General features: G+C 40.2%; 4 protein-coding genes and 2 long non-coding RNA genes across 11 annotated transcripts in view; 5 read left to right on the plus strand and 1 right to left on the minus strand.

Moving 5' to 3' along the window:
- The first annotated feature begins 1,200 nt into the window (after nt 1–1,200).
- On the plus strand, nt 1,201–12,256 carry xpc (xeroderma pigmentosum, complementation group C). Of its 2 annotated transcripts, XM_014338580.2 has the most exons (14): nt 1,201–1,506; nt 2,652–2,951; nt 3,071–3,167; nt 3,706–3,790; nt 3,880–4,034; nt 4,219–4,339; nt 4,442–4,531; nt 5,756–6,619; nt 6,891–7,051; nt 7,269–7,350; nt 8,675–8,806; nt 8,931–9,100; nt 9,667–9,760; nt 9,930–12,256. In XM_014338580.2, exons 1-14 carry the CDS (start codon nt 1,395–1,397, stop codon nt 10,260–10,262), a joined length of 2,796 nt encoding a protein of 931 aa, XP_014194066.1. In that variant the 5' UTR covers nt 1,201–1,394; the 3' UTR covers nt 10,263–12,256. The 2 variants fall into 2 exon arrangements, with proteins under 2 accessions (XP_014194066.1, XP_014194067.1); XM_014338581.2 differs by lacking the exon at nt 5,756–6,619.
- Nucleotides 12,257–13,406: 1,150 nt separating this feature from the next.
- Nucleotides 13,407–30,446, plus strand: arih2 (ariadne homolog 2 (Drosophila)). The gene is made up of 15 exons (XM_005937868.3): nt 13,407–13,559; nt 19,513–20,057; nt 22,261–22,328; nt 22,796–22,868; nt 23,235–23,376; nt 24,636–24,757; nt 25,124–25,233; nt 25,876–25,993; nt 26,195–26,245; nt 26,562–26,583; nt 26,999–27,150; nt 27,439–27,582; nt 28,097–28,165; nt 28,352–28,468; nt 28,886–30,446. Exons 2-15 carry the CDS (start codon nt 19,794–19,796, stop codon nt 28,955–28,957), a joined length of 1,524 nt encoding a protein of 507 aa, XP_005937930.1. The 5' UTR covers nt 13,407–13,559; nt 19,513–19,793; the 3' UTR covers nt 28,958–30,446.
- Nucleotides 30,447–33,898: 3,452 nt separating this feature from the next.
- Nucleotides 33,899–55,198, plus strand: impdh2 (IMP (inosine 5'-monophosphate) dehydrogenase 2). 3 transcript variants are annotated; one of them, XM_005937864.3, is made up of 15 exons: nt 33,899–34,392; nt 35,987–36,035; nt 39,849–39,950; nt 40,039–40,113; nt 40,376–40,582; nt 40,678–40,765; nt 42,982–43,181; nt 43,547–43,637; nt 43,952–44,047; nt 47,781–47,852; nt 51,078–51,221; nt 53,179–53,323; nt 53,710–53,853; nt 54,509–54,592; nt 54,811–55,198. In XM_005937864.3, the coding sequence occupies exons 1-15, from the start codon at nt 34,295–34,297 to the stop codon at nt 54,830–54,832; spliced, it is 1,617 nt and encodes a 538-aa protein (XP_005937926.1). In that variant the 5' UTR covers nt 33,899–34,294; the 3' UTR covers nt 54,833–55,198. The 3 variants fall into 3 exon arrangements, with proteins under 3 accessions (XP_005937926.1, XP_005937927.1, XP_042076982.1); XM_005937865.3 differs by lacking the exon at nt 47,781–47,852 and having other exon boundaries at nt 33,900–34,392; XM_042221048.1 differs by lacking the exons at nt 33,899–34,392; nt 35,987–36,035 and adding an exon at nt 36,551–38,146.
- A 374-nt stretch (nt 55,199–55,572) lies between these two features.
- On the minus strand, nt 55,573–68,116 carry LOC102304510. 2 transcript variants are annotated; one of them, XR_006054428.1, is made up of 4 exons: nt 68,002–68,116; nt 63,935–64,366; nt 61,354–62,858; nt 55,573–56,379 (listed from the first exon to the last, which is right to left on the minus strand). It is a non-coding gene; the product is annotated as an uncharacterized LOC102304510 (long non-coding RNA). The 2 variants fall into 2 exon arrangements; XR_001336880.2 differs by lacking the exon at nt 55,573–56,379 and having other exon boundaries at nt 60,155–62,858.
- Nucleotides 57,974–60,923, plus strand: LOC121814554. Its single transcript, XR_006054429.1, has 2 exons — nt 57,974–58,311; nt 60,161–60,923. It is a non-coding gene; the product is annotated as an uncharacterized LOC121814554 (long non-coding RNA).
- dalrd3 (DALR anticodon binding domain containing 3) overlaps nt 68,025–70,705 on the plus strand; it is a 26,357-nt gene continuing 23,676 nt past the window's right edge. For both annotated transcript variants that reach the window (XM_042221047.1, XM_042221046.1), the window contains exons 1-3: nt 68,025–68,264; nt 70,013–70,320; nt 70,623–70,705. The exon at nt 70,623–70,705 is cut by the window's right edge and continues 228 nt beyond it. In XM_042221047.1, the coding sequence (XP_042076981.1) occupies nt 68,025–68,264; nt 70,013–70,320; nt 70,623–70,705 (631 nt within the window). The remainder of the gene's footprint in view (nt 68,265–70,012; nt 70,321–70,622) is intronic.

Consider the following 70,705-nt stretch of genomic DNA (forward strand, 5'->3'; position numbering starts at 1 on the left):
AAAATAACAAGATGAAGAATGCGCTCAGGCATCGTCGTTTACCCACTTAAGTCTTTTCAGGGCTCCAGTGGGATAAAAAATCCCCCCAAAAAACAGCATCTTGCTCGGTGGAAGGCAGTGACACAGTTGACACAACCTCCCAAAAAACCACTGATATCTGCTTGTGTAAAGTTTTAGAAAATAACTGTGAGGAAATCCCTGTTCACAATACCTAGAATAACACAGTTTACTTCTGCTTCACATGACATGACACCAGCTTTTCTGCTTCTTATTTCTCTACCTTTCTGCCAAGGATTGTTTTTTTCTTTGCAAACAAGGTGATTTTGACAGACAGCTGAACGGGCCTGTTAATGGTCTCCTGTCCCTGGTGATCATGCAGAATCTGTTCAGCAATGTATTAAAGTCCAATCCAAATTCGTGACTGACTTTTTTTCTGTTTTCTTTCCGGTTGTTGCTTCGTCTCAACACATGCTTCCGGGCACACTGGGGTCTGTGGGGGAAAAAAAAATCCATTTATCAACCGAAGACCATTTAAAAAGTTTTCATGAATCATATTTGGCTGCTTTTATTGAGTGGAGCTCAGAGTAGTTTGCATTACACAGTGGATAACAGTGTTTTTCATTTTTCAACCTCTCACTCTCATTCTCAGCACAACCACTGACTTCCACTGCTGACACCGCGTGCTCAGTTACAGCCTCTTTGATAACACTGAACATCAGCCCTTTCAAACATGCTTAGCTACCACTAAATTACATCAAACATGTACAGTAGCTAGAGGTTCTTCTGATACTGTGTCTCTACTGTAGTTTTTCTACTGTTGAACACACTGAACATGCTTCTGGCTAAATGCTTCTTTATATAACCTAAAAGAGATCACTGGCTGTTAAAAACGAGTATGAATATGAAACCTAACTACCAGGAGCATGTGGAGCTGACCTTTGTCGAAGTTGAAAACCTTATGGAAAGCACAACACCACCCCTTAGTGCCCAAAAGTGGTATTACACCTCCCTGAAACACCACATTTTATATATATATATGTATATATATGTATAAGACCATAAAGCCATTTATAAACAAATGTTGGTGTCAGCCTACTTATAAATATCCAGGTGTTAACTTGTAATTATAGGGAGCTGAATTGGATCTATTTAGTGAAGAAGAAGAAGAAGAAGAAGAAGAAGAAGAAGACAGGAGAGCGGATATGACGTCAAGGTCCGGCCTCCACAACAACCGGGTGCAGTTTCTTGTATTATGAAAACTCCTGAATGGCAGTGTTGGGTAACTGCTGTTTCCTCGCCCTTATACAACAGCATGTGGAGCTCTGAAGGACTACTGCTCGTCTAGCTCTGGATATTATTATTCAAAGAAAGTTCTTCCACTGACGGCAGCTAGCATGGCGAGGAGGAGAGAGTGCGCAAACACGGGGGGCGACACAAAGAAACTGAAGCAGGTGCTGAAAGCGAAGAGCTGCGGGGCAAAAACAAGAGCGAAGAAGAAAGATGCTGGTATGAAAAGTCGGAGTTGCCTAAAATGTGTGTCTGTCATTAAATAAATGGAACCTCTGGCCCCCAATAGTTAGGAAATTAAGTGAAGTACAGGGGAGGTTAGCTAAGCGGTCTGTGCACAGTGAGCCTGGGTTCATGAATAAACTTACACACGTTCATCTGAGGAAAAGTTTCACACAGATGACTAACATCAGCATTAGTTGTAGTAAATGAAAAATACTACTTCACAATATTATAAAATAATTGAAATGTAAAACACATCCTCTGTCATCCATTCCCTCTGACTGCTCTGAGAAGCAGTTTTTGTGCAGTTATAACGTGACAAAAATATAATTTATGTCACACATCACTGCAAAGCTTCGGCTTATTGGAGGCAATGCATAATATCGAGCTATTATGGCCATAACCATAAAGGCACTGTATGAGCATCCAGGTGCACTGCTTAAGGATGTGCATGGTTGCTGAAGTGGATCTGCTGGCCCGGATGCACATCTGTGCTCCACATACCAAAACACCAACCATATTTTGTGCATAGATGGTGTAAGTGTGTGTGTTAACTTCTTAATCCTGCTGGTTTATCTGCAGCTTCTCAGACGTGATCTCTGACGTGTATTTGAATAAGAGCATTATCTCTGTGGTGTATATAGTAGTGATAAACCAATTTTCAGATTTTAGGCTAATACAAGCATCTGGTTTAAAATAACCAATATTTTTTCTGGAATTTTTTTTTTCATTTTTATTGTTGATTTTTCCTCCGTTGGATTAAAGAATCAAAAATTCATATAGATTTCTTTATTCTTCAGTGTTAGAGGCATTTAGGTCATCCATCTTATGTACTCATAGGCCAGTATCAGCACTTCCCTTCATGCTTTGCGGTAAATCATTCATAAACTGTGGTTTTCATTCAGATAAACAATGCTGTTGCACTTCCTACAGTGGCACAAAAATGATTCTCCAGACAATTAAGGCACTTTTGTCAATTTTCTGTAGCAAAAAAAGAAAGAAAAAACATCCTCATGCAGAAAATTGGCTCGCAATATAATACATTTTTAGGGTGGTTGTACTTCTGTTTTGTATTGACGTGTTTTCCTTTATTCTCAGTCAAGCACAGAGGCTTCAAAACATCTTTCAATCTGTTTTACCAGGTGAGGACATCAAAGATAAAGAGGAAAAGATAGAGAGGAAGGTCATCCCTAAGCCCCGCGCGCCCTCAAAGCGAGCAGCAGGAAATAAATTGTCTTCCCAATCTGACACCAGCTCTGCTGTCAATACCAGCAAATACTTTGAGTCACCCATTATGGAGGAGAATGATAGCGAAGATGACTTTGATATGGTGACCTCCCCACCACGGCTTAAGGTGAACACCAAGAAACCAGAGAAAGAAGAAGAAGAAGAAGGGGAGGACAGTGAGGAGGAAGATGAGGATGATTGGGAAGAAGTGGAAGGTAAGTGTAAAATCCGTAACATTTGTAATAACACTTTGTTTTGTTTTGTTTTTTATTCCTATGCTAAGCAGGGAGTAATGGAAAACAAAGGAAATGAATAGTGTGTGTGTGTTAATCAGAGCTAGCTGAGCCGCTGGGTCCACTCGAGCCTCTAGAACCCGTCCTGCCCTCTGAGCCTGTGGAGATTGAGATCGAGACCCCAGAAGTCAGAAAGAGGTAAGTGAATATAGAATATGCACATGCTCAACATAAAATTCTAAACTTTTGAAAATAAAATAGCTCTTTAAAAAAAGAGTTGCAAAACAGACTTTTTTGTGATATTATTTCTTAAACAGTTGAGGTGTTAATCTGTAAAATGAAATGAACACAGGAAGACATCCAAAAGTCAATCAAAACAAATCAACCTCATTATTAAAACTCAGGAATCACTAGCATAATTTAAATAAAGTTTCATTGTGTTCATGCTCTGAGTTTAATTAGATTTTGTTTATATCAAAACAATCTGAATGTAGCTCCAGACATTGTTAGCTGATGTCTCCAAACTCCCGATCCTTTCATTATATTCAGGAAAACATTTTTGGGTCATGGAGTTTCATTCAAATGTACATTAGTATGAATTTTCTCCACAGGTGTCAGGAGAGGGACCTGTAATTGTGTGTTTATGTGATTAGTTTGTGGAAAATGCGTTATCTATGGGTGTGCAGTTAATGGTATATTTGTTTTAACCCAATAATCATGATTTCTGATTGGCCAGGCAAAAAAAGCAGGCGGAACTTGAGACGTATCTGAGGCGAATGGTGAACCGATATAAGAAGGACCTGCTGATAGACACCCACAAGGTGAAAACACGCTGTTTAGTTCTACCTTTCCTTTCATGGTGCTTCTCTAGCTCATCCCTGACATTCCGAACCTTTGATTGGTCTCTTAGGTCCACCTCATGTGCCTGATTGCCAGCGCCATGTTCCGCAACAGGTTGTGCAGTGAACCAGACCTGCTGGCCGTCACTCTGTCGCTGCTGCCTGCCCACTTCACCATGGCAGCTAAGCGCATCGACCAAAACTACCTCTCTGGGCTGCTTAAATGGTATGTACTTATAAATGTGAAGTTCCTGAAACTATTTTAATGCTAGAATGTGTAAAACCAAGAAATTTGTACAATAGGGACAATAGAGCTACTATTCAGAAGCCATCAGTCACTGGTAGCCTTCTATAATTATCGCCATATCTTATGATTCCATTTCCATCCATCTGGCTCTCTTCTTTCCCAGGTTTAGAGCAACATTTACCCTCAACTCCAGTCTTCCCTGTGAAGAGGGTCCGGACCCCCAGAGGCTCCTCGAGAGGCGACTGGCAAGCCTCTCAGCCAGAAACCACGAGGAGATGACTCACGTTAGTAGTTTGGCATGAAACCGGTCCATTTTCTATAAAACACTGCCCCTGGTTCGACGTACAAATGAAAAATAAATAATTATGCACCTGTGTTTCCTGCAGCTGTTTCTCTTGGTCCTACGCTCTCTGCAGCTCTTCTGCCGATTGGTCCTTTCTTTGCAGCCGATTCCTTTCAAAGCCCCATCAGCCAAGGTACTGACAGTTTGTTGTTTTTCCTCTAAGAAGACACTGCGGTATAATTACAACAGTCACGTTTGGATAACTGCTGCAGTTTAATGTATAGAACACATTTTTTAAAGCCTTCTATTAAAAAATAAACCATTTTGCCAAAAATATTCACTCACACATCCAAATCATTGAATTCAGGTGTTCCAGTCTCTCCCATGGCCACAGGTGTATAAAATCAAGCACCTAGGCATGCAGACTGCTTGTATAAACATTTGTGGAAGAATGGGTCGCTCTCAGGAGCTCAGTGAATTCCAGTGTGGTGCTGTGATATGATGCCAACTGTGCAACAAGTCCAGTCATGAAATGTACTTTCTACTAAATATTCCACAGGCGATTGTTAATCCCAGCTATGAACTCGCCTGTGAAGTGGCAAGCCACATAAAATCACAGAGCTGGGTCGGTGGTTGCAGTTACTACACATCTCCAAACTTCATGTGGCCTTCAGATTAGCTCAAGAACACTGTGTAGAGAGCTTCAGTGAAGGAGTTTCCATAGCCAAGCGGTTTCATACAAGCCTTAATATCACCAAGTACAATGCAAAGTGTCGGGTGCAGTGGTGTAAAGCACGCCACCACTGGACTCTAGAACAATGGAAATGCATAAGTGCAAAGCAAGGTCAGCAAAGACATGGATGAGCAAGTTTGGTGTGGAGGAACTGGCCTGCACCGAGTCCTGACCTCAACCCAAAAGAAAACCTTTGAGATGAGTAAGAGCGGAGATTATGAGCCAGGCGTTCTCGTCCAACATCAGTGTCTGACCTCACAGATGTACTTCTGAAAAAATGGTCAAAAATATCCATAAACACTCCTAAACCTTGTGGAAAACCTTCCCAGAAGAGTTGAAGCTGTTGTAGCTGGAAAGAGTGGAAAAAACATCATATGGGATTTTACTCAAGTTCATATGCATGTGAAGGCAGACGAGCAAATACTTTTGCACTTTACCTAATACTTCAACCTGTAAAAAATGAATAAACTGTAATATAAGTGAAAATACAAAAGGTACAGCCTAAGCTGTGGTGTCAGGTTCTTATTAAAAGGATACAGCCACCAATTTTATCACACTTACATATGCCTCTATATACAGTATTTCAACTCATTGCAGTATTGCATATGCAGTGGTGTCTGCCATTTGATTTTAAGGTTGTTCTGTTCTTACAAACATGCTGTTGGAAATATCTCATTTCTGCAGGCCAAAGGGGCTAGAACATCTGCTGGTGCCCCAGAAAAGAGCAACACAAGCAAGGAATCATCCAAGACAAACTCCCCTGAGCCAAAGATTTCTCCTGGCACCAAGAGACCAGCAGGAGGGAGAACGATCAAAGGAGACGTAGGAGGAAAGAAAGCAAAGAAGAAAGAAAAGGATGAGGAGGAAGAGAAGAAAGTTGTAGTATCAGGGGGGCAGAGACCAAAGAACTCAAAACGCCGCAGTGTTGCCTCAAAGGTCAGCTACAAGGAAGAGAGCAACAGCGAAGGGGAGGAGGATGGAGGGCTTAGTGACGAAGATGAGTTTCAAGCCACCAGTGAGGATGACAGTGAGGATTCAGAGAGTGGGGTTAAATCTAAAAAGGGGAATAAAGGGAAAGGGAAGGCCAAGGGCACACACAGCAGAAATACTGCAGCTCCAAAGAGAAGAAGCAGTGGAGGTAAAAAACAGGTAAAAGATGAGGAGGATGGAGACTTGGAAGAAGAAGAGGAAGAAGGAGGAGAAGGAACAACGAGCAATGGAACAAAAAGGAGGAGTGGGGCAAAGAGAGAAGGCCCAGGTGCAGACGAGTGGTTAGAGGTGTATCTGGAGAAAACAGCTTCCTGGGTTTGCGTAGATGTGGATCACGGTGTTGGAGTTCCTCAACTCTGCTACCGGAATGCAACCACACCGGTGACATATGTGGTGTCTGTGGACGGGGACGGGTTTGTGAAAGACCTGGGAAAGAAGTATGACCCGACTTGGATGACATCATCCAGGAAGAGGCGGGTGGATGATGACTGGTGGGAGGAAACGCTTGAGCCATTCTTGGGACCCGAGGACGAGAAAGACATAAAGGAAGACAAGGAGGTGACTCCGATTTTTTTTTTTCACTGTTCTGCACAATTCTTCTTACCAAAACCAGTGGCCACATCACATGTCCTGTATGCATCATATGGATTAGCAGGAAATGTTCAATGTACACGGGATTTTACTCTATTTTTAACATTGAATTTTTTCCTCCTAGTCAAGAAATTGCTGTAGCCCATCAGCTACTCCCATCGTTAACAATGCAAGAATGGCATGAAAGGAAACAATGTCTTGACCTACTTCAATTTCTTTCTTTGCTCTGCTCTCCCAGCTCCAGAAAACTCTTCTGAACAAACCTCTGCCAGTGTCTGTAGCGGAGTATAAGAACCACCCGCTGTATGCCTTAAAGAGACACCTGCTGAAATATGAGGCCATCTATCCTCCTACAGCCACTGTGCTGGGATACTGCAGAGGGGAGCCAGTATACTCTCGGTAACTAGTTAAACTTTCATCACAGATGCATTTTAGTTCAAGTATACCTCGAAATCCATCGCACATAATGCTTTTTATACTGTGCAGTCTGTGTTAACCTAGTTAGTTATGTCTTATCGCTAAACCAAAAAGCAAGGGAAAACTGGGATTTCAGTGTGAGAGGGAAAAAAAGGACTGTCGTCATTCATGTCCTGTTTAAATCTTTATCCATCTCTAGGGACTGTGTGCACACCCTGCACTCCAGAGACACGTGGCTGAAAGAAGCAAGGACTGTCCGGTTAGGGGAGGAGCCATACAAGGCAAGCTCTTTTTTGTTTGCTTCTCTTCCCTTCCTCAAAAGGAGACATTTGTGGTTAGTTTCTCTGTTACATCAGTTTGTTTTTAACTCAGTCACACTCTGACCTGAAGGCAGTTGTAGCTGAGCAGTGTTCATTAGCATGTTTCATGACTGAGGAGGAGAGTTTATCCTGGTAATGAAAACACAGTTTTTCTAAATGAACCAGCCCTGTGATCAAGCCTGCACTGAGTACTGCTACCACTTGAACCACTTTGGACTTTACCTTCCACATCTGCTCCAGCTGTTCTTTCAGCTCCTGGTACTTCTGTGTTTTCCCATGCCCCTTCTTCTTGATGTTCCTGCTTGCTGGGATTGCCACATCTGTCACAACTGTGGTCTTCTGCTTCTTGTCAATCACCACTATGTCAGGTTGGTTTACCACTAGGTGCTTATCAATCTGGAACTCAAACCCCCACTGGACTTTATCCCTGTTTTTCTCACACACCTTTGGTTGTGTATGTGGTACAGATGTTCCAGTACACTGTCCCAATCACTTGGATGTGCCTCCCATCTGTCAATGGGCCGTGCTTGTTACTCTTCCTTTTCCTCATCACTGTCTGTCTTCATCTGCCGGAGGTGTTCTTGTAGCAGCTCATCTCAGGGGCCATCTTCGTGATCTATTAGCCGATGCTCCATGGTTTATCCCAGACAATAAGCCAATAAGCCAGGGGTTCAAATCTCGATAAGGGCATGCATGCAGTAAGGGCCCCTAGCTAGGCCCGCCCAAGCCTACTTCAGAACATGAGCGAGAGATATAGTGCCAAAGCCATACCGGCTCAGACATTGCCCAGCTTAACAAGGTCCACATCAGGCATTTAGGAACCAGGACATACTGATGAGAAGTGTCAACAGGAATAAAGCATACATGGACAAGGACTAATAATATGGAATTGATGGAATGCTACCAATATTGCTCCCAGATCTTAAACCTGACCCCATGAATAAACTGTTATTGCTAGAGATATATTTGTCTTGAAGAATGACTGGTGTAATTATGAAATGATATAAGGTGTAAAATCTTGCAAACCTTTCCTTTCCTGTCATTGATGTTCTGCTGAGTGCAGATGTATTGAATTCTTCTTGTAGCACTGATGCTATTAAATCCTAGTTCGGCTTAATTGGATTAATTGGATCAATTGGATCAATGGCATCGTCAAGGTGACAGGAAGTGGGAATCATAACAGACTGAGGCTGCTGCATACTGAATAGACACACAGATAATGGAAACATGAAATGCTTTGGTGACTTTATGAACTCACAATATAAACACGTCTTTTCCTTTTTAGATGGTGAAGGGCTTCTCTAATCGTTCCCGTAAGGCCAGGATGACGTCTGAGCTGAAGGATGAGAATGACCTGGCTCTGTTTGGAGAATGGCAAACTGAAGAGTACCAGCCGCCGATAGCCGTGGATGGGAAGGTATGTATATGTGTGGGATTGAGCATCACATTCAGAAGATTAAGCGAAACAAAGTTTTATGAGCAACATAAGAACCAACAGGATAAAGTGTCAGTGTCATTGTGTTTTTGTATGTTTTCCTCAGGTCCCACGTAATGACTACGGTAATGTCTACCTGTTTAAACCCTGTATGTTGCCGGTGGGCTGTGTTCATATCAGGTTGCCCAACCTGCACCGCGTGGCCAGGAAACTGAACATTGACGCAGCGCCTGCAGTCACAGGTTTCGACTTCCATGGAGGATACTCGCACGCTGTGTAAGATGACTCTGAGGAGCCTTCGGTGGGGTGTAAACACAATTAAGCAGATGGATACGGTCATACAGGAGAATCTCAGGATGAACAACTGCACCGAGAGTTAGAATTTCACAATATTGAGGGACTTTCAAACAAAATCATGCATTTTTTGACCCGTGCACATCATTATTGATTCCTAGACAGACTCATTAAATCGTGATATTTTCTTAAAAAACAGTTTGTGTTTGTTTTCAAGTTTTAGTTGTGAAGGCAGATACTGATAACAGTATCTTCAAATTTCAATCACAACTGCGGGTTTTGTTTAGTTTTTTTGGGGGTTTTTTGAAAGCTTAATTAGTTGCTTTCCAAATTTATCTGTATTGTTTCCAGCGAGCTTATTTTCATCTCATTAGTTGGCTTTGGGTAAAATCCCTCTCTGTGAGCATTTGCATTGAATCATTTCAGTGTTTAAAATAAAAAGATCAAAATCAGGATGTTTTTACTCCTAAAGAAAGAAATGAAATAAATGCACTTGTTACAAACATGTCAAAGCTAAGGGGATATTTGCTCACCTGTGTGTGTTTCAGCACTGATGGCTACATTGCGTGTGAGGAGCACGAGGAGGTCCTCAGAGCTGCGTGGGTGGAAGAACAAGAGCTTCAGAAACAGAAGGAGAAAGAGGTGTGTTTTCTTTTATATCACTAATTTGACAATTATTGATTACAACCCTGTAAGATTACCAGATTATGTAGTTTAGGTGGGAACTTTAACACAAAGTATCAGCTGTTACTTTCAAGTAGAAACCTGTACGTGACAGGCTTAATTTTTTTTCTTTTCTTGCAATATCTAGAAAAAAGAGAAGAGGGCCATCTCCAACTGGACTCTGCTGGTGAAAGGACTGCTGATCAGAGAAAGGCTTAAAAAGCGTTACAACAAGAAGAACCAGGGATTGGGGAGCCTTGCTCATGGAGGTGACGCCGAAGGGTTTTCCTCAGATGAGGAGGCTGCTGAGGGTGAAAGTCCGGGAGCTAAGACGGCATCTGAGACTCTAGCAATGTCCTGGCCTCAGAACAGACAAGCAGAGGAGGATGGTGGAAATGCCAGCGGACTGAAGAAGAAGAAAGTAACAAAACGAGAGAAGAAGGGTCAAGAGCAACATTTATTCCCCTTTGAGAAAGTGTGATGTTGGAGACCACCTTCAGGTTTTTGTAAAGCAAAGATTGATTCCATTATGCTGTTAAAGAAGCACTTTCACTGACTTCTTGCAACATTTAGTTTGGAAGATGTTCACATCACTTCAAAGCAGGATGCTGCATGGGTCACTGAAATACCCTGGAGCCTTTGGAAGTAACGCTGGAAGGAAAGGAAAGGAAATACGGGAAGCGAGGAGAAGGTGACGACATAAAGCCTCACTGTTCATAGCTCCATTTTGGTGTACACTGTATTGTAAGATTTTTATGGGAGAACTTCATGGACATACAAAATGACAGTAAGAGGGGAAAAAAAACATGCATATGTACAGCAACAGTATAGGTTGTCATGGAGACTGTGGAAGTGTCCTTACATCTTCATGTGTATTAGGTGAGTATTGGGCACTGATATCAGGTTTAAATATTCAGTGCTTCAAACTTTGACCAGTACAGACAGGTTTGAACCTGCTGGGCACATTAATGTTGGCATTTAGAGCTTATGCTGACATGAATGGATAACTTGCGTGGCAATTAAACACAATACCTCCTGTGCTAACACTACAAATTATAATGAATGGTAAAAATAAGCACACAGCATCTGTGCTCCTGTCAGCTGCTGCTGTTTTATCACATTCATGTTAGCAGTTTTTTCCCCAACCTGCAGGTCTGACCAAATAAGAGCATAGCTTCTGTTACTGGCTCAATCTAAATGTTTTGGGGTTTTTTTTACAAAGAAAGTCATTCCGCTTATTTACTTTTGTCAGCTGATTTTTTTTTTAATACTCATGTTGGGTAAAGATCTGACAGAGCCATTGTAAGGAACCAACCACTGTGCACATTTAAGTTGATCTATGGATATAGACTCCTCATCTAACAAAGTATATGCAGACTATATGACAGTTTTTAATAAGTGTATAACTTGAAAATCACTAAAACTGTTCTTTCATTTTTGATTTATCTTTAGTGCTTCGTGTCCTCTTTGACCTGTTTAGCAGGGGGTTTGCTTAGATCTCCTCTTCTCTTTGTCATTGTTTGCATTCAGTATTTCTTTTACACTCATTTCTTTTACATATTAGGCACCATTTTATAACTTTTGGCTGTATATTATTGTTTCCGACACTGAAAAAAAGACAGAAAGAAAATACCATCCATAAGTCAAAATTTCAAGTTCAAATTTTAGGATCATATTTTCTTCTAAATTTGAGTTGGTAAATAGAAATTTTGAGATGCCTGACTGTAAATTGTGAGATAATAACATAACAATGACAAATTGATGAAAAAAACATTGTTTTGTAATTGTTGGAAGATTTTCCGTACTACATGTCTTCAAACCATTTAAAAGTTGCCAATTGTTCTTGTATGAAATTTATTTTTGTAATAAATGTTTAAATATATTGAAATAAAAACAATGCTGTAGATTTCTTATAGATTATGCTATCTATACTTATTAATTGGACACTTTTAAAGATCATCAAGATTGCCCCATTAACCACCTTGAAATGGTGAGTAAACAAAGGTGTTACTAATGCCATATTAATTATGTTCTTGAAGGTTCAGTTGTATTTAGGCACAGAGTCTTGATCACTGTGAACTGCCTGTGTTTACCTACAAAAGGACTGCCAGAAGAGGGCCTGACTTTAGCTTGCTTTTCTCTCAAATTTGGATTTTTCTAATTTTCTTATGAAAAGGTAATGATTGTTTTTAGGTAGACTGTAAGGCATTCCTTAAAAGTAAAGACAACATCAGTGTAAACTGCAGAGGTAAAATGTGTCATGTTGCAGCAGTAACAGCTGACTGAACATCAGCTCCATTAGAAGATCCATCTTCCTCCTCAGCAATTCCACCCTATTACCATACCATTTCCCTCTGGGGCTTAGCCCTCGACTTCTCTCAGGCACTGCTGAGAAGCACAGCAGAGGATAATGCATAGTTTATCAAGCCATCACTCCTATACTTTCATAGCAGAAGAACTGTAAGTCTAATGTTTCAGTCTAGCTGAAGAGCTGCATTAGACTGCCTGCAGTTACAGCTTTAGGAGGAACGGAAACAAAAGCAGGAGCAATTTAGAAATGCAGCTTTATGATGCCAGGATGCATTTGATACCAAAGACTATCAGTTACTGGCATGAAACGATCAAATTTCATAAAGTGACATTCGAGGATCAGGATAAATAGCATGCATATGCACATATATATATATATACACACACACACACACACTCCTACACTGCCGCTGCACGGCCAGTAGGGGTTGTAGAAGGGCGTAAAACTAGAAACACGTTTAACACAACGATACTCAATTGAAAACCCATTTGCTAACAGCAGTGGAGGAAGTATTCGAATCCTAAAGTACTCGGGTGCAAGTAAAAGCCTTCTTACAGTTACATAGATAAAAGCAACCCGTATATCATCGCCAGAGTACCACTAATAATAAAAAAAAGTTCTCCGTGTGGGAAAATATTTAATTAGATTATTATTGATCGTGCATTAATGTAAAACAGGATTGTGCTGTGTAGCTAACAGAGGCAATTTCTAGCTGCAACAAATGATAACTTGCATTATACATGAATCAGATTTTTAATAAATACTGAGAAATATCACAAGTACTCTGGTTGATAACAAGAGCAGTTGCCAGTTTTCTGTCAACCTGGCTCAATTACGAAGGTAAATATGTTGCACTGTGTGAGAGCTTTAATCTTGTAAGCGTTTGTTAAACATGAAGTTTCCAAAAGTAACTATTTTTTAGATTACTGAACGGGCATAAGGAAACACAGTCCCAGACTATACAGTTACTTATGGAATCTTTATAACCTGGATGGGATTTAGGTGTCACGTTATAAGAGCAATATGCCGGGAGAGAATTTTCTATGTGTGTAAACCATCGACTGTATACAGTGGACATAGGCTACAGTATCCTGAGAAATTTGAATTTAGAATTAATCCTCTTTTCAGCATGAAATCAATAAATCAATCTCTCTGCATAGTGAAGGTCAAATTATATTGATCAAAACATGCATTTAACCAGATGCATGTTTGGAACAAAACAAGGCAGATCTTTGGTGCTTGAATACTACCGGACAAAACAAGAAGTGCTGCATCTTTCTTTACAGAGAGAGAGAGAGCGCAAGGCTGCGAGAGAAACGCGGACGTGACGTCACTGTTAAGTACCCCTGTAACGGTCTATCTTCCGTCTACCAGCCAAGCAAAAGCGTGTAAATCGCTCTTGGGATTTCCTTACTCCAAACTCGCCTCTGGTTGTCACCGCGGGCTGGCTTGACTCTGCACTAAGAGGTAAACCCCACCGACTTTAAACAGTGGAAATTCACGCAGCGGTTGTGTAAATGTTCCTCTTTGCTCCCGAGCTTCTCCAGAGGCCCTTGTTTACATCTCGATCCCCGGACTAGAGTGGATGAGAGGCGGAGGCACAGCGGGAGGGGAATGAGGAGGAGGGGTGGCTACCTGGCTAGCTCTTATGCTGTCAATTCTTGTTGGGGAATACATTAAAAGTGTTGCTTGAAAACTTTTGCAAGTGTGTTATGAAGGTGTTCAACAGTCGTAACTCGTCCGAGTCGTGGATTTGCAATTGCGTGACTTCCTCTGCTCAACAGAAATACCAGTACGCTAGCCAGGGAGCTAATCCGGCTAACGGTAAGTTAGCCAGCTGTTGTGTGGATTTAACTTCAGAGGCGCTTTGAGCCGAAACGCTGAAGTCCAGGAACGACCGGGTGCTTATTTGCGTAATTTAATCTCGACTCTCCGCTACCCTCATCCTCCCACAAGACCTGTTATCAAACCTGTGCTGAGTCGCTGTAATACATTAGCCTAGCAAGATGTGTGTCACCCAGTTTGCTGCCTATTTTTATCCTGGATCGGGTGGAATGCGAGCGTTCGTCTGTCTGCCTGGGCCGACTGGCAGGCTTTCCCGGCTAACCTTGTTTTCTGTCCAGTGGCTATTTACAAAGTCACATTTTGAACACCGGTGCCAGCAGTCGTCTTTGATCCCGTGTCTGTTGATCAAATCACATGTCGAAATAAGCCTACTAGAGGGGCCTTTGTGCTGTCACAGTTTTAGTTATCCTCAATGTATTTTCCGTTCAGAAGTGGGGGATTACTTTGTATTACACGGCGAAGACACACGTTTTCTCCATAAGTAAAAAAAAAAAACGCAAGCTTCTCGCCCATATTTTTTAAAAAACGTAAAGTTCTGTGCAGCGTTGGTTTTAGAAAGTAAATGCAGTTTATATAAAGCATCTGTATGTGTTAGACCCCAGCCGATATACTGGGGGTCCAATATTAGTGGCTAGAATTAGGTAGGAGTTATCTATGCGTATTGGTGTTTATAATATGGAAGCTTGTTTCCAGCACTGATAATGAAACTTTGGGGCATTCCTCCAAAATTTGTAGTTGTTCATATCAGTTCATACCAGAACTCGAAATTCTGATATGACCTGAAATGATGGCTTAGCTGTGCCTGGCCCAGTGGTGCAAACAAGCTTGCATATTTATGACTCATAAATGAAAATGTAAAAAGTAAAGAAGAGACTGATGAAACACCTTTCACCTCTGTTATGAGTGTTATCGTTGCATACTTTGACCACCCGAAGGGACTTGTTAACTTCACTGTTGGCAACACACATTTTTGGAAACACTAACATAAACAGCTGATGATGTTCAGCAGAGCTAAACGGAGAGTAAACGCATAGCTACACTGAACAGGTGCTAATGAAACATCAGGAAACATCAGGAAAGTTCATCCTTGGGAAAGATGTGAGAAGCTGAGTCATGTAAGTGTAACTGAACTATGAACCCTTGAAGTTAGGGACCATGGATTTAATCCAGTCACAGCCATTCATCTTAACATTTTCCTTTTTTTTGTTTTCTAGCTTGTCAGCTATAACAAGATTTAATTTTCTCATTAGACCACATTTTCTTGTAAATGAACCAAATTTGGGAACTAGCAATTGGTCTTCCTGACTTGTTGTGAGGTATGAATCCATTTAAGTGTGTTATTGAGAAATTTTCACAAAAAGTCATTTCAGGCACTCCTCAGTGTGTGAACCACCAGGTCCTCTGTTCAGAATGACTTTAATCACGAAGTCAACATTTCATCCACACATAACGAAGACAAATTAATACTAAAATCCACCATCTACCTTCCAGTTAAAGTGTATTTAATCACATCTCACAAAGACTGTTGCCAGCTTGATGCAGTTCACAACACTCTAGGAAAGTCAGTATTGTTAACGGTCAAAAGTAATGGTGGTCAAATTCATTTGGCCCAGTATCGCTATCTCATCCATCTGTGTTCCCCAAGGAAGAAGACATGTGATTAGGTTATGTGGTTCATTAGTTCATTCCAGTTTACTTCAGTTTGTCATTAAACTTTGGCACAGGCATTTTTTTATTGTTTGTTACTAAATAAATAAAAGACAAAAAAAATCATTTTAAATCAATTGGTTTGTTGGGGAAACATTTTAATCTGTGTTTTATTTTTTATTTTTTTTTATTTTTATCACAACACAATTTTCTAGAGATTATGGGACATTTTCTTTCTACCACATTGAGGATGATAACTGATCATTGTATTGTATTTTGACCTTGTGAGCCAATGCTCCAAGGTATTACTCAGAGATTCCTAGAAAAGATATCATGATAGTAGATGTTTGACAGCGGTGAAAGCCCTGTTCAACCTTATCTGCAGCTTATAAGCTTTTATGTTTTCAAATATGATTTCTATTATTTTATGGTTCCTCCCTTTTTCTTTTTTCCCCCAACTAGAGTTTATTACTCAAGCTTTTTTTAATTTTATTTTTATCATTGTTTATCTATCAATACGTGTTTATTTTGTTTGTTTGTTTTGTTTAATTTAGCTTTGCAGTATGTAATTTGTTTACAGAATTATGTAGTAATAAAAAAATAGAAGGGATTTATTTACAGTAGTCTGCAGAAATCAAGTTTATTTGTCAACACAGTCTGAACTCTCTTAGCCATGCTTTGTTGTAATTTCTTAAAGTAGTCTTCAGAAATAGTTCTCCAGGCTCCTTGAAGACATTCAAAGCTCTTCTTTGGATCTTGGATGCCTTTCATTTTGTTCTCTTGTGTCAAGATGATCCCACTGTTTCAGTAATGTTGAGGTTCGGGCTCTGGGGAGGCTGGTCCATGACTGACAGTGTTCCGCTGTGTATCAGATACTTTTCATCTGCCATTAATCGTTTTTTCGGCCTGCCACTTGTTCTTTGGTCCTCAAATTGTTTAATTTCCTCATGTTTTTGCCAATCTATGCCAGGTTTTTGGGTTATAGCATTTTGGGAATCACCTAGTTGGGGTAAAATATTATTTTTATGCCTGACAAACTGTGTTATCTTTAGCATTTTTTTTTTATAAGAGGAAACAAATTATGTGTTTTTGTGACAGGATGCTAGTATCAAAGTGCATGCAGGTACAATTAGTTTTTGCCAAGTTGTCTGTTATGTATAGACACAACACTGGTTCATATCCTGAGTTAGGAGCCTTCTTTAATGCTTGAATGATTTGTAGGTCAGTGTTAAGAAACTTAACAAACAAACAGAAAAATCTTCTGGAAATAGTCAAGCACAAGGACTGGGTTGAAAATAAGTGAAAAAGCAGCCAAAAAACCCCCACAAAACATTCTTTGAAAGATCTTCAGAAAACCTGGAGAACTATTGCTCGAGAGCACTTTAAACAATTACAAGAAAGTCCGGCTCCTTCAAATGAAAAAATAAAGAAATGATGGGTGGCTGAATGCTTTTGCACAGTACTATAGATTATTTACGTGCTCACTAGGGCAGGGCAATATGGGTAAAAATATTTATCACAATATATATTTGAAAATTTTCCATAGTGATATAATTGATGCGAGACAAATACTTTACAACTCCACAAATTTATTAGTGCAAAGAAAAAACCCCATCAATGTATTTTCACATAAACAGGCAGCTGTTTTTTTTATGTGCATTAAAGCTATATAAACATTTAACAGTGCAAATGCAAATTCCTCACTGACAGTTTAACCAAAAGGCATTTCCAGTGGCCGACATATCCTGAGCATAACCATAATAGGGCTGGGTATCACTGATTTCTACAATCGATTCGATTCCAATTCACAAGGTCCCGAATCGATTTGAATCGGGGAAATTGTGACTCAGACAGTCAGAAATATAATTCTGATCACACATCAGTACATTTCCATATTTTTTGTCTATAAAAAGAAAGCTGACACTTGCGAGACTTTATCAAAGGTGTGAGCATCACAGCAGATGCCTTTGTCAAAGTAACTGAGGATAAAACACAGAAATCCTGGCCTGGGATTTTATAGCAGATGACCTTAAAAATATTCTGCAGTAGATCAAAAATGAAAGAAAACCATTAATCAACATATGAACATTACCTGATGCTGCTGAAGTGAAGCAGAGCAAAGTTAGAGGTTTTATTAGAGACGCAGCTAAGCGTTTTGCAATTTTGCATAATTTAAAAATTTTTTAATTTGTTCAGCAGGCCTATTGAACAGTAGAAATGAGACTTTCTTGTCGGAAGTAAGTAAAAGGAAAAAAACAGCGTCCGACAGCGCTATAAACAATGGTAGACTTGTGCGTCATAAGCAAGCGAATAATGCAGAAAACAGATTTTTAGATGTGAAACTGTTCTTGAAGTACACTGAGAGAGAGACAACGAGCTCTGCATGAAGTGTGATTTTTTTTTTTAAATTTTTTTTTTTTTAAATGTATTTATTTTTTTATCATGGTGGAAGCAAAACAGGAAAAGTAAGAGGGAATTCATGACGATGTTTATGTGAAGCGTAGTTTGGATCTTCTTTTGCTGCTGGTTCAGTCAATATTGTTTGGAGAGAGATCAAACCTGTAGCTTCAGAATCTAGCGCAAAAAGGACCTAAACACAAAGCGCGGACCCGCCGAAACATCAGAATCATTGAGCTGTCGGCTTTCAGCCCCGACCGTGTCCGTGCCGTCGGGTGAGAAAGGCGACATCTCACTGATTCTGATCCGTCGGCGGGTCCGCGCTTTGTGTTTACATCTTTGTGCAGAGTCTGTGTACCTGCTCTCATTTACTGTTTTAGCTGTTTGGTGGTTGTTGAAATTTTGTGAGGTTTAACCTGAGGGCAAAAAAAATATTTAAAAATCGATTCAGGATTTTAATGAATCAATATCACGTTATCCAAATGGTAAAATGGCCTGTATTTGTATAGCGCTTTTACTAGTCGCTAAGGACCCCAAAGCGCTTTCCACAACCAGTCATCCACCCATTCACACACACACACATTCACACACTGCAAGTGTCAGTGCCAGAATCTATTTTAATCGATAATCAAAACCCACCCCTAATGTATAATATCCACAAAACTTAAAAAGAGTCTATACACACACACACACACACAATGCGGTAATATTATGTTCAAGCAAATTACATAGTACTCCGTGAGCCTCCTGACTACGGTAGCCGTAACGCTCCGACGACGCATCAAGCGGTGCGGCTTCGTAGTTTAGCAAAGTCGTACTAAAACATTTTTTGACAAATTTTTGAGTGCCGGGTACCACATAAAATAGGTTCGGTAATAACGACGGCCCGCTTGCATGCTCTACCAAAAAATGTGCTTTGTTGTGTATCTGACGGACGAAATCCAAACCAGTTCCACACCACTGAAGTTGCAGCATTTTTACAACCAATTCTGGTTCATCCATTTCATTCAATGATCCGCTTTCGCTCTTCTCATTCTCCGTCGGCGCCATGCTTTTTCCGCCATGTGCGTATGAAAACAAAGGCACTGCGCATGCGCGTTTTACCCATATTCTATCGCGATATTTCATTTTCTTATCGTTGCCTAACATTATACCGGCATTACCGTAAAATGTATGATATTGCCCAGCCCTAGTGCTCACTTCATTGTACGTGTTTACTTTGTTGAAATGGAGAAAATGGCATTAGAGACTCTCACCAAAATAAGAAAGTCAACATTGAGTGGCTTAGTGCACATGTTGTGTCACTGTATTTTACCATGTGATAATGCAGGCATCGTCTCTAGATTTACTTATGTATTTATTGTCTTTCATGTACACAAATGGTGTTTGTAAATGAAACTTGAAGGGAGAGGGCAGGCGTGGACAAACGGCTTGTTTTGGATTAAGAAGCTAGAATTGCTCATTCTAACTCTCTCTTTTTTTTTTTTTCCCATTTTCCTTATTCAACTCTCTTTTTTCCCCTTTTCTCCAGTCTTTTTCTCCTCAGATTATCCAAACAAACCTTCCAAATGAGTGACGGGGAGTGTGACTTCTTTTGCTTCTTCCGCTGCTGCTGAACGCGCTGTGTATGCGCTTCAGGCAGACAGGAAGGCACGGTGTCTCGTAGAGTGAAGTGGCACGAGAAAGTGGAAACAGGGCAGCGAGAAACGAGGAGGTGGCGCATCAGTCAAGCCATTTCAGCTCATTGGACGAGTAGGATCCGACAGGTAGGCGGGTAGTCTACCTGTCCGGGTTATCAAATCAGTCGACTGGATGTCTGTGGACATGAATAGCCAGGCGTCGGATAGCAACGAGGAAGACTTCGGGGTGAACTCAGAAGAGGAGGATGAGGATGATGGAGGAGAAGAGGAGGATCCGGGTGATATTGCAGGATACTACGACGGAGTGGCCAGTGACGTGGAGCAACAAGGCGCCGACTCCTTCGATCCAGAGGAGTACCAATTCACCTGTCTGACCTACAAAGAGAGCCAGCGGGTGCTGATGGAGGAGGTTAACACTGTGGCTGCCGCACTGAAGGTGAGTGGAGCTGCACTCTTCTCAAAAACATTGGTTTAGTGTGTGAAATCAAAATCTGAAAGGCAAAAGCAGGGTGCAAGTGTGTTTTGGTTTTGTTTGTTTTTTTGTTTTGTTTTTGTTTCCCCCCCCCCCCAAGTTAGATAATTCAGTATGGGTCACCCTCATTTGTCATGCCTCATATGTCATGTTATTGAAAATATTACAAATCTAATTCTTTCTTGTTTACAAAGTTTCATAAGAAACAGTAAATCGCAGGTACAAAGTTATCATGGATCACCAACAAAATTGCAGTTGGGTAAATTTATCAAATGAACCGAATTATTATTTATTTATTTTTCAATTGGAGCAGAAACTATTGGAAAGGTGGATAAGAGAGAAACAGGAAATGTTGCAGAAGAGTCAAGGAAGGCATGCGGTGGCATGCAGTCTTGCATCCTTCCTCATGCATGCTTTACTCATGCAGCCCCCTTGGCTTTAAAAACAAAAGGAAAAAAAAAGAAAAAGGCAGTGTTTCCAGTAGTTAGAATTCAGCTGATGCAGACTAGCTTGTGGTATGTGTTACCCGTGGGAAAACACACCTTAGAACAATGTTTCACATGTTCATGTGTGAAAATAGATGCCACAGCATTTTTCAGGGGCCATTTACTCTGCTCCTAATGTCATTAAGATGTAGTTTTCAGCCGAAATCTTTCATGGCATGCTTTTTTAATTTCTTTTTGCTATTTGATCTGATTGGGGCCCGATGAATGTAAAAACAAAGACTTATAAGATTTTTTTTTTCTTTTTTTTTTTTTTACATGATTTTTGTTCTTGAGAAAAATTAGATCCACATATGAGGACATTCACTTTAAATTTCGATAGAACAGTGGCAGTATAATGTTCTCGTAAGTGGATGTCAGGCTCTTGTAGAGCAAAATTTAGTATTTTGGTCTAAATAACCCAAAATGTGATGTTCACATATGTGGACACCAGGTCCTAGGAGGTTAACTGCAAAAGACCTTTTTGAAAGTCTAGATCACAAAACTTGCTGTCAGAAGGTTCCAGGCAAACATAAAAAATAAAAAAAATCACCAATACCAGTCTTTTGAACTGATGGAATGTAAAGTAAAACATTTTGACAATGAGTGAAGGTTTGATTGTAGGAAAAAGGGCGACTAATTGAAAACATCTCCTCTGCTGTTAAATGCAGGGATGGATTTGGGCGCGTGCTGCAACTAGAGGCAGTGGATTTACTTCAGTCGTATTTCAATAAATTCTTGAAGCAATTATTAGTATGTGTTTAAAAAAAAAAAAAAAAAAGACAATGGCTTCAACTGCTCTTGTTGTAAAAGTACTTCGAAGTCTAAAAGGGGCAGGGTTGCAGATCAAAAATCAGTGGAGAGACCTGAAAAGTGCAAGAATCATTCAGAAGGTGTTTGCAGTCAAAAACAGGCAGAAATTCCCTAAACAAGAAGTGAAAACATTTACAAACTGTGATACTTGTCAGTGGGATGCTATAAAGAACGGAGAACTGTATAGCACTTTTGGTCTGGGCTGTAAATCGTTTTAAATCTGTAAAAGATTTTTAAAAAAATCTTTATCCCTGTCACCTGTTTTGGGTAACATTGCTAAGTCGACAGGTTGTTTTCCATCAACATGGTACTTTGCTCACAGTTCCACACAGTCAAATTTGACAGCTGCACAGCACAACTGCAGTCCCCTGTTAGCAGAGCTGAGGCATGTGTTTTTCTTGATGGCACTAGGTGAAATAAACAAGTATGTCTCAGTGCCTTTGCTGGAATAAGTCCTAAGGGGTACTTTAAGAGTTTAAAACACAAAGACAGTGTTACATTTAAGAAGACTTGGAGTGTCTTTTCTTTATCATAAAATTGTAATGGCATTTCTTTTATCGTAAGCTCAGTTCATCAAATCTCGACATTCACTACTTTGAACGAACTGTCTACTTTTGCCACTAAGTCGCTTGTTGTGTAGCAGAGGTCTTACTAAGGAGGAAACCTTTGTAGGTCAGGACCTATAATGCAGTGTTTTGAACATCAGCCAAACTTGGATCTGAGTCATTTGTAGAATTACACACAGAACTCGAGTAGCAGTCTTTCAACAAAGGGAGTCATGCACCAATCGTTTAAGCAATCTTTTATTTCTTAGAATTGGACATCATCGAAGCAACATCTCAACATCTCTGCGTCCCTTCTTTTTCCCACAGGTTGTACCGTCAGTAGCAAAACTGATCCTAGTGCATTTCCACTGGCAGGTTTCACAGATATTGGACAGGTATGTCTCCACTGCTTCTCATCTTTGCAAAATTTCTTTTACACTGTCTGTTCTTCACATCCATTTCTCAAATTTATTTTCTGCCCTTGCACTTTCTTTTCTTCACTGTTTTTATCTCATCATCTTCCTGTGTAATATCACTCTGCAACTGCCCCCCCACACACACATTTTTAGTTCGCTCTGACACTCTTTTCTTTTTCATTTTGTGTTGTTTAAACTGCACAGACTAGATGTTTGTTTTGTTTGTTTGTTTGTAGTTGTTTTTTTAAGCCCGTCATTTTTTTTCAACAACTTATGGCAGACGGTATCAAAAAAGTTAATAAACTTAAATTACAGTTACTTTTAGTACTCATTGATACTTAGTAACACATTCGACTTGATATCTCTTCAGGCATTTAACATCCACTTCTTTGTTGATCAACTTTAATGTGCTGTTGAGTTCCTCATTTGACCTCTGCTTTCCACAGATATAAGTCCAACTCGTCTCTGCTCTTGTCAGACGCTCTGGTCCAGCCCAGCAGCACGTGCAAATCAGTCACTGTGAGTGGGGTATAATCATTTGTTGTCACTGATTCAACTCTGTACTCATATCTGCATCAAAGTAACTGTGATTGTAATGCACCAGATAATCCACTTGTACTAACACAGCTGATCAGAGTACTCTGGCTTTATATTAATACGTGAAATTTGTCTTTATTAAATCTTTATTTAAAAAAATAACTTCTACTTACATTGAGCTAAGAAGTTTATTGTATTTTTATTTTCTTTATTGTCTTTTAATGTGTATTTGTTGTTTTAAACGCACTATATTAATAAAAATGACCTTTGACTGCTCTTGTCAGAAACTTTGAGCTTACTAACAAGCTCTCTGGTTCATCAGGCTGATAATCTCGATTTCTGTTTCAGGCCCCTCAGTCCCTCCAGTGTGGTGTGTGTCTACAGGTCGTACGGAGAGACTCTCTGCTGGCACTGCCCTGCCAGCACTCCTTCTGTAAAGCATGCTGGGAGCAGCACTGCACCGTACTGGTCAAAGATGGCACGGGAGTGGGTGAGTACACAGCAAGCGTGTTTGTAAGCATCTCTCTAGTCATCAGAGCGGTTATTAGAGTGGGAGTGAGTCACAGTTTGTTTGATCAGAGCTCCCAAACGTCTGTTCAAGAATCTGTATGTCTGCACTTTGTATATTTATGCGCTGGTATGTGTATTTGTCCACTAAGGGTTTCATCACAGTTTCAGCCTCTGATCTGCCTTGCTTTACTGCCAAACCAGCGTAGTTTGCAGAGTAGTGTTTAATTTGCGCTACATCAGCCACCCAGCAATACCATGTTTACTAACAGAAAACACTGCAAATCCCGGATGTCCATATTTATTTGTGCTTCTGCACGTGTGGAAAATTAAAGAATGTCTTTGGACTTGGAAGATAAAGGTGGTGTAATGTGACCTTTTGATGATTTCCATCTGGTGTGGAGTTAAACAGGCAGACATGCTCCTGCAGAAGCCTCATTTATCAGTGTGTGTCTGTGAAAGAGTGTGCTTGTGTCAGCAGGATGGCAGATGGGTGTGTACATTGATCGTTTCTAAGTTTTTTTTGAGCATTATACTGTAGACCTGTGCCAGATACCTTTCTTTTCCATGAGCGGTTACTGCTGCTCCTCACTGTTACTCACTCAGCAGACGAAAAAGAGAAACCAGTGTAGCCGCAGGACGAGAGGAAGACCTTACACTGTGACAAAAAGTTGGTAAATCTAGTTACAAACCTATGTTAGCAACAACTAGATGACGTGAAGCCTGACGATCGCTCCTGTGACTGAGAGAGAGAGGTCAGACGCCTAAGCTGAGATCGAAATGATCAGATTAGTCCAATATTTGGGTTCAGCTCTTGTACATTTTATGTGTGATAAAGTGCATAGTTTACCAGGCTCCCTGTAGCTGCATGTGTGTGGGAGTGCAAATGCTTTAGCAGTGAAATGTGTGAGGATGTTTGTGTGCACGTCCCTGTACTGCCTTTAACAGTCTCTCTGATAAAGTCAGTCCATGTAACCAAGTGCTTCTCAGTCTGATAAGTGTCTCTATGTCAGCTGCACTAAGGAAGGGTCTGTGGTGACAGATGACCCCAGTCTAGTTGTAGGTCAGTGTAACACAAGAAACCAGCCTACTTAGGCCAAACATGGCTGCAGTGGAACTTTTGGATGGCTGTAATTAAATTTAAAGGGTGGGTTTATTTGTACTATTAAGCACACAGAGGGTTAGGGGGTCACTGTCTGTGATTTAGGACTGTAATAAATGTGCATGTGTCTGTGTGTTCAGGTATCTCGTGTATGGCTCAGGACTGTTCCCTGCAGATGCCAGAAGACTTTGTCCTGCCACTGCTGCCAGGAGAGGAGCTCAAGGACAAATACAGACGCTACCTCTTCAGAGACTATGTCGAGGTCTGTGACAGTCTCTGTGTTTGCTCAGATACTGTGTCAAAGTCTGCATGTATAGTGAATGAGAAGCATCTGGAGAGGCAGTGAGAACTGAGTTGGCCTATTTGTGTTTGCTTTGAATCGGTGAATGTTCCACACACAGCGTGAAATCTGACTTCTTTCCTTTATATATGTCTGTCTCACCAACTAGGTATCTTTGTTAATGCCAATTCTTATATCTCAATCAGACAGTCATTTCCAGCAATCATTCCCTCAGATGATAAAGAAATACATTATCAGTTGAAATTAATTACCAAGGTTGTCTTATGTCAGATACTTGTGCCTACATTGGAGGTGAATTCATTAATTGTCTCTTTGTGCTTTCTGCAGAGTCACTTCCAATTGCAGCTGTGTCCAGGTGCAGACTGTCCCATGGTCATCAAAGTGCAGGAGCCACGGGCACGTAGAGTGCAGTGTAGCCGCTGCAGTGAAGTCTTCTGGTAAGTGACACATTGAAGTTACAGTAAGAATTTCACACAAAGTAGATTATTCATTTGTTTTGCTGTCTAATTAAAAGTCTCATTACTATACTGTTGTTCGTTTGTTTGGGAGGGGGGTGTTGTTGTTTTGGATTTTTTTATTTTTATTTTTTTGTGCTGACTATAAATCCTGCTAAGTTAGTAGAATAACATGCTGCTAAAAATAAAAACAAGACAGATTACTATTATTTTCTCACAGATTTCACTGAAACTCTGAAACTTGATTTTAAATATGTTTTTTTATCAAGGCTCAAAACATTAAAAACTTGCACATTTACAGATATGCACAGAGCTAACAGTCTTTCATGCATTAGTAAATTGGATCATTGTTTCACATACAGAGGTTTAACTAAAAATTATCCTCCGAAGTTTTTCCCCTTATGTGACTTTTTTTAAATTATTATTAAAATCTTTATTTTATGAATCCAAAAGCTATGGGGTGAATTATTTGCAGAATTTGTTACTTGTTCAGACTTTATGTGGTGGAATTATGTCGCTACTGTAATTGGTTCATATTGTTTTTCCTGAGAACTTTACTCTGTTTTTTATGTCACTGTAATCAGTGAAGCTTATCACTGTCTTTCTTTGTTATCTTTTCCTCAGTTTCAAATGCCGTCAGATGTATCATGCACCCACAGACTGTGCAACAATTAGGAAATGGCTGACCAAATGTGCAGACGACTCAGAGACTGCAAACTACATCAGCGCCCACACTAAAGATGTAAGAACATCTGCATGTAAACACACTGATATGCGCATGTACTGTAACTGTTGCTTGCACACACTTGTGCGCCTGCACACCTACTTTCGTTTTGAACTCTCCGTTGGTCACAAATCTTGCACAGTTTGAAAATGTAATTTGTATAAACACTGCAGATTTTCAGCTCGGAGTAGGAAGTTAAGAGCTCTGTTTGTCTTCTAGTGTCCTAAGTGCAATATCTGCATTGAGAAGAATGGAGGGTGCAATCACATGGTGAGTCAGAGCTGAAATTCACACTTTCTCAGAACACAGGAAGCACTAAAAATACATTCACATTCTGAGAGCTGCTGTCCTCAGCTCTAATCATTTGCCACTTGAGTGAATCATTCCAGAAAGATGTTACTTATTTGTGTTTGCTTTTCATTTATTAAAGTCTCTAAGCTGTATGTGTGACAGCATTGTGTTCATTAGTCTTGTGTGATCTGCCGAATGGCTTTGATTCACGGTCCTAGTGAATCTTAAATTGTGTTTTCAGGTTTCTGGTTCACTAATTTGACTTCCTCCTCTTTTTTTTCTTTCTTTGTTTCAGCAATGCTCCAAGTGCAAACACGGTAAGTTGGCTGTCTCAAAATGTCACACCTCTTCTATGATTCAGAGGAGGATTCTGTGGAGCAATTTGCATCCATCTGGGATAATGATTGCATTTCCAAGAAATTTCCAGTCACGGCTTGCTACTATGTTCTTGAAAACAAAACGTTAGAAGCTGCAGTTTGGCGGACTAGCAGACACAGCTTCTTCTGAGCTACTCCAATTATCAGTTACACAAAAATGTGGTTAAATCAATCTGTCATTCATTGACATAACAATATATTATCCACCACTCTATCACATCATCCTCTTTAGACTACTAGAAATAAGAACTGAAGTTATAATTATGGCTTTTTTTTGGTTTACTTGTGTGTACTGTGAAGTCAACATGTGCTGTGGAGAGTCCATAAATCTGTTTTGTTTTTCCTCTTGTGAAAGACTTCTGCTGGATGTGTCTTGGAGACTGGAAGACCCATGGCAGTGAATACTACGAGTGCAGTCGCTACAAAGAAAATCCTGATATAGTCAACCAGAGCCAGCAGGCTCAGGCCAGAGAGGCCCTCAAGAAATATCTCTTCTACTTTGAGAGGGTAAGCTGTTTTTCCGTAGAAAGGCTCCAGGTTAAACAAACCTGACTTTTTATGTTCTGTTTCCAAACACTCTGATACAAACCTTTTTTTTTTTTTTAATTTCATTTTCTCTGAAGTTTTATTGGGTTGACAGCTTCTTACACTGTCAACAAACCTACAGTTTTAGACAAGAGGGAGCTTAACATTGTATAAAAGCTTTGTGGGACATTGGAAATTAAAAGATTCTGCACCCCATCTAAAGTGTCGTACTGCTAGAAACAAACTAATATTTAATTTTTTTCCCACCAGTGGGAGAATCACAACAAATCTCTGCAGTTGGAAGCTCAGACATACCAGAGGATTCAGGAGAAGATCCAGGAGAGAGTAATGAACAATCTGGGAACCTGGATTGACTGGCAGTACCTGCATAACGCTGCAAAGCTACTGGCAAAGGTACTGTGGCTGCATGCATGCATGCATGGGTAGTGAGTTACAGAGGTGGAAATGCAGAAATGGGGAAGCAGATGCACATAGGGGAAAAAAATATCAACCGTGATCTATTTATTCATTTCCTTTGGGCTGAATCACAGTTACAATTAAGTTTGGGCTGCAAATAACTCAACATCTTTGATTAACTAGAATTCACAAACACACTGAGCATGTGGTCTCCCGGCATATCAGTGTAAATGTGCAAATACACTTTTAACGCTGCACTGATCAACTGGTTCCTTTCTGCTTTTAAAGGATTTCAAAGTGAAAATCTGCTTTGTAACATGTCTATGAAAATGCCTCACATGCAACATATGTGCTGCTTGGGTTGAGTATATACAGATGTTGATAAAGTTTTAACTTTGTGATGCTTAAAATTTTTAAATCAAGTTTTTACAAATTTGAGTTTTTGTGTGCAAAGTAAAATAACTCAAGTAAGCCTGTGCAGTGTTGTGATTGCATGTTGTCTTGTTCCTAGTGTCGCTACACACTGCAGTATACCTACCCTTACGCCTACTACATGGAGTCGGGCCCGCGCAAGAAACTGGTGAGAAACAAGCTTCAATAAATGATCTAATATCAGCTGTGATTTCAGTGCCTTCCTTTTACTGTCCTACCACTGACTTTGTATCTGTTCAACAAATGTAATTGTGACTTCAGTCAGATTTCTCTTTGGGTGAGGGAAGTGATTCTTTTGACCTGATGTTTGTGTTCCTCCATGTGTCCTCTGTAGTTTGAGTACCAGCAGGCCCAGCTGGAAGCAGAGATAGAAAACTTGTCGTGGAAGGTCGAGCGAGCCGACAGCTACGAGAGAGGAGGCGAGGGGGAGCTCAGCGCCAGTGACAGAGGGGTGAGAGAGTATACTAAACAATGGGAGGGAGGGGAAATGCATTAGGTGTGTAAGACAGGGAAAACTACAGGATGACAGCCATGGGAATCTGTTGTGGGTTTCATTACATCCAAGTAATGACAGCACATGAAGCATGGTGGAGTATTTATTTGTTGTTGAGTTGATTCCCAAGTAAAATAGGTGACTTTTTGTTTTAGGCAAGTCCATGGCTCATTAATTTGATAAACAGTGGATCTCAGACACAAGGGAATAAGTGATCCTACTGAGATCCATTAGATGGTTCAGTTCATTGATGAGTTTTGGATTTCAGTGTTTCATATGATTTTTATTGACAGAAAAGTATTGTTTTTTTTAAATAATAGTGAGTGATTTCTTTTTCCTTTTTTTTTCTTTCTTTTTTTTCTTTTTTTTTTGCAGGATCTGGAAAATCAGATGCACATTGCTGAGCAGAGGCGACGCACGCTGCTGAAGGATTTCCACGACACCTGAAGCTCCATCGCGACTGCAAAGCACCAGCATCTTCCTCTTTACTTTCTTCCTTCCCTGCCTCCTAACCTTTACTTCCTTCCATGACCACGCCTCGGTGCAGTCATACTTTACCCCCTCCCTCCTTTTGCTTCACTGCACTCACTTGTTTGCTTCCATCTTTCCCTCCCCCTCACTTCCATAAGGCTGCAGGGCCACAGAGTGGCACGATTGTATCAGCCGTACCTCTTCATCATCCCCACCCCGTTTACAGGTTTTTGCCTCAAAGCATCACATTTACCGCGGTTACACTGGTTTCAGCATTTCAGATCTGATCATGTAGGTCAAAGCTCAGAGGTCTTCTGCCAGCTGCTTTGCTTTTTATTTGTCAGTAAACATCGAGACACTGGCACCAGCACCTGAAAGCAGAGTGAAGCCTTATGAAAAGAGAGCAGAGCTGCTTTTTGCAAAAACTTGCTGGTGACCTTTTGTGGCATAATCTCTAGTCAAACTGCCATGAATGGAGAAGCTTGTGTTCTGATAGAGATGAGGAAAAGCTGGGAAGAGGATTTTGTTTCTTTTATTTATTTTTTTCTTTAAGCAGAAGGTGCAGATGGGTGGTGTTACAGCGACCATAATGGCTAGATTCCACTTGATGGTAGTTGCACATGCGAAGCTGAAATTTAGTTTCCTCTCCAGATATTTTTTGGGGGAAGAAAACACTGAGTGTAGAAGTTCTGTTGTTGGGGTTTGTAGTGCATCATCTTCTCACTGTTGGAGAGTGATATCTTCAATGATGGGTGCCACAGCCCTCTCATATGATGCAAGAACCTGCATCATGCTGTAGGGAAGGTTTCATTTCTTTAACAAACACTTGTTTGAACATTCACTTCTTTAGATTCAGTCACTAGTTTTTTAAAGTAAACACACCTTCCCTCCACTGTTTTGTCTTTTGCTCCAGCAACCGCTGCCAGCAAAGAGTCGTTATGGCTGAAGTAAAACTACCAAATCGGTCCCGTTCTGGTCTCTGCATTCTGATGTTGTCGCTCAGTTGTGCTCAGCTAATCTAGATCCAAGCTGGCGTGATCCCTTTCTATTGCAAATCTAGCATTAGCACCTCCGCTGATCAGATCATGAAGTTGTTATGAAGCTGTGAGTGTAATCTCTGCCATTTACACACACTACAGCACCTCCCACTGACATGGCATGCACACGCCCACACACTCACGCTCAAACACTCCGCTGCAGAAAACAAACTGTTAATTTTTCTCCTCGTCCCATCTCATACTCTCCTCTTTCTTTTCCATCATCCCCCTATGCTTTATTTTGCCCTCGTTTTCTCTTTTTCCTTTCCCTGCTGACATTGTTCACTTTTCTTCTGGAAAATGGCTCTTCATAGATAGATTGTTTTAAAAAAAAATTGAAAAAAAAGAAAATACCAAAAAAAGCTGTAATTTTCAACGGTTGTACATTAATACAGAAATAGAGTTACTGAGAGAGTTTTTAAACCGGATCCTGTCTCTTGTGTGTTAATTACAAACACCACTTCACACAGAATTTCACTTAAAGGTTTAAAGGACAAAAAATCAAGTCAGTTTTTCCACATTTATTCAGTTGTTTTGTTTTGTTGTTGTTTTTTTTATTTTAAGGAATTTTACTTATTTTAGTTTTTTACTAAATGAAAGGAGAGTGATGCGGCGCTGATGCGGACGCTGCACCGGTCCGTCGTGGTGAAGAGGGAGCTGAGTGTAAAAGCGCAGCTCTCAATTTACCGGTCGATCTATGTCCCTGCCCTCACCTATGGCCACGAGCTGTGGGTATTGACCGAAATAACGAGATCACGGATAGAAGCGGCGGAAATGAGCTTCCTCCGAAGGGTGGCTGGCCTCTCCCTTAGAGATATAGGGTGAGACGATCGGCCATCCGGGAGGGGCTCAGAGTAGAGCCGCTGCTCCTCCACATCGAAAAGGAGCCAGCTGAGGTGGTTCGGGCATCTGACAAGTATACCTCCTGGGCACCTCCTGGGTGAGGTGTTCCGGGCATGTCCCACCGGGAGGAGGCCCCGGGGCAGACCCAGGACTCACTGGAGAGATTATATCTCTTGGCTGGCCTGGGAACGCCTTGGTGTTCCCCCGGACAAGCTGGAGGAGGTGGCTGGGGAGAGGGAGGTCTGGGCTTCTCTGCTTAGGCTGCTGCCCCCGTGACCCGGCCCCAGATAAAGCGGAAGAAGATGGATGGATAAAGGAGAAAATATGATTGAGTTAATGATCCATCCTTAACAAGAAGTTGCACTCTGATTTCTAAAAACAAACAAATAAAACATCTGAAATGGATAAATACACTTTGTTTTTATAGACACTGCCAGCACATGGTGTCTTACTGGAAGAAGGCAACTGCCATCAGGGTGTACACTGCAAGCAAGACTTGTTTGTGGTCAGCCACAATGTTGATGTGTGGGGTACGTGTCAACAGTTCGATGAATCCAATCCAGTGACCTTTTTACCTCCTAGCTATCATCAAGGTTATTTGTGTTACAGTAGCACTCCTGTGGGCCTGGAACGTTTTAGTACCTGCTTCCAAAACAGTAGGAACCTCCTAGTCACTTGCTGCCTATTATATCTCACCCTGGGGTGACACAGCAACCAGGTAATGTTACCTCACCTGCCAGTGATTTCAGTGACATGATTGATCTATATAGGACTTACGATCTAAATGTTTTTTCCCTCACACTGTGCTGTCAATGTGAATTAGAGGAGTCTCGTACACAGCAGGGGATGGCTGTAACTCTGAAGGTAGAGGATAATCTGCTAACAGGAAGTTTTGATCGACTAATGGTGGTTCAATCCCTAGCTCCTCCAGTCTTCATATCAAATATCTTGGGCAAGATCCTAACCCTAAGTTGCTCTCTGATGCATCCGTCAGAGTATTAATGTGTGTGAGAATGTTAGATAGAAAGCACTTAGGCATACAAAAAACAATGCTGATGAACGGGTGCATGAGGCGTGTTGTATGAAGCACTTTGAGTGCTCTCAGAGAGTAGAAAAGCGCTATATAAGAACAAGTCCATTTACCAGAGGTCATTCCTACACCTGCAGTGTGTCATTATTTTGTTTCCAACACAGTCATACCGGTAATAAAACGACAAAAACCTTTTTAAGGTTCAAAGGTTTTCTTTATTGGTATATTTAAAAAAAAATCGGATAAATGCAACCTCAGGTAAACTAATCTCCTAATTATTAGGAAAAATACAGAAGGTAAGAAGGAGTTTGGCGTCCCCAGGACATGGACACCTTGCAGTCATTGAGTCAACAATTGCCTCCTCTGTATACCAAAGTATTCTAGTGTAGGATGTGAGGTTAGACACACATCAGTGAGAATACAAAGTGCAGCAAACATTCAGTCCATTAACACAAAAACAAATAATGCTGCTAAACAAAAGCTTCAGCTGAGACTGTAGCAGGATCTTGTAACATGACTGATCACAAGCACAGCAGCTAATCTACAACAGACTGACTGACAAAATATTCAAGGTGCCTCATCCGAAACCTCATGACTGCACTGCTGTAGCTGGACCTACAGAGAGCTATGCATAAACTAATGCTACCAACTCTGAATGAACTGAATCAACTCTGTAAAAAAAGTAGGCCAAAATTCCTCCACAACAATGAGAGAGACTAATAAACCCATAAAGAGAATGAATGCTTCAGGTTTATGGCTGCCAAAGCTTCTATGAGCTACTGAATCCTAGCATGCACTCTTTCACACACTGCTGAAGTTGTATTTAACTCAAACGATTTTATTTCTGTCCTGATACATAAAACTTGACAATTAAAAAATGTTTTGAAAGAGTCTTTCAATGAAGACATACACGTTTTGTTAATAAATATACATATAAACAGGATTAAAATGATATATTCACAATCACTGTAATTTTTCGGGCACTGCATTGTTGACACAGTGCAGAAACCCTACTCTGACATTATCAGATTGGCACCTTGTTAAGTGCAAGGCCCACAGCGTCTGCTACAGCCTAAAATAGATAAATGTAGTAGTGGGCAAAGATGATATCCACTGCCCCACTGCTCTGCTTGACCTTGCATGTGTCCTGGTTTCATATTTACACAGTAACATAGCTTGTATAGGAGGAAGAGGGCACCCTCAAGTGTTTACTTGGAGCAGGCACATTTTTCACTTTACAACAGAGTGTGGGGCTGATGATTGAGCTCAGATTAGCTGAGATTCATTTAGCTTTATGAAATTCATCAATTTTGTCCACTATACCAGTGCAGCTTACAGTAAGATAAGAAGATTTGGAGATCAAGTTAATCTTAAAACCCCAGTCATTTATAGACTACTAACTGACCAGCAAGCTCGTTGTATGAGCTGTCAACTTGACGAATAAACTTACCAGATTAAAGAATACATTTTGTTACTATTGTAATAATTTAAAATATGTAACCACCATAGGTTACAACTTGTAGTCTAAGCATTTATTTAAACATGTCCCTCCTTAGCAACTCTTGTTGCCACCTGGAACTTTGAAAAGGTGTTCAGAATACCTGGGGACTCTTTTGGTTTGAACACCTTCGGGAAAAAAAAAAGGTTGGGAAAGATGCTACCGCATTTAATGTGTCACTCGTTAACTTGTAAACTCCAGCCTTGTTAGACACTATTACATTTAAATAATATGAATTGAAATAATTATTTTCTGTTGGGATAACCTTGCCATACTATGTTTCATCTCCCAGTGTACCCTGTAGGCAACAAACTAGAAACGCAACAGAAATCAGTGCAGCTGGATTTAAGCAGCATTGGAGCCCTAAAAATGTCAGAAATCTGTGTGTTATCTTCAACAAGTCATCCGTATGAGAGTAAATACAACTTTGTATGAATACTGAAGAGGAGCTTCATCAAATTCTACAGCAATGAAATAATATATATATATATGAGGGGGCGGGTCTTCCGGATGTGACGGCAGTGTCGGAAACGCTGTCAGACGGGAGTGATGCACGTGCTGGAGTTAGCTGCAGAGAGAACATGAGCACTTGTCTGTTGAGGTTGAAGAGGCTCGAAAAAGCAGCGAATATCTCTCACGGTGCCGTTCTCTGGTCCTCTTCTTTTCATTAGCACATGCTCAGACTGCTAAGAGGGCGCACAGAGGAGCCTGACGACGCACTGAAGGGTAACTGAACGAGGAGGAGAGCAACTCGCGGCGCGAAAGAGGAAAGTTGTCGGTGTCTGAGCCGGTGCGGCTTGAGAGAGTGTTTTTGTGTTTCTGTATGCGCACCTCGGCAGCTTGTTAGGGTGATTTATTTACAATCGAAGGCTGATAAGAGGACTGGTGAAGGCTGTTTGGACAGCATGGCGGACTACCTGATCAGCGGGCAAACCGGTTACGTCCCCGATGACGGGCTGACGGGACAGCAGCTGTTCAACGGAGGAGACGGACTCACATACAAGTAAGGACCTTATCTCTATACCTGTATCCCTGGTAAGCAGGCCAAGTTGGGCTACTTAAGTTTGTACGTAAGTGGTTCATGTTTCTCAAGACATTCTACTAATATTATGAAGCGAAAACCAGGGTGTTACTTAATTGTTGCATTTATTATCGTGTAATAGGTGCATTATTGCTAGGGCTTACTTTTAGCTCAACGGGGATAGCGCCCCCTCAAAAAAGAGAGGATCCTACATTTCCCAGAATGCAGTCAGTTTCAAGAACAAGAATTTGTTTTTGTGTGCCTGTGTTTTGCGTTGTTCATGGTTTTATTTTTGTTTGTTTTGTTTTCAAGCAAATCTAGTGGCATTTAAATATGAACTCGCTGTTTAAATTTCGCGCCTTTTGAAAATCTGCCTTGTACGCAGGATTGAACGTTTCACGGTGAATCCACTGCCTCTGTGTAACTGTGCAGCTGTATGTATTAGCAGGGAAATCCCAGCAAAATTGTTCAGTGAGGTTTTGAAAGTCTCTATAAATTTTAATTGTTTTCACTTCATAAATCGGGCATTGTGCGTCAAAGGATCACTGGTGCCCTTCAAAGCTAATAATACTGGACCAATCTGAGTTGAAGCCTATTGGAAATTAGAGGGGTGAACAGTCCTTCGGTGCACACACTTGCCCTAAATTTAGGCTCTGGCTCATGCAGTCCTGTGTTGTTAAGCTGGATCCTGTGGACCCTGGCTATATTTAGAACGTCGGCTCGGTAGTCCTCTGCACAACAAAACAGTTTATTCTTTAATGAAATTGCTTTTTACTCAGCAGGGAAAACTAAGAATCTGTTTCACTGATTATCAAATCATCCACAAGATGACTCTGAAACTTTTCAGCTTTTTCTGCACCCCCCCCCAAAAAAAAAATCTGAATGTAATTATTTCTGACAACCAACCAGTGACCAAGCAATCCAAAATCCAATGATGAATTAAAACAATTTTTAAGCAATTAAAGATTTCAAAACTGTTATATATTACAAACAAAATAAAAGGAAAGCAAACAAATTGTGTTTTAGTGTTTCTTCTTTTTTTCTAAATGGGTAAGAAAATAAAGCTGTATCAGCGAATCCTTTGACCCACTGGAACCCCAGGTTTAATCGATTTTAAATGCTGTTCATGCATAATAAAGTGTTGTGGCTTAATGACACACATTTTCTCAGGTCGCATGGATGAACATGCTTTCATACCCTTAGTCTGTTTCTGGGCCTCTTTGCCTCTGCTCCATGTATGCAGTCTTGTGAACATGACACTCACTGACGATTCCCGTCCAAGAAATTCATGTTATGTCCAGTTTGCAGTTGCATAAGATGTGTTCTTTTCTCAAATGCCATAACTATTTCTGAGCTTAAAAATCACCTGCTCAATATTTAACCTGTCATGTTCACTATTTACAAAAAATACTTACAATTACAATTAGTGTATTATTCCTTTTTAACTCTTGGAGTGAAGCCAGTTTAGTCAGACATCGGGGGTTAAAGTGTTCGACATCTCAAAGGAAGCTTCAGAACTGTAGGCTGAAAAGATCTAAACTTTCTTTTACTTTAACTGTTTTTGTTTCTCCCCCAGTGACTTCCTGATTCTGCCAGGCTACATTGACTTCACTGCTGATCAAGTGGTGAGTTGAGTCGACAGACGAATAATTGCCAACATGCAAAATCTGGTTAAAGCCGATGTTGTAGTATTATACTAATCCAAGCTGGATAATGTTCAGGGTGGGAGCATATGAGGTGAGAGTGAGGATTATGAGCTGTGTGCCTCCCATCTCTAATGTTATCTCACAGTGCTTCCATAAATTGCACAGTTTGTTTTCACTTTAAAGAGACTCTGTAACTTTTTCTAAATGCTGTCACTGTGACGTTCAGGGGATACCAACTAACTACAAAACTGGCAAACCGAGGTGGGGGCACACCTATCTAATGTTTACTAACTTTAGCCTTCATGAGCTGCTGGTCATACCAGACCAAGTAAGGTTGTAGCAGAGAAACGCCTGTGTTTATTGCTCTTGAATGTTGTGCTCTGAGAAATGTCACCAAAGGCTGCACCAGCATAAACCCATACAGCACCGTGGCTCACAAGGTTAAAGGCGTCTGGGGGTGGGGGGAGAGAGGAAATCTGATAGTGTGTTTGATTGAAATGACCATTTCAATAAGGTGGTTAAGTTACTTCTACTTCTTTTTATCTTATTACTTCTACTTTTTGTCCTTCTCTCTGTAAACACAATAACTTGTAGAAGTATCGAATGAGTTCTTAGCAGAGGTGTAGAGTGGGGTCATGTTATTAGCTTAGTCATTGTTTTAATGATTTGTTGGTGAAAATTGAGAAAAAGCCTTATAACTTAGAAACTATGATTCTTACAAGTGTGGTGTGTATTCTTAACATATAGAAAGTACATTATAAAGATTTTAATTATGTCACATTTATCCTTTGACTTCTCCTTCAAGGTCAATAGATTGATCTGAAGGTCTAGAGCTACATAAAATGACAGGCAACATTTTGTCGACTTGGGATATTTTTGAGTACAGTGATTCATTTTTTTGTAGAGTACAATAACAGGTTATAACTGTTTTAATACAAAACAATTACAATACATGTGCAGCATTCCTGAATACATTTTTCTTTTTTAAGCAAAAACTCATGATCTAAAGCTTTTAATTTGCTCTTTATTATTGAACAGTTAAACTAATTTTACCAAACCGTACAATGAATGTTACAGATGTACTATATAGCCACATAAAAACACAATTATTCTCAAAAGTAGGTGAAGTATATTAAAATGGGTTTCAACAGTGCAAAAACCAAAAGCATGCACTTTGCACTTGTTTTTACTGTACTACACACTCCAGTACGTTGAAAAAGAACAAAGGAGAAAAATGAATACATAGAACAAACAATTCTAGTCCCAAAGTAAATACTGGCTAGAGACTTAGCTGCCTTGGTGGAGGTTTGCGCTCTTGGAGTCTGTCTTGTTCATCTTAGACTTAGTTCATGCAACATCATAACCACATTTGTGTCAGAGCTGCAGTTTCCTTTTGTTATTGACATAGAAAGCAACAGTCTGACCAAATATATGTGTAACTTGGTTAATATGCATCCTTTTTACAATGCACATTTAAACAGTAGCTCTGAACTATTTTTTTTTTCTTCTTTTTTCAGCTAGTTTTGGTGTGTTCATGTTTGGACTGGACTGTTGTAACGAAGGAATTTCTTCTATGGTGATTTTAGGTGGCTCAGCATGTTGAGATATGCTGTATAAGCATTCCTTATGTTCTTTTAGTTTTAGGGTGACTGATGCATTGCTCTTGCATTTCACTGAGCAAGCATTTACTAGGACTGTTAGAGTTTGGAGGCCTAAGGTTAACATGACCCCACAAAACAGGTTTTTGGGCATAATTCAAGAGTTTTGCACAAATGTCTATTAAAATAAAAGTAAGTAATGGACAATGTATTTCAAAAAGGGTAAAAGTCACTTGCATCTCTCATGTGGCTTTAATTGAAACTGAGCATTTAGTCCACTTTGTCAAAAATAGTTTGTATCAGAAGATTTAAAAAAAAATTGTCTGTCACCATGAGAACATGTTAAATTTACTCCACAGTCACTCAGATTAAAAACAGTATGTTGTGTCCTACTGACATATACTATTGAAGCATAGCTGTAAGTAGAAGTACTTCTCTCTGCTGGAAAACAGTCAGATGGCGGTGAAACACCTCAGACGACATGATTGTCCTGTAAGTTGAAAGAAATGTCAGTGCCATTCATAAATCTGTTTAGTTGCCTTTCTTCGCTCCAAATATTTAACTATCTAAACACACACAGTCTAAAAACTCTGTGTCACTCTAAAAACATGTCTAAAAACATGACATGTTTTGTGCTGGTATGTTGTAACTAGAGCTGGGCGATATGAGATTTTTTCATATCACGATATGTTTTTTTCATTTCAGGCGATAACGATATCTATCACGATATAAGCCAAATAACTATATTTGTAAGATTTAAATGTGCCGTTGCTCACAAGTAAAATGTGAAATAATCAGCAGCTTGTTTTTATTTAAATATTTATTTCCCATAATAAGTTCAACAGGGTAGATGTACTTAAGGAACATGAGACTTTTTCAGATAAATAAAGGCAAATATTGCAAACTACACAAAAGGCAGCCGCTAAAGCGTTTAAGTTTCAAAATAGAACAAACGAAACAGACTAAATTGTCAATTCCACTTAGAAACAAAATATTAATTCTAAAAATAAATCTTAGTTTGTTTTACAGAAGAACAGACAAAACTGACTAACTTTTGTCAATATCAAATAAACTGAGAACTAAAAGGAAATTCTCAATCTCTCCTTGTTGTATAGCTGAGCTTTTCAAACAGTTTTAACAGTTACTTTAGTCTGACAAAAGCCGAATGACGAATTAGCGCTTCCAGTCAGAGACTGAGGCTACGTCCACACGTACACGGGTATTTTTGAAAACGGAGATTTTCCGTTTTCGTTTTAAAAAATAATCCCGTCCACACATAAAGGCAGAAATGAAGGAAAACGCTGCTATGAACATGCCAAAGCAGCAGGTGGCGCTAGATTCCTAACCGTGCAGAAATGTTGGCCAATCAGAAGTCTAGAAGCCTCGGTGGGAAAAAGTAAACAAAGCTGGGGCATAGAAGCAGAACCGAGTCGTATGTGTGGAGGGACAGTAACTGTGTGTATATGTAAGCATTTAAACACTGCAGAGAGTAGAATTAACAGTAACAGTATTGTAGAAATTCATTTCACCGAAACAATAACGTGGCGCACAGTGTGACGCATGCACCAGTTTATTGTATTTCCAGACTTGCTTTCGGCACAATTTACAGTGCACGCTACTCTGTTTTTTGTCAGACTTGAAATAGCCGAAATACCTTCACACTACGGAACTTCTATGGCTCTTCCGTTCGACAATCTCTCCGGCGTTGGAACCATCATCTGTTTTCTCTTCGGTCACGCTCGGTTGATTTTTCTAGTCGGCACACTCATTTCCTCCATTACCCGCTGGCTGCTTCCCAAACAAACACACGTGCGGCTTGGCACTTGTGCTGTACGTAACAAGTCACGCGACGTGACGCTGCGGCTGTGATTGGTTCGGCTCTGCGCTACTTATTTGGATTGGCTGACCTTTTTTTTTTTTTTTTTTTTTTAAGAGGACAAGAGCGGCGAGGTCTATCGCGATAGCTTAATTTCTCTATCGAGTAAAAGTTATATCGCGATACATATCGTTATCGTTCTATCGCCCAGCTCTAGTTGTAACAAACTGATACATAGTGTCAAGTGTTTTAATGTCCAAAAAAATGTGATGTTGTAATGTCACAGCCATTAAACTGAAACTGGTTAAATATTTCCACCTCTGCTTACCCCACTGTGTGAAGCTTGAAAGGTTAAACTGAGTGTTTCTGTGTATGTAGGACCTGACATCGGCGCTCACCAAACAAATCACCATGAAGACCCCCTTCGTCTCCTCTCCTATGGACACTGTCACTGAAGCCAACATGGCCATCGCTATGGCAGTGAGTATAACAACCAAAGGCATTTATTATTCTGCCATCACATCTGGCCATCCTCAGGCACACACGCATGTGTTATCTCTTCTTGCAGCTAACAGGTGGTATAGGCTTCATTCACCACAACTGCACTCCAGAGTTCCAGGCTAATGAAGTTCGCAAAGTCAAGGTAGTGATTCTGTGTTCAGTCTGTCTCTCGTCTTTTTTATGCATGTTTATTTTCATCTTTCTTAACTCGTGTCTTTTTTGTGTGCATGTGTAGAGCAGTGTATTTGTCTGCTTCCCAGCTTATAGAGTATAGGCAGTGATTCCTTTATGTTCCCTTCACCGCTCCTTTTTTTTTCTTTCTTTTTTTGCTCCCTCTTTATTTTTCCACATCCCCATCCTGTTTTTTCCCCCTCCTCATTTCCTTCCTCCCCTTCCTTCTCCAGCGATATGAGCAGGGCTTCATCACAGATCCTGTGGTGATGAGCCCCAACGAGCGAGTAAGGGATGTCTTCCAGGCCAAGGCACGCCATGGGTTCTGTGGCATCCCTGTCACAGATAACGGCAAAATGGGCGGCAAGTTGGTGGGCATCATCTCATCCAGAGACATCGATTTTCTGAAGGTGGAGGACCACGACCTTCCACTGAGTGAGGTGGGCATGCAAAAAATTGGTTTGATCTTGAAATTTACATCTCAAAATGCTCTAGAGACACTTTCTTAGAAACCTTTGTAATATTTTTCTCACAGGTGATGACAAAGCGAGATGATCTGGTGGTTGCCCCCGCTGGGGTGACTCTGAAAGAAGCCAATGAAATCCTCCAGAGGAGTAAGAAAGGTGTGTAGGTTGTTTCGTGTAAGACCTGATAATATGATGATTAAGTTGGGCCAGTTGATCAGATTTTGTCCTTGATCATAATTTTGGCTTTCCACAATTGCAGGAACATGATTGACTGTTAATGTGAATGTGTGCCCTGCTGGTTGAACACAAAGCAGTCCCTAAATCACTGCCTGACGGTATGCCAGCACATACCAGTCACAGCTGTTTCCTGCATGCTGCAGCTTAAAGTTTCCTGGATGTACTCTGAATGAGAAACAGTACAAAGACAGATAAACAACAGATATCAAACAGTCAAAACAAATAGCAAAAGTCTGGCACAGCAAAAGGCAAAGAGATTGTTATTCTAAACAGATCTTCATCCATTGTTTGGAAATACCGGTACTTTAGATTTAGTGCGATCTGCAAAGCAACAAACTAACTTCTTCAACCACCTGAAAACACTTCACTAACTGTTAGGGCTGGGCAATATCATACCGTTCACAGTAATACCGGTGTAATGTTGGGCAATGATAAGAAAATGAAATATCGCGATAGAATATGGGTAAAACGTGCATGCGCAGTGCCTTTGTTTTCATACCCACACGGCGGAAAAAGCATGGCGGCGACGGAGAATGAGAAGGGCGAAAGCGGATCGTTGAATGAAACAGATGAACCAGAATTGGTTTGTAAAAATGCTGCAACTTCAGTGGTGTGGAGCTGGTTTAGCTTTCATCCGTCAGATACACAACAAAGCACTATTTTTGGTAGAGCATGCTAGCGGGCTGTCGTTATTACTGTGGGGTTTTTTTGTTTTTGGGTTTTGTTTTTTGTTTTTGTTTTTTAAAATACGGCACACTTAAAATCAATTCTTTGATTTTTTATTATTTTTTTTTTTATTTATTTATTTTTTGCACTAATAAAGTTGTGGAGTTGTAAAGTATTTTGTCTAGTGTCAATTATATCGTCAGTTATATCGTTATCGCAAATTTTCACATGTATATGGTGATAAATAATTTTGGTCATATCGTCCTGCTCTAGTAACTGTGGTAAAATGACTTCATGAAGGCAGAGGGGGGGAAAAATGCATTGTCTAAGCTAACACTGGATGATTCACGTTATCCAGTGTCAGTGCAGACATCCATAAAAGGTGAACCTGAGGAGTCCATCAGCACATCTATCCGGGTTACAAAGACTCACTGAAATCACCAATACAACTGCATCGTCTAGTCAGTGTAGGGGACAAAAGATATGTTATCCCCTCATGCAATTATTTTCTCAATGTGGGATAGAGCTGCACTGTAAACAAACTGTGGAAGGGGGAACAAATGGGATCTCACAGCCACTGTGTTCTGCTAGAGCTCCACCGATATATCAGCTGGCTGATAGATGAAATTGTAAAAACTAAAAAACAACTTTCCGCCATGTTAATGTTGCACTGTTTGTCCACCAGAGGGCACTTTGTAACGTCCTTGTTGGGGGCACCTAAGAATAAGCTGATCTAAGCAGAATTTTGCAGAGTGTAAATGAGTAACCCATGACTTGTAGTGACAGTAAAACAAGACCATTGTTAAACTGCTTTGTCATTATTTTCTCAGTAAGGATAAACTATGATCACTACACATAATAATTGTTATGGGAATCAGTTTCATGTGTCTGAAAGGGGAAAAACAAAATCAGCCAATGTTGGATTTTTAAACCGCCAAATATAGAGTAGAAATATTGTTATTGCTCTTAAAAATCTTGTATCTGTTGGGCTCTCTTTGCTAAATTTTATTCACACATGTCATGCTGGTACAGTGAATAGAATGAGACTATTTTGTCTTTAGGTGAGATGGATAAACGTCTTATTGTTTTGCAAAGATTTTTAATAGGAATATAATGCAGTGTAAAAGTGACAGCAGTATTCTGTTTTTTGTGTAAAGTTTATAAAATGATTTATTTTTCTTCCAAGAGATGCCATGACTTTAGTTGATGAGGATCAGTTTTATTTTTCTGTAATGATTTGTACATTAGTTGGTATGTAGCACAACACTGTTGTGTTGATGTTGAAGCAGTGCTCTGTTTACATTACAGTGCAATAAAAGTTTTTGGCGCAAAAATCTGAATAATCGTGATCATAATTTTGGCTATTATCACGAAGCCCTATGATGGGGAAAAATGTACCAAGGAACAGGGTAAGCTGCTTCTAAGTGCACAGCATGAGCATGCTTTCATGCCTTTGGTTCCTCCTGCAGGTAAATTGCCCATAGTGAATGAAGAGGGGTCCCTGGTATCCATCATCGCTCGCACAGACTTGAAGAAGAACAGAGACTTCCCCTTAGCTTCCAAAGATTCTCGGAAACAGCTGCTGTGTGGTGCAGCCATCGGCACACACGATGACGACAAGTACCGACTGGACCTGTTGGTGCAGAGCGGAGTGGATGCGGTTGTACTAGTAAGGACTTCTAATGTGCTTTTTAAAGGCGTGGAATGTTTCAGGTGCAGAGTTTGGGGGTAAATTAAGTCGTGTTGAAACTGGGGACGGGGCTTAAACTGGGACCAATTTTTGGTTTTGTCATGCAAGTAAGAGACCTGCCTTGGTCCACTGACAAATATTTAACTAAAACCACTTAATGAAACAGTGTGCATAACCATGGAATCTGAAAAGAAAATGCAGTCGCTTGGATGAAGGACAGAGTAGACCTGCCAATTACTGTTTAGAATACAGTTTTTTGTTGTTAAGGGGTTATCTTCAATCTGGGTGAGTCTTCATGTCTTTGAATGGGAAGATCATGTTATGTTTCATCTCTCTACCTCCAGGACTCATCTCAGGGCAACTCGATCTTCCAGATCAATATGATCAAATATATTAAAGAAAAGTACCCCAACCTGCAGGTCATCGGTGGCAATGGTAACTTCACTTTACACACACTAATATTTTCATATGTAAAATATTCAGAGAAAGTGTTTTCTAAAAAGAAAGTGTTCACTATAGAATGGATGCTGTTTTCTATGTATGCACTTGTCAGAATGGTCCATGATAAAGGCGTATTATGCAAAGGGGGAGCGACACATCCTACATTTGTTCACAGCCAGTGGGCTTGAGTGTTGAACACTCATGTCTTTGATTGTATTCGATGCTCATTGATCTGTTGCTTGTGGTGAAAATTACTGTTTTTTTGGGGGGGGGGTTTTCTCCTCTGTGTCTCACCCGGTCTGTGGCAGTCGTGACTGCAGCTCAGGCCAAGAATCTGATTGATGCAGGAGTGGATGCACTGAGAGTGGGGATGGGCAGCGGCTCCATCTGCATCACGCAGGAAGGTGAGTGACTGAAGGCAAAACTGTACAGACAACAGGCACATCACTTCCTGCTTCCTTTTATAAAACGGCTCTAAACCAGTCTGAAGCCTTTGATCTGTATGGTGTAGCAGCTTCTGCTACAAAATGGCAGCAGTAAAGTTCTTCTGCAGCAAAAAACAATACTTAAAGTCTGCTTTGCTTGTTGAATCCTAAAGCACGGACCAAACCAAGAATGGAAACCTAAACTTTCACCCTGTGTAGTATATCTTATTGAAGGACAATTAATTCTGTATTTTTGTGTACTTGATGAGATTCCTGATGGAAACGCGAGCATTTCCAGTTGCTTAGTTTGACAATTTGTTGCATTCAGGGGTAACTGTTGTTGACAGTTCTGACCCTTTCTACTATCTGATGTCTGATCATCTTTGTACATCATAGGCTGTGAAACATGTATGCTGCAGCCTCATTTTATTATAGAAAATAACAATCAATTATTATGGTTTCTGCATTGATTACTCAAATTGGGCATAAAGCTGCAGTGCTAGTGGACTTTAAGTCATCCTTTGTGAACTTGTCCTCTAAGTTAGACAATGCGGTACATGATTATGGTTTTAAACTAATGTTCATTGAGATGTTTTATTTACACTGGGACATCTATTTAGTACTTAAGTTATGGTTCTGTGGAGCTGCTATTACTGTGTAGCAGGAGTTTGGGTTAGAAAGTTGAAGTTGTTGTTTTTTTTGGGGGAATGGGGCCTAGTGGGTGGGGGTGAGAGGTACTCCTCAGTTTTTGTTTAGCTTTTTGTATTTGTTTTATTTTTCATTTATTTCTTTAATCATGATACTAAATCTAGCCTGCTTTTCATACACTCCTTTTTTTTATTGATTTGGTCAAGAGTATCAGCATCACCCCATTAGTATCACTTTTGTACTAAGACTGAGATTCTTTTACTTAAAACTTGTTACATGGCAGGCTTTCCCACTCTCACCTTTACTTTTCACTTTATCAGTAGAGCCTCTCTCAGCCACCTCTCAGAACGTCTTTGTAGTGGTGTAGTGCAATCCTGTGGCATAGTGCACAGGATTGCTATATATGCAGATGGTTTATTATTATTATTATTATTATGTTACAAATCCAACGACTCACCTATCTGCTATTATGGAATCACTTTAAAATTTTGTCTCTTTCTCCCATAAACCTTGATACACAGGAGCTTAGACAAAACGGAGCTACCTTTCCGTCTAACTTTTTCTGGCTTTAAGTATTTAGGAGTGCATATCAAGTTTAATCCCTTGTTGTGATAACCCTGTTGTAATTGCCTCCGTGGAAAAATTTTATTTATTTATTTTTTTAAAAATTTGGTATCAATTCCAGTGCCACCTTAATTTTGTCTCTGCCTCTGCTCTGACCCCAATCTGTAATAATCAGCCCCCCTCTTCCTTTCATATATGTGCAAGAAAAGGAGTCAATGTTTTCATTATTATTTATTATTTATTTATTTTTTTTGGAAAGACAACAGTTTTCTCAGTTTTTAGTGATATGTCTTTTGTACAATTTGCCCTCATATTTATTCAGCTGTTTTCAAATAAGACACACTGCGTCCTCTGCTTCCCCAGAGTTTCCATGTCAGCCCCCCAAGCATTTGTGGGAGGACTTATATGAGTTGAAGTCTCACAGTAAGGCTCTTATCTCATGAATATATACTTTCATTACTGCACTGGGCAATTACTCAACCAAAAAGATCACTTCCAGTTGAGAAAAGGAACTGGGTCTTAAATTTGGGGAAGATTACTTGGAAAAAGTAATTGATAGTATTCATACCTCATCCTCATGTGCAAGACTCTTCCTTACTTTGTTTAAGACAGTAAATACAGGGTGGGTGTCACATGGCCCTCTTCCTATTGGGGGGGGGAGAAAGTTATATCCAAGATGGCCGACTTCTAAATGGCCACCATGGTCACCACCCATCTTGAGGAGTTTGCCCTCTCACATATACTAATGTGCCACAAACAGGACAGGACTTTAATATCACCAACCATTCCATGTTATTACGGTGTATCCATATAAATGGCCCACCCTGTAGATTGTATTTGTCAAAATCAAGACTATCTAAAGTATATTCTGACAACCTCGACCTGTGGGGCAGAGGTATTACCTCTCTGTGATTTAACTCGTCTGCCTTACACTTCAATCATACTGGACTTTTTGTTGGCACATCGTAGAATTTAGTGTTCCTCGAAAGCTGTTCACCCTCCAGCTACATCACTTTGGCTGAAAGATCCAATTCAGACTCAGAGGGTATGCTAGTGAGGTTTTATAGATGCAGCAGCCTTTTATCATTTATTTTAATTCCTTGAAAACATTTGCACCTGGCTAATTTTGAGTATCACATTTTTATTTTATTTTTATTTTATTTTTAAATATTAGGTTAGACTTTGGGATGGGGATTGGTTTGGATAAGCTGTTTAGTTTGGTTTCCACAAAAGCTTCACAATGTTAATGGCTTGAACTGTATTGATTTATACCTTTTTATATCGCTTGGTTTTTGTTGGGCCTGATATGTCAAACTAGATTAGATAAGAAAATTCTATAATTTGTATTTAAAAAAACAAACAAAACAAAAACGTACGAGCTGATCAGCAAACTCCAATGTAAAGAAATGCAAACTTTGTGTAAAACAAACAGCGGTGCTACAATGAAAATCTACAGTAAAGCTACAGAAGTTAAAAAGCGTACGAGTGCAGACTGACTGAACCTGGTATGTTTATAAGGCAGCTTGCAGAAGGCTGACAGCAGCTGTCCTACTTTATATGGCAGCAATACCTGCAACAACAGGGGTGTGTCTAAAGGGGGGTATGGGGTGTACTAGAGCATATTTATTTCAAGACTAAAGTGACGTTATACTGCAGATTTAGATTAATATAAAATATAAATTACGACTTAAATTGTACCAATATTTATGAATACAAATGAAAGCTTTTTCTTAATATATATAGGCCGCTAAGAATATACAAGCCACTAAAACTCTCAGCCACTGACCTGGCATTATTAGCTTGGACACTGAATTATAAGTAGTTGTTGTTATTATTGTTATTATTATTAACGTCACTCATCTGAAGGTCTGCTTTCTGCAGCAGAAAAAGTATCAAAACACAGGGCCTCAGAAGATCTGAGAATTTTTATGTGCTCGTGTTTCTTCATTGCACACAGCACATGCTCCTATAGAGGCTTAAAGGTTAAACATACATACATACATACATACATACATACATACATATTGCTATGTCTCTAATGATTTATTTTTGTAAATAAATAATTACAAAATATTTTTGTTAATGAGACAACTACTTATTTGATTAATTGGTTGAATGATTGATAGAATATGGAGAATATAAAATAATTGCTAGCTGCAGCTCTAATCCTGACTGTTTGCCTTTTGGAAATGAGGAAAGCTTTTTGTTTAAACTCAGTTTAAATGTTATAACTGAATCAGTCTGTCACTTTTATGAGTTTTGTTTGTCTGCTGTAGTGAGGCTCTCTCTGTTCCTTGTTTCTGACTGCACTTGTCTCTATGTTGACTATGATTCTTGTGATATCATTAGGCATTTCTTGTTCATTTCCTTTTGCTTGTATTCTGTTTTGCTATCATCTTCATCTTGCCATCTTCTTACCTTCTGCCTTCCTTTCTGTCTGCCTCCTGTTCTCTCCCCTACTTCTCATCCTGGTGCGTGCGTGCGTGCGTGCGTGCGTCAGCTCCCCTCAGTGTACCACCAGCTATAAAGCTCCACAGCCCCAAAACCCCAACCACTGTTACGGGATACTCCAGTAAGTTCCCCTGCTGGTGTGCACTAGGCTCGGTTTGGCTCCATCATCACAGTGTGTCTTCCCCCCCACCCCCACAGCCTGCTGCATTAATTGGGGTTCAGCTTTGCATCTGTAGGTGTAGTAGAGTTTTAGAAGTTGGCCTTTGGGGTTTTGGGGTTTTTGCTTGTTCGTGTGTCCACACTAATTTGTCGATTATGCTGAGTAGGGATGGGTACTGGTATCTGGTGCCATTATGGCACTAGTTCTGACATAAACGGTAATAACCAGACCAAAAAGCAGCGCACATTTCTGTGCTTTATTTCGGTGCTTTTTTTTCTTCCTGAGATGTCATACACTTTGGATTCTAGCCAATCATTTTATCTTTGCAAGCGCAGTAGGCGGGCCCAGGTACGTACGTTCTTTTAGAGCAGAGCTACAGATTAAAAATGCCCAAGGCGAAGCGGTCAACATCTGGCAGTACTTCACAGCAAAAGATGCAAACTCAGCAGCCTGCAACAAGTGCTTTAAGGTGATACCGTGCAAAGGAGGTAACACCTCGAATCTGATCAAACACCTGGCGACATATAGCATTTTGTTAAAAGCCAAGAAATGCGCCGTTTTTGACAGCTTGCTGCGAGACCTCACACCGTGCACATCTACTGCACGTGGGTTGCCTGTTATCGGACCCGGAGTTAGCAACATCCCCCAAAAACCCAAAGAGTCCTGGCCCCTAGCCTTGCCAGTGTAGCAGAAATGATGACGGATGATGATGGCAGCAGCAGCCGTTATTCTCTGCGTGAGTAGCTTAATGTTGTCCGTGTGTAAACTAACCACGTTATTGAATTAATGCATGTAAGGTGAACTAGCAAACACCTTCGTAGTTACATGCGGCTGTCTTCTTGTTTGATGGCAGATACTCCCTTCACCCTGGCCAAAAAGGCTAAAATGACCAAAGAAAAAGTGGAAAACAGTTAAACATGAGAGGTTTTTGGACAAAGTTTGTTTTTTTTCCATTGAAAAAGTATGGTATCACTTCCAGCCAAGAGTGATACCATAAATCCCCTATAGCTGCAGAAAAGGCTAACATTGTTATCTTTTTTACAAAAAAAACAGCTGAACATGAGAGGTTTTTGAACCAATTTTGTGTTCTCCATTCTTTAAGCACCAGTTCTAGCACCGTTTAAGCACCGGCACAGTTTCAAAAGTACCAGTTTGGTACTGGTATCGGATAAAACCTAAACAATACCCATCCCTAATGCTGAGTGAATGTTGCTCTTCTTCCACCCACTTTCCTGACCTTTTGATTTCTGTTTGAAGCCATCAGATCGAGACACAAATGTAAAGATACTATTGGTGAGATAGTGGCTGGGTTCAAAGGCCACTGCTTATTGTGTTAGGCGTCTCATCCATGTCTAACACTCATTCCTAACATTGGAACAAAATAAAAAGCAGAGGATTACTAGATGGTGTGACTAGCTACCACAGGGTGTCTCTGTTCAGCACTTGTGCTCATGTTTGTGTGCTGGTTGGGACAGACGTTGCTTAAGGATATAAATGATAAGAATTAATCACCTTTGTCTACAATGTGGGGAAAGATGTTAAAGAAGTCGCTGCCACTGTTTTTGGCTGAAAATTCATCTGCACTCACCTGCTTTGTGGGTTCGTTTCTGCTTTGACCCTGCTTTTCATGAGTCAAAACAGAGTAGAATAGTAAAGATTTGTAGCTTGAACCTATTGAGCTTCACTGTTTTAGAGTACGGCCGTTGCATATGATAACAGTTCCCTCTGAAACGTTTTTGTTTTTTTCACTGAATAGAAGCAGAGTAGAAAATAAATAGGGATCCAGTATTTCCCCACATAATCAGATTAAAGAACTGCCACTTTATCGAGTACTAGATTTTTACTCGTCTTGGTCTTAAGCTGGGGACACGAGTCCTTCCGCTCCGCAGCCTTGGTGAGCTTGGCAGTTTTTCTAGTTGTTCACCTGCTGGAGGCTGTGGTTTTGGTGGTTCTCCAGCTTGCAGCAGAAGCACTCTCTTCGCCAGCTGCAGTCCAAGATAGAGTCCGAGATCCTCTGTAGAGGGATGCAGCTGATTGATATCGAGGGCTGCAACAACGGCAACCCGGATAGATTGAACAGCCAAAACCTGGTTGGCAGTAAATATACCTTGCTGGCCCACCCAACTAAAGTCTGTGTGGGGAAACACTGGAATCATTAGTGCTGGTAAGTACCTTGCAGTCCTGAGTTGGAAGGAAATGACGAGTTCAGCGGTTTAATAAAAGGAATTGGGATGTTGGGATATTTGTGTTTTCGCACTTTACTTCTGTTGCTTAATATTAGAGTAGTTGATCTTTTGAAAAATGGCTTTGAAATCCACTGAAGAGTCCTCTGCAGCTACAGGCAGCGTGTATTATGAGAGTTTGATTCTTAGAGCAGTGTGGTATTTCTCTGCTGATGTGACAAATTTAACTTCCTCATTTTCACATTTAACAAACATAACAGACATGTTCCCAGTTTGTCTGCTCATTCACTGTGTTTCTTTTTTCTAAACGTTGAACAGTTTGTCCTATTATTAGTCAGTAGAGATTTCTTTCCTCTTGCCTTCTCAAACTGTCAGACATATGAAAGAACAATGGCTAAATGATGGAAAAGCTGAATCTTCCAAACTGAGGCCAGTTCTTTAGCTAAATATGTCATACCGTGGTGTTATCGGCTGATTTTTAAGCAACTTCAACCACTTAAGCTTAAAGCTAGTTCTCCATACAACAAGTGAAGAGCAGGTGTAAAGTAAAAATGTTGGCCATCATCACACAGCCTCTGTCACTGAAGACAACATTCTGCGTTTTTAAATAACCGACTGAAGCAATCCCCTACATTGTTTACAGATTGAATTCAATTCAATTTGTTTTTTATTTTAATGACAAAATTACTTTTCATAAGGTTTTATCAGCCTGAGCTTGCTGCTAAAGGACACATTAGCAAGATGGCGCATACTGCTAGGTTTACTCACAATACATTAATGTGGATAGCTGAGTTGTGCTTGGTTTGGTGGTTTCAAGCTGCATAAGATTTTTAAAAGGCTCATATTAGCTGAAACCTCAGGATCAAGCTTAGTCAAGACAAGTTGGTGCATCTGGCTCGAGTTGTGTATTTACAGTAGTACAGAGGTTCTTTACAGGGCACCTTTCTCAGTTGTACCTGTTTAATCCACCTTCATCTGTTTTTTCCTCCTCTCTCCTCGACAGTGCTGGCATGTGGCAGACCCCAAGCCACAGCTGTCTATAAGGTTTCAGAGTATGCCAGGCGTTTTGGCGTTCCGGTCATCGCTGACGGCGGCATCCAGACCGTTGGCCACACCGCAAAGGCCCTAGCACTTGGAGCCTCCACAGGTATGGATTTGATCATCAGGTGAACATGCATTGAAGCCATGTCGAACGAGAAAGAAAAACTTGATTTTTATCTTCTTGTGTTATTACTGAAGAACTGATTAAAGAATTTTAAGATGCAACATAATAACTAGAGATGGCACGAAACCACTTTTTAATGTCCGATACCGGATATCATAAATTTGGATATCTGCCGATACCGATATGAATCCGATATAGCGTATTTTGTAATCAATAACGGGTTTTTTGTTTTGTTTTTTTATAAATATCTTGCTGCATTTTGTATAAGTTCATACTCAAGTTTTAAAAAAAACAAGAGACTGAAGCTATTCTGTTATACCTGTATGCAAAAAATACACTCCACCCAAAACATGTTATAGTTCAGCAACACTGATCAATCTAATAAATTTAAACCTACACCATCCTCCCTATTCTGGTATTTTAAAGAGTACTTACCTACCTAACTAATAGGGTTGCCAACTCCCAGCAAAAATATTAGAGATCCACCCCCCGCCTCTTAATCGATGTAATCAACTTTAATTTAATGCAAGTGTAAAACAAATGCACAGAAATCACTTATTTTTCTACAATAATTAAATAGATTCAGCATCTTTCTTCAACAGAATTGCAGACTGCACAGATGGTACCTTCCCAAAGGAAAAAGTACTATAACTTACTAAAGTGTATATTAGACTTACTAGTTACTATATACAATAATGGATTTCTATACATTTAATCAGATGACCACTTTTGTTGTAAGATTCAGATAATTATTTATTCAAAGTTTTTAAATGACATAACAAAGAAAAATATTTCTTTGTGCCCCTGGCCCCCGACAAAACTTTGCTAGACCCGCCCCTGCACAATTACCAGCCGTCAGCTACGTAGGAAAGGATCCTGGTGTTATTTGTCTCTCAGAAACAGTTCATAACTTCCCTTCAACTCATTCATGTCACCTAAAAGGTAAACCTGTTTCTCCATCACCCTGCTCAGCTCTGATGATTTAGTAAGAACATCTCCTAGTTCCATCTTCATGTTTCCCTCTCACCACATATCCAAACCGATATCATGACCAGCAGCTTTTACAGCCGTGGCTCCACCAAAACCTCAGCTGACACTAGAAAGTAATATTAAATACATTCTAACAGCAGCTTATCACGCTTAAACGCGCTGCTGTTGTTTATCCGCCGGTCTCCTCTTTCTAGCACAAAGTGGGCGATAAACAATCGAGAAAGAGTGGACTTGTGGCAGAAAAGCCGATCAGCTGATCATTGATCATTTTCCTGCTTGAAGTAATAACAGGGGAGGGAGGGGAAGTGAATGAGAGAAGTAGTGTTGATTTTTTAAATTCTAGCTGAAGTACGGGACAAATCGCTTCCTTTTCACCTCAGTATGGAACTCCGATCGCCAGTCCAGCTGTGGCTCAATATATCAGTTGTTAAGCTTAATGTGGAAATACTATGCAAACATTTAGGCATGAACTTACACACTTGCTTTACTTCTCTGGGATAGTTTTGGCCGAGATGAAATGCCGCGGTTAGGAAGCATGTAGCGAGGCTCCAAATACTCCACCAGACCGCCGACAGGTCTCGCAGACAACAGCCGCTCTGTCACGTGACACATACTGCTCCGATGCGCCGAGCTGGGTTACGCCAAGTAGCGCGTTTTGTGAGGTGATTTTGTGATACTTCGGATCGGATTACGTTTTTTATTTCTCTCCGATATCCGATCCAGTAATTTAGGTCAGTAACGGACCGATACGTAATATCGGATCGGTCTATCTCTAATACTAACTGCACCCTACAGTTAGTGAGAAGGTAAAGTCTGACTGTGGAAAGAGCAAATTAAAAAAAATCAATCACCTCATTGTTGTAATCTCGGCACAATTTTATCTTTGACTTTTTTTTAAATATATGATAGAGTTAAATGTTTCAGTAACTTTCTTTTTCTGTGTGTACAGTGATGATGGGTTCTCTGCTGGCTGCTACTAGTGAAGCTCCTGGTGAATATTTCTTCTCTGATGGCATCAGGCTGAAGAAATACCGTGGCATGGGCTCCCTGGACGCCATGGACAAAAACCTGGGCTCCCAGACCAGATACTTCAGGTATCAGTAATACAACAAGGGGCTGTCCACCTTACACAGCCAGTCTGCCTGTCACGTTGTTGGGCCTTTCTTTGCCAGTTTTCCCCAGCAGACAACACTTCCTCATTTCATTTTCAGTGGTTTGCAGAACACAGCTGTTGTACTGCTATGTGGTGGTAAAGAATGATGAGCCTGCTAGAAAAGTATGGCGCTGGCATTTTACTTTAAAAAAAAAAAAAAAAAACTTCATCTAATAGACAACCTCTAACGAGCTTACAAAGATGTTCACTGAACAAACTGGTCTAAACAGGCTGTTGAAGTTGACATGCTATCAGTGAGCAGTAGGTTGCCTAACAAGGGGTTCTCTCCACACTACTTACTCCTTTCTCCCTCCTCTCCCCTCCCAGTGAGAACGATAAGATTAAAGTCGCTCAGGGTGTTTCCGGAGCTGTGCAGGACAAAGGCTCCATCCACAAGTTTGTTCCTTACCTGCTCGCTGGCATTCAGCACTCCTGCCAGGACATCGGAGCTAAAAGCCTAACCCAACTGAGGTAAAAACACAATCCTGTCAGAGTTAACGCTGCACTCTGAGAGAACTCAAACAGCCACACGAGAAGAAAAATTAATGTTTAAATACTCAGAAGCAAGCCAATAAAAAAAGTGATTAAATGTCCAGTGATATTTGAAGCACAAATCATGATCGATATGCAGTATGAATTTTACAGTGTCTAAATACACTGCTGTAAATAAACACTTTCATTTGTACATCATACAGAAAGGTTTTTGAACTTTTTTTTTTTTGGTTGCTTTTATCAGATAGCACAGCAGGGAGTAGACGGGGCAGCTGGGAGAGAGTGTGGGGGAAGATTGGGGACCAAAGTGGTGCCCAACAAATTTTTTTTTTTTTTTTTTTTTTTTTTGCAGAAATGTTTTTGATGACAAATACATCGACAGTTATAGGAAAAAAGGAATTCATTATGAAGTTTGAATCTGATGTACTTGACACATTTTGTAAATCACATTAGTGTGATGTGGCTGACCAAGTACAGTCAGGTGTATTACAAGTTCTATAGCTTGACCATTATCTTGTATTTCACAGAAATTTGATGTCCAGCTTTATTCTTATTTCCTTAAGTTTTATATTGTACTTAATTTCTCACCATTTCTGCTGTCATCTAACAGCTGTTTTCTTTTTTCCTTCTCCAGAGCCATGATGTACTCTGGAGACCTGAAATTTGAAAAGAGAACAACATCAGCTCAGAAAGAAGGCGGAGTCCACAGCTTGCACAGGTACACACGCACACAGACATGGGTTTTCCTCAGTTTCATATTTCATGGTCTTCAAATTTCCTAGTTTCATGTCTTACCACAACCACACAAGCCTTCAGTTAAACTTCCTCTTTAGCGCCTGTAATCAGGCTACTGCTGTGTCTGTCTTAACAGGAAACCTCAGGGAGTATCGTGGATAAGTCGTGTGATCTTTTCTTCTCATACTCTTTCTCCCACAGTTACGAGAAACGTCTCTTTTAAGGAGAAGCTTGTCTTCTGATGGAGAATCCTTCCAACAGACATTATGCAAAAACACTACTTGCCAGATCATCTGATAGCTGTATTTGACGCACACCCACAACTACACTTCTCATTAGAGTAGTCTGTAAAGATCAACCTCTCTCAAACTCCACTCTTCCAGTGATCCATTAGTCTTCCTGCCAGTGTCATCTATGCATAGTCTGTTTTAAATGTGAAGGACTGAATTAAAGCATTTCAATAAGTGCACGGGTGATTGTGTCATGAAAATATCCAGTGCTTTTCCATGTTATTTCAAAGTATTTGAACCCTGCTGTGTCCATTTCAAGATGAAAAATGTCCAGTAATAAAGCATGTTTTTCATAAGTGGCTGTGGTCTGTTTTTGTTTAATTGAACAACTTTGCTAAAACTTTAAAGAATCCTTATCTAGTAACTTGTGCCCTGCATGTTCTCATGTTACCTGAGGGAAGAGAAAAGAAAAGGATGTGCTGCAGCTTGTAGATGAGAAACTGTCTGTTCTAAACCGACCATTTAGTTTCTGTTCATCTAATGTAGGGAAGCAGTGAAGCCGACCCATTCATTTCAACTTCGTTAGTAGCGAGAGCTGACGGCCATCTGTGTGCCAGTTTCTACACACTTTATATCATCATCCACTCAATTTACTCCATTTAAGTCAGACTTTAAAAACAGGCTTGTTTTAGATTAATTTCTAATTTTATGTTTGATAAAGAGGTCAAAGGGGTCTATACGAAATATTCTTTTTCAATCTGATTTGAAGAATTGTTTAAAATTTGTACATTTATATACTTAGCTGACCTGAGTAGGTTGCACCGAAGAACTGGAACTAAACATCCAACTTCAAAACTTAATGTATCAAACAGTTAAAAGCCTTTCAAAGTAATTCTTTGCAGTTTGCATCAGGACAGAGAATATTAATCAATCTGTACATGCTGTAAAGTTAAGGAGAACACACACACACACACACACCAAAGCATCATGACATTTATTTTGGTTTCCAGTAGTCCTGTGTGATTCTGCAAATTCTGGTATCAATCTGATACCTATCAAATACAGGGCCAGTATTGCCGATATAAACACAGGTACTGATACTTTAACCTGTAAACACAGCTTATTTAGGGGAGAGCAGTGTGTCATAATTTAAGAAATCCTCAATTTGCAAATTCTGAACACATTTTCATGACCACTAAATCCTTTTAATAAAATAGTTTAACACAATTCAGTGAACTTAGTATCAGATCAATACTCTTTTCCATCTGTGCGGGTACAGTGTTAACATTTGGATGGATCTGCCCACCTAGAGTTTCCAGAGAAGCTCGGTTTGTTGCCACTCAGTCCAATCTTGCTTCGAGGACAGTGGTTTCCACCATCACATAGAAAGCCACCACCCTTTCTCCGCCTACCTCCACATCTTCCTATCTGCTGAAGGTCTCCAGAGAGCATCAGGTATTCCTCTGAATCTCCCGGACTTTCCAGGCTGAAACGCAGACTGTCTGATGGGAGTTGTCCGGTCACACTCTGTTGGTCACACCTGCCCTCGGTTCATCCATCATGTCGCACGCAGACGTTTGTAATTAACACACAGGAAAGAGTCAGTTTACATGCCTCAATTAGCACAATGGATAGATGAAGGTTTTACATGTGAAACCGAACCCCGATCTGTGAAATAAAGCCACCATTTGTACTTAAAGTCACTTCTGTGACTTCTCCTACTACTTCTGGTAAGGGTGCAGTGGTTATGGCAGAGGCTGGTTTTTTTTTTTTTGTTTAAGGTTTTCATTTGTTCCAAAAAAAAAAATTGTAAAAATAGGCGATACAACTCCCACAATGCCTCCTTTAATGCTGAGTGACCGTCGTCGGGTACAAAGGCTCACTCTGGTTACAAGAAACCTTCAGATGAGAACACGTTTGAAAGGGTTAAGCTTATTTGTATGTTCATGTTACATCCTTTTCAGCAGCATTCTACCGACATTGTGAGACATACCCAAACCATACACAGATAAAACAATGGTTACGATATTACAATGCAATATTAAACTTTCCAAATTAACTGATTTTAGCCCATTTTAATAGTTACAATTAACACCACCTTTGTTGTCACTACTATTATGAGTATTAAGTCATTACTACGGCTACTCATAGCTGTAGAAAACATTAGAAAACTAATAATGCATTTTATGTAGTCTTTGGAATAAACAAATGGGTATAGTTGACATGTTTAATGGTTACATATTGGTTAAACTATATATCATTTAAGTAAGGTAAGGAAATGAGTCACGTAAAGAACTATATCTCTCATATATTGTGTTTCAGATTCTAATTATGACTGGGGTTTTTTTAAAGTGACTGATTCATTTCCTTACCCTACTTTCAGTGTGAAAATGATATATAATATAATACACACTGCATTCTCTTGCAGTGGAAACAATTGAGTATAATTTCAATCAGATGTTGTTTTATTGTATAAAATTTGAAAAAAAAAAAAAAACTGAGTCCAATAATTATTTTACAAATGTTTGATTATCTGTGCGTGGTGTTAAAACCTGATCTACAACAACAGTTCATGAGATTAAATTAAAAATGCACCTTTACTTATTTACGACACTCTTATGCCCTATTTGTTAACCCAAACAGGACTGAGTAGGTTTAAGTTGTGGAGATTTAACCATCCACCAAAACAAAGTGAAGGAGAATAACGTTTCTTGTGTAGGCTCACAGCATTTAAAAAAAAAGGAAAAGGAAAAAAGTAGAATATCTTCTGGTCCTGGATAATCCAGATTTTTCCAGTTTTATTTTTTTTAAGCACCATAGAAGTGTTTTCACTGAAAATAAAGTTAATTTGTTTGAAAGATATGAATCTGACTTTTTAGAAATTACATCAGCACCTCAAACTAAAATCTACATGCACTTAAACTTGTATTTTTTAATCTGAATAATCTGATCCTTTATAAAATATAAAAATATGTTAATTTACAGTCACTACAGGAGAATGAAAATGAAAATAAATGTATTTAAGTCATAAAAACTGATCGTGTGTCACTTATATGTACTACAGACAATAAAACATTGTATAAAACATATGGCTGTTTAATGATAAATGAAAGCATTTGAATCAGTTAAAGTTTAAATACACTGAGGTTGTGCTTACTGTACAACAATTTTAAACAGAAAAGGCACATAAAAGTGAACTTTTACACCAATTGTGGGTGTTTTTTGTTTGCCTAGAATGCATTTTAAATAAAGAAAACCAGCTGCCGTCTCTGTGCGGAGGGCGAGAGGCGAGTTGGGGCAGTGGGAGTGGATAAAGGAAGGAAAGGAGGAGTTTTGCCCTCAGGAGAAGTGAAAGTGAAATGAATCTGTGGAGTATTTAAAGAGGAAGTTTGGAGTCCCAGAGCTGTTGGCAGACGGGACTGCAGAGGACGACGCAGCGCTCAGACGCGCAGGTGAGCCGCTCAACATTTAGGTAAAAGCTTTTTAAATTTCAGCAACACTGAATCTAATGATGAGCCGTGTGTCTGACAGCTTCTTGTGTACACTCACTTTGCTTTCATTCTCTTGCTTGGCTTCTGAATGGCTCCACCTCTCTCTCTCTCCCCTTATTCAGTTTAACTTTAACTCTTTCCTCACATTCCTCCCACACACAGTTTGCTTTTTTTTTTTAAATTGATTGCAACGGATGGGTTTGTTTAATTCTCCCACACACTGTAGAAGAGCTACAAAGTCGTCAGGTTTAAATCAGGGGTTTAAGCCGACAAGACAAACTGAAAGTATCTTTGAGCTGCTGCTGTTTTGTCTCCTTTGCGAGGCATCTTTCTTTCAGTGACTTCGTCTTTTGTTTTCCTGGATTAGCTGTTAATTACAGGGCAGAGTGAGGCATATTTCAGGCTTCACAGGAAGAGTCCCACGATGGAAATCTCTTCCTTAAAGTTTTCTCGTCTGCTCTCTTCTTCCTTTTTATCGTTTCTATCAGCTCTTCCTTGTCAGACTGACCTCCCGCGCCCCCTCTGTTGTTTGCTTTCTTTTTCTTTCTGACAACTGATAACACAAAACTGGTTTTTCAAGCTAGAATACCTATATAGTCCTATTTATGACTGCAGTTACAGTAAGTGATGGGTCTATTTTCAATATCTGGATATATGGATATGGATTTAAAGCTGACAAGCTGAACCTCACGTTGTTTTTTTTAACATATATGCTTTAATTGGGTCAAAACAAAAACTACTTTTTCCTCTTCTGACTCCTGCCTCTCAGGAAAGCCGTACAGTTGTTCTGCTACCTTTCCCCCTCAAGCAGACCAAACCTTTAAGGGGAGTATTTCTTTAAGACGCACTCTGGTTTAAGAGCGTTCAATCAGACAGCAACACAGTAAATTATCTAACTTAAAAGAACAGAAGACTTTACAAAAGCATCTATTATCAGTTCCAGAAACCAGTTTTGGTTAATAAGAGTTTTCTGTAAAAAGCAGTTTGTATCCCATAACTCTCGCTAACATCTTTGTCCATTTTATTACAAATTTAATGGTGAGCCTGTAATCTTTTTTTAAGCTACTGTAATGAGCCAAGCTGCTGTGTGACTGGGAGGTGTGTCGTGTTTGGAGTGATAAACTAAATCTCCTTGCATCTGTCTGAATCTGTGTGGGACTTTTAAATCACCGAGTTAGACCTGAGTGGCTAGGTGATTTTAATGGTTGTTTTTATGTTACAGCATAAAGAACACTGGACTCTGATCGCCTTATAGGCTTAAATGTCTGCTTCTGCAGAAGCATAAACCAGCAGTTAGAGAGTCGGAATAAATGGCTGAAAATGATCAAACTTTATCAAAAAAAAAAAAAAAAAAAGAAATGTATCACAAAGTGAGTTTTCACTTGTTCATTGATGAAATACATCTTTTTTTTCTTTAAATTGTTCACATTTCAGCCAAATAACTTAAAGTACATCATGGTGGAGGTTACACAATTTCCATTGAGATCCACTGTGAACCACTGCAGGTCTGAGATCAGGTCGTGTCAGCGCCCAAAAACCAGAACAAAACGAGCCAGAGGAAGTTAGTGTTGCGACTGCCACTGAATCATCTAAACCCTCAGCTGCTCGCGCAGCCCAACAATGGAAACAAGCCATAATTCTCAATTTCAAATCACTAAAAAGCACCTTACTCATTTGTCAGTGCAAAACAAACATGATGTAATGCATCGAAAAGCTCACTCATGTTTTTCCGTTTCAGGTCGTCTGAGTTTGATCACTGCTCTCAAACATATCATGTAAATTCACCTACTTTCCGTTTCTAACTTGTTCTTTTTTTCCTTTTTATTTTAGCCGTGTTGACCTGAGGCCAGCCGTGCTGAAACCCTCTGTTTGTGGGTGGGATTGTAACGGAACCCATAATGCAGCTGTGATTCTGAGCCCCAGCTGGTTATGGGGTCCGTTTCCATCCCACGGCGCACAAGACATCCCCCGACACATCAGCCCGGTGGGGCATCCTCCTTCCTTCCACACATCAGACATTACGCTTCAACACTGCAGGTCACCTTGAAATGTTTTTAAGACAGAATTCATGTCACGTCAGTTCAAAACTCTCACACGAAGAACAAAAACCATGTTTAAACAGTAAAAGCAAAACACCAGTGGCAGTAAAGAACGCTATAAAAGCATCTGGGGTAAAAATACCCAGCTGAGTCACTGAGAAAACCCATTTTGATAACAGCTACTGTCTCGCTGTTCACCATCACGGCCCACGCAGGGCAGACCTGTGGTTTTGTTTCTGTTGAATCAGTGAAGAAAGTGAAACTAACGCCTGTAAGGTCATGTGACACTCTGTCGCCGGTCTGCAAAAGTGGTTCGACTGACTGATGCAGAGGTGTTTTTCCTCAATGACACGTTTTCTCCCGGATTGCTGTGAGCAGGAAACGCAACCGGGAATTTCGTGTCAGCCAAGAATGACACCTGAAACAGCAACTGAGGCAGCTGAAAATTATTTTTTACTTTCAATATTTAAAATGTGTGTAGTTGTTGTTGTTTTTTTAAAAACTAATTGTATTGCTAAACAGGAATTTCTAATAAACCTCAAACTTTAAACTGACAGTTAAAGTTATTATTTTTCTTGCAGTGCCCATTGTGGCACGTTGCTTATGATGCGCTCTACCATCGACGGTTTCAGTGGTACATATGTACAGTAAATAACAGTGGTTTTTCTCGTCCTCTTGGTACTACTACCTGGTTTATGTATGACAACAATGCTTTCTCGGAAAGCTCGTGACAACCCATGTTGTCCTGTAAATGTCAAATCACATTACAAGCTTTTACCATTTCCTCCAAACACATCACAAAGCAGCAACTGCAATTTGTTCTGCTTTTACAAATGAGTGTGGCCCACTGTTTCCACAAACCGGCACACAATATGTATACGTGTTCTTCTTAATATCCATTGTTGGGTAAGGCTGCTTAATCTATAAGAGTGAGGAAAAAACTGCCCTCAATTACACCAAACAGCATCACCTACAGAGGAGTACCTGTAATTTGACAGTTCCACAAGATCACAGGAAATGACTGAGCAGCAGGTTCCGTGTTGAGTCCACACCTGCCATCACCGACCCTGTGAAAGAGGGTGAAACCTTTCAACAAGCAGAGCACATATTTGGCTTCATAAGGGATTCTGTTTTGGTCGGTTCAAAATAAAGACAAACATATTGGGATAAAGCTTCATACAAGTCTGTTAGATTTTTATTCTGCTATAACTTAGTATTTAACTGTGGATGATGACGTGATGTTTTTTGTTTTGTTCTTTCATGGCAGTTTTCTCATCTGGGTGGATAGCCTGCTCTCTATCGTGCCGGTGTGTCCTCTTTGTTGATTGGACCTCACCTCATATTTCTATACAATTATTATACTATATTCTAAAATATTATTTCATCTTATTATACATCAGACTATCCTGATGATGTCTCAGCCAAAATATGCTTTCAATATTTGGTAAGTAAAATGAATGTTTCCATCTGGTGCCTGTATTCTGTTTGTTTTCATATTTGTCAAGACCGGGCACGCGATTCATGTTTAAGATCTGGAGCTGAGCGCACTCCTACTTTGTGTTACATTTCAGTGTTCACTCAAACATGTCTGGCCTGGATGGTGGAGGAATACACCCACCCGCGTGTCAGACACTAGACTAACTCAGCTATCTTTTATTTTCTGTTCACGCTGCAGGTATTAATCCACCAAATGCAGATTTTCAGACTCACACAACTCAGATCCCAGAAGCATGATGGTGAAGCTTAAAAGGTTCAAAAGCACTGAGAGCGAAGAGGAATGTAGATCAAACCACCCGCATTTCTATAGAAAAGAATTTTTCAGAAAAGCCAAACATGCCTACTGCATTTTCATTCTTGCTTAGTCATTTGTAGACAAGATGAAAATCTGAGTTACACACAGCTACACAGAAGGTGAGAGCGCTCAGGGAAATTTAAAAGAAAAGAAAACACACAGCACTCTTTGACACAAAGAAAGCCACTCTATTTAGTCTTCCACAGTAGGCTGTGTTATCAAAAAGCAAAGGCAGAACCAGAAAGACCAGCTATTCATTTTCTACGTTTACTTTGCTAGTACGATAAAACTGAATTACAGTATGCATCTAAAAGCATGTACTGGTTAACTAACGACTGAAATCAACTCACAGAAAACAAAAGTGTGAACATGACCTGGATCAGTAGTAGCTACAACTGAACAGAGTTGAGGTTAATTTGGGCTGAGGCACTGGACAAGTGGTGAACAAGTGCCATTCACACAAGAACGAGTCAGTCAGCAGCCTGAAGGAGCCAAAGGCAAAGGAAACTTGGACAGTAGTCTTTCACAAGTTTGAGGTATCACGTCCTATTCTTTCATTCATGGCTATGAACTGGCTCATGAGACTGTTCTTCATTTCCCTCACATGCTCCTTTAACCTCTGCAAACAGGCGTCCATCTCTCTGATCTGGGCGTCCGTCGCCAACACTGATGTGGAGACTTCCTCCATCACCGTGTGCTGTAAAACAAAGACATTGCAGCATGCAATTAGAAGACAGTGACACCCTTTCATCTGTCTCCTCAAAGTGAAACTATGGCCACCGGTCTTACAGTCGACCATCCCTTCAAATCTACTCTGGTGAATAGAACAAACTCCAGCAATAAAAGAGCCTCCTGATAAGGACAGAATATTGAATAAGTGATACTGATCCTTATGCAGATTTCCTACAGATTAGATAAAGAACTGGAGACCCAAATACTGGCCAGAGGTCAGTTTAAATGCATGCAGGAATCTGATGGCATTCTTTTAAAAGCTAGCTTATCTGACAGAGTGGATCCAACTGTGAAAATTTGTGTTCAAAGACAATGTGTGTGCAACAATGAAGCCCACCTACACCTAAATACTGAGAACATCCAAGGGCATGCCGATCAATTTCAGAAAGTCCTTTCCACTAAACCCCAACATCAAAAGTATATGGGATAATAATAAACACCTCTGCATGGTCTTTGCTGATAATTTGAAAACTGAAGAATAGCCATGAACGCTTGGGCTTTGTTGTAGGTTTTCAATGTGCACAGAAAAAATGATGTAGCTCCCACAGACCTCACTACCTGCTGTAAAAGGCTTGAGCTACTCTGTGGAGCCAGACCTGTATAGAGAATATAAACAGAGTAAAGTGTAACTGGACCAAAACCTCCTGTGCAGTAGTGTGTTTAAACCAGTCTATGTGATATCTGCACCTCACGACCAATTCACACTCTATACTATTTTAGTGATTTTTACTGGAATCTAAATGCACTGGTCTCCATAGAAGTTCAAACGTCAAACAAGCTTGTTGTTTCAGTGTGCTGAAGGCTACAAATAAAGACATTCAACAGAATGGTTCAGACATTTTTTTAGAGTGCAGTTCAAAGTTTTTTCCCCCCCATTCTTAAAAAAATAAAAATTAACAATTCGGTTTAGAAGTACTGAACTTCGAGGACAGAAACTAAGTATTGACCCTGTTGCACTAGAATCGATCTGATACCGATACCAGCGCTTGATTGATAGCATCTAGCACCGCCCCTGCAAACTTGCAACAGAATCAAACTCACGGGGCTGATTGTGTGCACGTGTTCTGTACTGGTCCTCGTCGTCATCCACCTCCGCTGGGCCCAGGTGCTTGTTAAGCCCTCTGTCGTCCACTTCGTCCCTAACTGCACTTCGGTGCGGAAGTGGGCGTGGCGGGTGTAGGTGCTGGGGATGGCGCTTCACCGGGTTCCCCTCCTGGGCATTTCGAAGATCACGTCGCTGTCTACGTATCAGCTAGACGACGCGCTCGGTCCCGCAGCGGGTCTTCTGCTCGTGGTACAGTGACCCGCGGACGACCCTCTCCGCCAGCAGCTGTTTATCCGCCGGTAAACCGCGGAGTTCTCGCCGTGCCCGCGATCAAGTTGCGGATCCTCAGCAGTCTTCGGATTTCGTTCTCCTGCCAGTTGTGCATCCTGGGGTTGCGTTCAATTACCCCAACAACACGTCTCAACTTACTAAAAAACAAACAAACAAAAAAATCACACAAACACCGTTTTAAAAAGATGCATTTATTTATTTAATCTTCGCACCCCGTTCGTCATACAGCTCCGCCGGAAGACGACGTGCAAAAAGAGGATTATTTGTCTCCCACCCCCTCATCCCCCCTTTTAAACTCCTGATACCGTCATCCACGTCACGCCAGTCACTCTCAACCCTAGTAAACACACTAAAAAACACCGATAAACAGCCAAAAATTGCGAAAACAAATAGTCATTTACAAACTTCACCTTCTAGCAAAGTTATCACAGATTTGTAGTCTTATTCGTATTTATTGGATTCTATTATTGTTCTTTAATTTATATTTAGTTTCCAGAGGGTGCTTCCTTATTTCATGTTAGTTTTTATCGTTAAAAAAAAAGGTTTGTTTTAGTTTCGGTTTAATTAGTTTCCCTCTTGGTTTAAGTCTAATTATTATTGTATGGAGGGCATGTGTCAGAGGCTAGAGTTAAGAAACTTAGTACAGGTATTACAATAAAAACAACTTTTGGAAAGCGGTTCACTCAAATTGTGTCATAGTATTGTAGACATTCAGAGTCTCCAACAGTCTCTCAACACCTCATGACTCAAGTTTTAATACTTTATTTTTATACTAAACTAACAGATACTAAAACTAGGGATATTTTCTTCACAGCTTTACTTTAATTATTGTAGTGCACAAAATTGCTTCAGTTAGTTTTAATTGCTCTCAAAAGTCATTTAAAAAATATTACACACAACAACACACAAACTAAAATATTTCTTCACATCTAGTTTAATTTACTTTTATTTAACTATAACAACTTCTCCTAATGGATTTCATGTTGCTAAGCGAAGGACATCCCAGTATCACATATTGTTTATGATATGTATTCTGATTGTACTCTGACTCTGAATGAAAGAAGTCAAAGTCTAACTCTCCGGCTAAACAACACTGGAAAGGTTCAATAAAACCTAACAATGATGAGCACATATATCATCCAATCAGAGCAGGTCTGTCTGCAGGTGTATGGTAACACATGGCACACCTACTTGGTGTAAATAGTTGCATTTTAAGTTTAGGCATGTTATTTAATGTGCTTTTAAGGCAAGTCTTATGTTACAGCAATGCTTGGGCTAAAACAGGTTCGTGATAAAGTGAAGGGTTGTATTGTGTAATCCACTGTACTGTAGATGGACCTTTGTGAACCAATCGGTTAACAGATCAGGTACTGCCCCAAGGCAAAAAGGTAAATATAGGACAACAGGCTTGGACATCATGCAAATGCAGAACCAGATAACTTGACAGCCCCCCCCAAAAAAAAAATAAAAATAAAAATAAAATCAAGGCGGGAGCAGTATTACAGCACAGCTGCTGCAGTCGCTCTGCACTGCCCGGTTCCAAATCATTCCTTCAAAATAACAAACCTTCAGGATAAGGGAACAGAGTCTTTTCCTGAAATGATCCCTTCATTTCTCAGATTAGTTATGAGCTCTCGGTCAGTTATGAGTGACAGTGAGGGTTAAACTAACCAAGTGTGTGATTCAAGTCAGTAGTTTTTTCTTAGCTATACTCATCCTACAGAGGGCAGTCTTTGTCCCTGAGCCTACGGCTAATGTAGCCAGAGGTTAATAGAAGATAGGCTCATTTCCCTACTTTACATTTTAAAAGTCTTCTTTTGTTTGAACAAACTTTAAATGTTAGAGTTGCCTGTATCAGATGAGAGTGTCGAAGCTCTCTGCTGCAGCTTTAGAACATCAAGAACTATAAAGTGTTTGCCATATTTATCTGACCAGCAGCACTTAAGGGAGCCGGAATAAACAGAAGACACTTTTTTTTTTTTTGGACCTTATTTCAGTTCAGTGTGATTAATGCAGCCAGAGTGCTAGCCAAACACTGAACCATTAAGCTTCATTTTGTTTTTAGGACACAGGAAAGCAAGACTTTGCACATCTAACTGCACACCATCAGGACATCCAGACGTCAGCGCTATACTGACTCATCTCTTTCCTGTAAACCGAAGGCTGCTGCATGTTCACACGAGAGGTGTTAAGCCATGTAACACGAAGTCCTGTTTGTTGCTCACATTTACTAAATCCATTTTGTCTGTCATTTCTGGTCAAATTTCCAAGCGTAATGTGCAGTGCATTATCTGCCTCAACAGCAGCTCAGACAATTAAAGTTCCTTGAATATCACCTTAGTAGTTTATAATAAGAAGAAATGTGGACTGAGGCACTTGACAGCTGTCAGACAGTTGGTGGTCTGATGAGGCAGAAAGTGCAGGGAACTAGGTAGCACTCCAATATTTCATGATTTTTCTTGTAGTTTCATAAACTGATTATTTCAGTCACGGTTGTGAGCTGACATTATAAGGCATTTTTCTGTTATGGTCCATTGACCTCTGCAGATGGATGTCCTCCAGCACCTGTGTGCAGTTGCAGGAGGACTTTTCTCCAAGCTAGGTGACCGTCACTGACACTAGCTTCATCACTGTTGTTTTCCTTTTCTTTGCTCAAAATGCAGCATGTCATTAATGGGACAATGACACATTTTCTGCAGTTTGTCTCTTTAAATCATAGAGATAATGGGATCTCCATGTCTTTAGGTCCATAATTTGTTTGACAGAGACAATTTTTGATAATTTTGCCTCTATACACCTATCAAAATGATCAAACATTACTTGGGCAAAATTACAAACTTTTAAATATAAGGGTTACTTTTTTAATACTTGGATGAAATTCCTTTGCAGTCAGTAACTGCCTGATGCCTGGAACCCACAAACATCACCGAATGCTGTGTTTTTTCCTTTGAGATATTCTGCCAGGCTTTTGCTGCAGTTGTCTTCAGCTGCTACTTGTTTGTGGTTCTCTCTACACTCAGCTTTGTATTTAATAACTGAAAAGCTGCCCTGCTAGGTTGACAACCATTCATACTCAAATTTACACCTACGGCTAATTTAGAATCACCAGTTCACCTAACCGCACTAACTGCATGTCTTTGAACTGCTGTAAGGACCTTCCTTTGTGCTACCCATAACTTTATTTACAATCTTTTAAAAAAAACCATTTGCTTAAATGATCAATGTGAAAATTGCTGCATGTTTAGTTTCTACACACAAAGCTGTTTATGGTTGTATTAGCAAAAAAAAGTAAGCAATAAGAAAATGATCTAACTAAACTTCACCCCTGATGGAAGGATTTCATGATGTTGGGTTTCTAAGACCAGGATCAACTTTTGAGTTGTGGGCTCACCTTATGGTTGACCTTTCTCCCACACTGGATAAGAGGTGGCGAGCTCAAACCCTAACAAAATTCCAGAGTCTCAGTACAGAGAGCAGTATGCACAAATTTTGGGGCACAACTACTGCAGTTATTTCACCTAACACTAGATGGCGCCATGCTGGTCCGACACGCGAATGTATGTCGTAGGAAAACACAAATTACATTTCACTAGTTCCGCAAAGAGAAAACAGGCAATGCAGCGCAACATCTGACATCAACCAGCGAGCAACCGTGCGGCTAGCGTAACCCAAAATCAGGCTCATCTTCGCCCGTCTCAACGCGAGCAGCGGGACGACGCCTTGACACAAGATATGAGGAGAGGGTGAATGAGCTGACTGGTAGAAAGCTCACCTGTTTGTGCTGTGGTGGTGGTGATGATGATGGAGAACATCGAGGAGCTCTCGCCCCTTCGCATCACCCCTACAGTCCGTGCTCTGAGCTCCGCGCTGCGGGGGAAGCGTGAAGATGTCCACGGTTCCAGCCGTGTAAACGGTGACAGGGTATTCCCTGAACCGGAGAAGCTTTGGTTTAAGGAGAGCAGCGCTAAAAATCTACGAAACAGGGACTTCTTGTCGCCGACCACGATGCTTAACACGCTGTACGCCGACGGACAGGTTGGTTTGACTGATACCTGTTGGATATATTAGCTTCTGCGTGACTCCATGCTAATCTCAGAGTGTGCTGTTTTATGTTATTTCAACATAGCGCTAAATAGTATCTAAGCCGCTCAATGCGCTTTCTGAACACGCTTCTTAAATCTAGTCAAACCGGACGCTGTCACCAGACAGCGGGAATACCGCTGCTTAAACACATTGAAGTTCCGATAAACAGCTCTTCATTTTATTCTTCCGCTAAGCGGTGTAGTTCCTCGGCACTAGTGTGTTTATGTTAGTGCTAGTTCGTTTCGCGCAGTAATACAGTGATATTAAAAACGAATAAAGGTGTTTTCAGCTGTTTCGAACGTGACTCGACCAATAGGAGCGAGGGACCGAACTGTCTGCTTTAAAGTGCTCAGGTGATTCCGACTGCCCGTGAATGCCACACGGTGTCATAAATAACACCTAAATTCACAAAACGGTAGGTACATCTGAATGATACTAAGAGGGCCTGGTACCGTGGATTGATCAGGTTGCTGACTTTGCTCCAACATCATCATCGACCAGGCACTAACAGCCTGCAGCAGTAATTATTAACCCATGACTGACACATACAATATAGGTCAGATAGACAGAAAGGCCAAGCTGGCTGTGCTGCAACTTGCGTTACACAGAGCACAAAAAGACCCCGTTTAAAGCTTGTTCTCTTCAGCCATAAAATATGACAATGCAAAGATTAAAAAAGAAACACATTAGTACATATTTGTTTATATCCTTGTGCATGTGTTATGTTCCACAATGCACTCGTTTTGTTTACAGTGTAGAGATGCACTGGCATTGATTTCTAAAGCAGATTCCATTATCTAATGTTTTTTTGCCACTGAGACATACTGAGAATGGTGTGCATTTTTTATTTTATTTGCAAAAATGTGTGTAGAACAAATAAAACATGAAGCACTTTTCAAAACAATGTTACAAAGTGCTTAGCAATAATAAAAGCAACAAATATGAGAAGTTGGAGTTAAGCATGACTACAGTGGGAATTTAAAAACAATTAAAAATTGAAAAGATTAAGGAAAAACAAACATTTATACACATTTGGGTCTTAAAAATGAAAAAGATTCCACATTAGCAGTTATAGAAAGCGGATGATAAACATGTGCTTTAAGAGATTTAAAAGAGGTTACAAAATTAGCCTGGATGAGATGCTCAGGCAGGGAAATCCAAAGTTGTGAGACCTGGACTGCAAAGCCTCGATCTTTAGTGACTGAACAAGCTTTACAGACTACTAACAAGAATATGCTTTGTTAGTGGGCAGCAGCCATACTCATTTAAAATAACATCTCATAGATATAGGCAGGGGACAGACTATGTAGGGGTTTAAAGTCCAGGAATAAAATGTTAAAATTAATTTTTAAAGCTAACAGGTAGCCAAAGAATGATTGCAAGGACTGGTGCCTGTCAGCAGGATTTTGAATTAATTGATTTTTGATATCTGTCTAAGCTGAATGAAGAAGGATTGCATGACATTAGACTCAAATGAGAGGTCAGAGTCATAAAATACCCCCCAAGTTGCAAACCTCTTTGCAAATATTCTTTAATACAATGCTAATGCTAGGGGAGGATTGTGTGATTATAACTGCGTGACTGTGTCATGTATCAGACAACCATTAATACTTATAAAAACAATAAAAACGCCCTTCATACATTATACTTTTCTTATTGCTTGTATGTGACATCCTATATCTATTTTTACATCCTCCCAGGTCCCTCCAGCAGTGATGTCCAGAGTGCTGTCCCTTCGTGGTAGTGGGGTTCTCCCTGTGGCTGGTGGGGAGGTGATGGGTGAAGGTCTAAGGGTACGGGTGGATCGGGCTGCCACATTCAGGGCCGTTCTGGCGGGTGGAGCTGCAGAGTACCTGAAGCCCTTGAGTCATAGGCAGGGCTGTGTGGTGCTCAACTGCCCCGCACTGCACCCTAAGTCCAACACACCCAGTCCTGACACAATGAGTTTAGGCCAGCTGAGGACTGTTCTTCTGGCTGACCACATGGGGGCACTGCTGAGAAGACAGGGGTGAGTCTGGTTTAATGGACCTGGACCTTGTAAACATTGCCAGAAATGTCGGGCTTTTAAAATCCTCTTGGTTTTAATTTTTCTCTCATTCAAAATGAATTAATAACACAGTCATCATAACACTGGAAAATTCCCTAAATTAACTGTTTACTGCTTCCCAAATGTGACAATTAGCTGATTTTTCTCTTTTTTGCATTAGTGGACATTTGAAAGATTTTACCATTGGCTTCTTGATAATCTATAGACTAATCAATTAACCATCAATGGATGCAACTGTTAATTAATCCCTTTCCCTGTCTTAGATATGCCGTGTCCTTCTGCCCCACACTTCCTGAAGACAGCGACATCATCAGTTTCCTCCGAGCCCTGGGAATCGATTGGCCGA

Source organism: Haplochromis burtoni, unplaced genomic scaffold (assembly GCF_018398535.1).
Source record: "Haplochromis burtoni strain Fernald_Lab_line unplaced genomic scaffold, NCSU_Asbu1 Contig_60, whole genome shotgun sequence".
Lineage (NCBI taxonomy): Eukaryota > Metazoa > Chordata > Actinopteri > Cichliformes > Cichlidae > Haplochromis > Haplochromis burtoni.

Excerpts from the sequence above, each read along its gene's own strand:
- arih2 (XM_005937868.3), top strand. The coding sequence starts at position 19,794 with ATGTCTGTGGACATGAATAGCCAGGCGTCGGATAGCAACGAGGAAGAC. Across the intron at positions 22,869-23,234 it reads GCACGTGCAAATCAGTCACT|GCCCCTCAGTCCCTCCAGTG; the intron begins GTGAGTGGGGTA and ends TTTCTGTTTCAG. Across the intron at positions 23,377-24,635 it reads CAAAGATGGCACGGGAGTGG|GTATCTCGTGTATGGCTCAG; the intron begins GTGAGTACACAG and ends CTGTGTGTTCAG.
- xpc (XM_014338580.2), top strand. The coding sequence starts at position 1,395 with ATGGCGAGGAGGAGAGAGTGCGCAAACACGGGGGGCGACACAAAGAAA. Across the intron at positions 1,507-2,651 it reads AGCGAAGAAGAAAGATGCTG|GTGAGGACATCAAAGATAAA; the intron begins GTATGAAAAGTC and ends CTGTTTTACCAG. Across the intron at positions 9,761-9,929 it reads AGAAACAGAAGGAGAAAGAG|AAAAAAGAGAAGAGGGCCAT; the intron begins GTGTGTTTTCTT and ends TGCAATATCTAG.
- impdh2 (XM_005937864.3), top strand. The coding sequence starts at position 34,295 with ATGGCGGACTACCTGATCAGCGGGCAAACCGGTTACGTCCCCGATGAC. Across the intron at positions 47,853-51,077 it reads CACTGTTACGGGATACTCCA|TGCTGGCATGTGGCAGACCC; the intron begins GTAAGTTCCCCT and ends TCTCCTCGACAG. Across the intron at positions 53,324-53,709 it reads TCCCAGACCAGATACTTCAG|TGAGAACGATAAGATTAAAG; the intron begins GTATCAGTAATA and ends CTCCCCTCCCAG.